This window comes from Ranitomeya variabilis, chromosome 5 (genome assembly GCF_051348905.1).
Source record: "Ranitomeya variabilis isolate aRanVar5 chromosome 5, aRanVar5.hap1, whole genome shotgun sequence".
NCBI lineage: Eukaryota > Metazoa > Chordata > Amphibia > Anura > Dendrobatidae > Ranitomeya > Ranitomeya variabilis.
In genome coordinates this window covers 591,412,514-591,484,602 of record NC_135236.1, presented here as the reverse complement: position 1 = coordinate 591,484,602, position 72,089 = coordinate 591,412,514, and positions in this window count along the sequence as shown.

Below are 72,089 nucleotides of genomic sequence, written 5' to 3'. Positions count from 1 at the left end.
AGCTATGGGGGCATCATACTGTGTGAGTTGATGTGTGGGCATAATTCTGTGTGTTGACACTATGGATGGATAATAATCTATGGAGTGCTGTGGAGTCATCATACTGTGTGTTAGGGGCAGTTGGAGCATCATTCTTTGTGGAGAGGTTATTTTTTATACTTTGTGAGGGCTGTGTGTGCATCATACAGTGTGTGAGGCATTGGAGGTATAATACTGTGTAAGAGCTCTATGAGCTTCATTCTGTGTGTGGGAGCGAATGGGGACATTATATTGTTGGTGGGAGCTGTTGATCATAATAAGTCTATAATCATCTATACTGAGGGCTGAATTACTGCTTTTCTTAACCTTCATCAGGCTGCATAATTTTACAACGTTAACAGGCTGCAGAGGTACAATTGTACCTTCATATATACCTCCACTGTGGGAAGACTTTCTCCTTTACTTGGTTTCAGAAACTAAAGTTCATTCAGCTACAAATGTTATGCTGATATCTATTGGTCAGTGTTGTTACTGCTCACTTATGTTGCTGTCAATTAAGTTGATTCAAACTGGGAGTGGCTTCTACTTCTCTTCCTGCCTCCCTCCTCTCAGTAGCCATTTTGCTGTTCATCTCATTGCTGTGAGCACACACATTTCTAGGCTTGTGAAGTCTTCAATTTCTTGGATACAAAGGTAGGAAAGTCTCACAGCATCTAACAGCCAGTTATACCTTCATTCGCCTTATGTGGGGACAGAACAGTCAGAAACTGTGTTTGAGCCTGGACTTGGCTTACATATATTTTGTATGAAACTTATCACTATAGGTATGATTTTTATACGAAAAATGGATAATAATTAGTATCTACATATTATTTTACGATGTTTTACTTGTATTCAGCACAAAATAAAGATGGTGGCTCTGTTACAATTTTCCTATTGGTCGAAAAAACAAGTCGAAGATGGAATGAAAATTCTGAAACAGCATACGGTTTACATAATATATAAATGACATTTATAAATAATTATCACTAGAAAAAATTTACTTTTTTATCTGCACTTTAGAATCGAGTTTCATTCTACTTGCCTCGTGTTACTGAACTAAATTACGAAGCCAAAATTCATCTACCAAGTCATCATGAGTGATAGTGATGCTGGATCTAGTTTCCGCCATAATCCAAGAAAACATGTTTGCAGGTTAGTATCATTTTGTGAAACGCCAATAATGTAGTATTGTGTAGTATTTCGGAAAATTATTTATTTTTCATTTTTTCATATTTACAGATTTACGTCTGACGAAATAATGTGAATGCTAGAAGAATCAATCTGATTCTGAGCATGAGGAAGAACCATATGTTGCATCTGATGATGAAAACTATGTACCACAAGTGGATGTTACTGAAGAAGATTCAGACATTGAACAAGAAATGGTCATAGAGCAGGAAAAAGAATATGACTCAGACAAAAGTGTTGAGGATGAGTCTATGCCTCAAAGTGCAGGTGACATTTGGACTGCTAAGGATAAATCTCAATGGTGTAGTGATCCACTGCCAAATGCACAAACAAAATCTCGTAATGTCCTATGACAAAGAGGTGGCCCTGCAGTAATCAGCAACCTGTATACAGCAAAAGAGCTATTCAAGTCAATCATGACTCCCGAGATGTGTGACATCATATTACGAGAAACGAATCGAAAGGCCAAGAGAGTTTGTGATGCTTACAACAACGAACTGGTACAACGTTTTCCTGATTCTTCTGAACGGCCACCACAAAAAAACATTCAAGCAATTTACTGAAACTGAACTCCATGCATTTTTGGGCATACTGATTGCTGCTGGTGTGCACAGAGACAACAAAGAGAATCTGGAGGAAATGTGGAATGTTGCTGCTCTGCCTCTTATATGTGCAGCCATGTCTCCTGACCGCTTCAAGATGATACTCAGATTTATCAGATTTGACAACAAAAATACACGTGCAGAACGTGTGCAAACAGATAAAGCTGCACCAATACGGGACATCTGGACAATGCTGAACAGAAATCTGGAGAGAGCCTACAAGCCATATAATTGTATCACCGTCGACTTGCAATTATTTCCATTTAGAGGCCATACTAAATTTACCCAGTATATACCTTCAAAACCAGCTAAATATGGCATAAAGATTTTCTGGGCTTGTGACTCGTCAAACACCTACCCATTACAAGGTCAGCTCTACACTGGGAGACCAACTGATGGTCCTCGACAAGTAAACATTGGTGAACGAACAGTATTGGACATAGTGAGCTCGTATAAAGGCTCTGGAAGAAATGTCACCACCGATAACTTCTTTACAACCATGGAACTAGCTAAGGTATTGAACTCCTGGAACATAACACTAGTTGGTACAGTGAGAAAAAACTAAAGGTTCCTACCTAGCAACATGCAGCCTGCCAAAGAAAGGCCTGTAAACTCGACAAATTTTGCCTACAATCATGATGCAACAGTCTGTTCATATGTACCAAAGAAGAACAAATCAGTCTTGCTTCTATCATCTATGCACAAGACGGGAGAAGTTGAAGAGACACTAGCAGCCAAGCCAGAGATAATAAAATACTACAACAAAACAAAAGGCAGAGTTGATGTTATGGATAAAAAGTTGGGAGAGTACACTGTGAAACGACGAACATTACGTTGGCCTCTGGCATTTTTCTACAATATGATTGACGCCACTGGGTTAGCATCCTACATCATCTACAGAGAACACAATCCAAGCTTCAGGACAAAGGATCAACGAAGAAAGTTCCTGAAAGATCTCGCAAATCAGCTGTGTATGCCTCCAATTGAAGATCATAGTACAAACCGAATGATGATGAGAAACCATTTTCTTCGAGGTGCAGTAGAAATGGTGCTTGGACGATGCATTCTGGTAGCATCAACCCCTGAGTCCAATGAAGAGATCCACAAGATACCAAATCAAATCACTGTTTATTATCAAAAAGTTTTATAAAAAAGACGGTTATGGAACATACAATACAAAAGAATACACGGGGGGGGGGGGCAGAAAAATACCCTAAAAATATGTATATACCACCACGTTAAAGCAGATAGAAAAATCTACAGCGATCTAAGACATTATAAAGTATGGTATATAGCCAGATCTGCCTGGTGCATGTCTTTATAAATACATCATTCTACGGTGACCACATAGGGAATACATAATATATTGTTTTAGCATACAGGTGCAGATATCGCAAAATACAAATTATCTCACCGCTGCGACTCGTGGGTAAGTGAATGCTGTGTGTCCTGTGGTATCGGGTAATCCGGCGTTCCCCTGTCGCCCCGACGCGCGTTTCGCCCTTAGCTTCTTCCGGGGGCGTGCCAAAGGGATGAAAGGTGTGGCTATTTAAATGAGTGACAGCCAATGGATGTGCGGGAACAAAAGAAGGGCTGTGATGTCAGTGATTTTTTATTGGCCCAGCCGTATCCAGGTCACCGGACAATGATAAACTACTGGCTGTGCCGTATCTAGGTTACCAGTGAAAGGAAGTGACATAAGTAGCCCGCAAAAGAAATGCATCTCACCCACAAACACCATTCTATAACATAACAAATGTGTAAGTGTTGGCGCACCAAGAGTATCATATGCGGCGCATAAGGTCAGCAATGTCAGCCATGTAGAGGCACTTCTCAGGTTGCGCTCCCTGCACCAAGCACAATGATTTGCGCAGGTGCAATATGGAGCACCCCGGGAAATGCAAGAAGACCAGATGATCCACGCATGCACTCCTTCTCTCTGGTGCCCAGTGAAGATAAGTGTAAGGACATGATACTAACCGGTGCTGAACCAATTGATTACATTACAGTAATCATGAATCATTATAGAGGGTGAATCTATATAAAGTGCAAAGTGAAAGGAATACAACTAAAGTGCTTAAGATAGGATTTTAATCGCTAAAAAGTGCATATATTACATTTGCTATGCAAATATTGAAATAGAGTAGTCTCCTTTAAGGCCCCGTCTCACATAGCGAGATCGCTAGCGAGATCGCTGCTGAGTCACAAGTTTTGTGACGCAACAGCGACCTCCATAGCGATCTCGCTATGTGTGACACGTACCAGCGATCAGGCCCCTGCTGCGAGATCGCTGGTCGTGTCGGAATGGCCTGGACCTTTTTTTGGTCGTTGAGGCCCCGCTGACATTGCTGAATCGGTGTGTGTGACACCGATCCAGCGATGTCTTCACTGGTAACCAGGGTAAACATCGGGTTACTAAGCGCAGGGCCGCGCTTAGTAACCCGATGTTTACCCTGGTTACCAGCGTAAATGTAAAAAAAAAAAAACAGTACATACTCGCCTTCTGATGTCCGTCAGGTCCCTTGCCGTCTGCTTCCTGCTCTCACTGACTCCCGGCCGTACAGTGAGAAGTGAGAGCACAGCAGTGACGTCACCGCTGCGCTCTCAGTGTACGGCGGCTCAGTCAGTCAGAGCAGGAAGCAGACGGCAAGGGACCTGGACACCGAAAGGCGAGTATGTACTGTTTGTTTTTTTTGGTAACCAGGGTAAACATCGGGTTACTAAGCGCGGCCCTGCGCTTAGTAACCCGATGTTTACCCTGGTTACCCGGGTGCTGCAGGGGGACTTCGGCATCGTTGAAGACAGTTTCAACGATGCCGAACTCGTTCCCCTGATCGTTGGTCGCTGGGGAGAGCGGTCTGTGTGACAGCTCCCCAGCGACCACACAGCGACTTACCAACGATCACGGCCAGGTCATATCGCTGGTCGTGATCGTTGGTAAATCGCTAAGTGAGACGGGGCCTTTAGATTAAAATTAGAAAATCGAGATTACCATAACTAATAAAGCCAGTGCTTAAAGGAATACTAAATTAGAAGGAATTTACATGCAACCCCCTAAACATGTGATCTAATAAAGTGCCTATAAACATGATAGTTTGGCCCATGTATGGACTCCAATAACATAGTCCATATTGAGCCATATTATAAAAAACACAAATACTAAAAGATAGTCCTGATGTTTGTAAACACAACCGCCATACATCCAGGTAGCATATTATGGATGCACCATAAGTCCATATCTTGCAGAGAATAAAAATGGTCCCAATGTTTGTGAACACTGCCACCCTTCATCACTAGTGTTGAGCATTCCGATACCGCAAGTATCGGGTATCGGCCGATACTTGCGGTATCGGAATTCCGATACCGGGATTCCGATACTTGCCGCGTATCGGATACCGGAATCGGAAGTTCCCAGATTCAAAATGCACAAATTCAGCCAATGAGAATGATTTGAAGTGTGGGCACATCCTGTTCAGCATGGAGGGCATGAAACTACTGGCATGGCTGTGATTGGCTGCTGAAATGATGTCATGATGCAGTTTAAAAGTCGCTGGCACCATTTTGCGATCACTCTGCTGTGAATTCAGTTAGTGACAGGACGCTGTTTGCTGACTGAGGGCCAGTTTAGAGATAGCGATTTGCTTCTTTGTGCTTTCCAAAGGCTAATTTAGCAACCGCTGTGTTCACCTACTATTCACCTTGCTTTTGCCTTGTAGCGCTGTTTTCACAGCGATCTGCAAGGTCTGTGTGTGTGTGTTTGTGAGTGCAGCCCACTCTCTAGTCTGAGTGCAGCCACATAGGCCATCCATAGCTGGTTGTATTCAGTTCAGGGAGGGTGGTTCATTGCCTCATACTGTTCTTTTTTTTTTTTTTTTCCAAGTAGTGTAGTCTGCTGCTAATTTATTCAAAAAAATCCTATTAGTGTCTTTCCACCCGTCTCCAGCTAATTTGTGGAAAAACACTACATAGGATAACGTAGAGGAGGGTTTTTGGGCCTTGCAGCGCCGTTTACGGCTGTCTGCACAGTCTCCGTGTGACTGCAGCTCGCCCTGTAGTCTGTGAGCAGCCATAGCCTGGTTGTCTCCAGCTCAGGGTTCTTCACTGCGTCATACTGTAAAATCAATTTTCATTTTGTTTTAAGTAGTGCAGGCTGCTGCACATTTTTTCAAAAAATTCCTATTAGTGTCTTTCCACCCGTCTCCAGCTAATTTGTGGAAAAACACTACATAGGATAACGTAGAGGAGGGTTTTTGGGCCTTGCAGCGCCGTTTACGGCTGTCTGCACAGTCTCCATGTGACTGCAGCTCGCCCTGTAGTCTGTGAGCAGCCATAGCCTGGTTGTCTCCAGCTCAGGGTTCTTCACTGCGTCATACCGCCAAATCAATTTTCATTTTGTTTTAAGTAGTGCAGGCTGCTGCACATTTTTTCAAAAAATTCCTATTAGTGTCTTTCCACCCGTCTCCAGCTAACTTGTGGAAAAACACTACATAGGATAACGTAGAGGAGGGTTTTTGGGCCTTGCAGCGCCGTTTACGTCTGTCTGCACGGTCTCCGTGTGACTGCAGCTCTATCCGTTGTCAGTTCAGCCCCCAAAAAATAAATAAATAATAAAGTTCACCAAACACACCAGTGACACCACTTTACATTTGTGTAGGCCACATTAGCTCATATTAAAGTCTAGTCCACACTTTAGAAAATTAGTGTTTCTTATACCTGTTAGGAGGAGTTGTTCAGGAATAAGCACACAAATCCGTTAGTACTTTTCTGCTTATCTTTATCAGTCAACCAAGATGAAGAAGGCAGTGAGTAAGGCACGTGGGCGTGGGCGTGGGCGCGGAGCAGGGAGGGGACGTGGGGATTCTGTGCCTGCTGCGGGCACCGGTGACTCATCAGCACCCACTTTCACCAGGGAACAGTCATTCATGCGCAGCTTTGTCGCAGAGCGCCGTACACCGCTGCTGCGTGAAGAACAAATTGAAGCCGTTGTCGGATGGATGGCAGCTAATGCATCAACTTCAATTAGTGCCACATCCTCTCAGACACAGAGCACTGGAGAGCAGCCATCTGTCTCTTCACCACCTGCCAAATTGCCCAGGCAGACAGAGAGCCCAGGACAGGAGCCGTCTCTACTTCTGTTCTCTGAATCTCTTGGCTTGGAAACAGGGGGCCAGCCAAGCAGCATTGGAGAAATGGAAGAAGAGGCAAGGTGCAGTGATGCCCAACAGCTTTTTCTGTCTTCCTCTGAAGAGGCAGGTGGGCCAGTGGCTCCGTTCACCACATCGCAGGCCGCATCAGCTGATGATGACACTCAGGTGCCACTTACTGGTGCGTGCTCTGCTGCTGAGACTACCCAGGAGGAGCAGTTGGGGGCAGTGGGTAGTGTAGATGATGAGGTCCTTGACCCATCTTGGCGTGAGGGACAGGAAGGTGGTGGGAGCAGCTCTGAGGAAGAGATTCCCCGTACGGCCCAAAGAGGGAGAGGGAGGGGGAAGACTGCGGATCCTGCAGCCTCCGCTTTGGCACCCGTTAGGAGCATGTCTCTTCCAAAAGCCAAAAAGGGCGCTCCCAAGACTTGCAGTGCCTGGTCCTTTTTTGACACAGTTGCAGATGACATTTGCTATGTCAAATGCAAGGTGTGTCATTACAAAGTCAAAAGAGGGAAAAATGTCAGCAACCTCAATACCTCCAACATGTGGAAACATGTGCGCACCAGGCACCCGGCAGAGTTAGAAAAACACACTGAAGAGCTAGGCCAACCAACAGCGGCAGCTACCACCTCTTCAGCTCGTGTTGCCTCTTCCTCCAGCTCACACGCAGCTGGTTCGGCTTCCTCCCAGGATCGCCGTGGAAGAACCTCTGGCCCTGTTGTCCAGAGACCCACTGTAATTCCACCCGCAGCACCACTTTCCCAGTCATCCACACACTCCCAGCCCAGTCTACAGCCATTGGTAGTACAGGCATGGGAGAAAAGGCGGCCTTTCTCATCAAACCACCCACGAGCACAGGCTCTGACTGCAGGCATTGCCAAACTTCTGTCACTGGAAATGCTGTCATTCAGGCTGGTGGAGACTGACAGCTTCCGTGACTTGACGTCATTGGCAGTCCCACAGTACAATGTGCCCAGCCGCTTTTACTTCAGCAGGCAAGCCGTCCCTGCCCTGCACAAGCATGTGGAGGGACACATAAAACACGCGCTACTGAACGCCGTCAGTAGCAAGGTCCACCTCACCACCGATGCGTGGACCAGTCAACATGGACAGGGGCGATACCTTTCCCTCACTGCCCATTGGGTTAATGTCGTTGAGCCGGGTACAGACCGTGCGAGTGGCGCAGGACGTGTCCTGCCCACTCCAAGGATTGCAGGAATCCATTCTGTACGCATTGACTCCTCCTCCTACACCAGTTCCTCTGAATCATCGCTGCAGGAGCCGTCACAGTCCACCTCCACATGGACCCGTGATGAACGTGTACCTGTTACGACCGACATGAGCACAGCCGTGTTCAAACGTCAACAGGCCGTCTTGAAATTAATTTATTTGGGGAATCGAAGCCACACAGCGCAGGAGCTCTGGAATGCCATCAAGCAGGAGAGCGATGTGTGGTTTGTGCCAGCGGATCTCCAGCCAGGCATGGTAGTGTGTGATAATGGCCGAAATCTGGTGGCAGCTCTGGGCCTCGGCAACCTCACTCACATCCCATGTCTGGCACATGTGCTCAATTTGGTCGTGCAGAGTTTTCTGAGGGACTATCCGGATCTTGATGCACTGCTGCACAAGGTCCACCTAGAGTGTGCTCACTTGCGGCGTTCCAGCACGGCAAAAGCGCGCATTGCGGCTCTGCAGCGCCGACACCGCCTGCCGGAACATCGCATCATATGTGACCTACCTACCAGGTGGAATTCCACGTTACATATGTTGGAGCGGTTGTGTGAGCAGCAGCAAGCTGTAATGGAGTACCAGCTGCTTCAGGCGCAAAGAAGTCGCAGTCAGCGCCGTACAGACTTCACAACCACAGAGTGGGCCACTATGAATGACGTCTGCCAGGTTTTGCGTCCCTTTGATTATTCCACGCGGATGGCGAGTGCAGATGATGCACTAGTCAGCATGACTGTCCCCCTTATCTGCCTGCTTGAAAAATCACTGCAAGCGCTAAGGGATGATGTTGTGGAAGAGGTGGAGGATGAGGATTCAGCATTTCCATCATCTTCTGGACAGTCAGCGCCACGTGGTTCCTCACAAACGCGTAGACAGGGGACAGTTTGTGATGAGGATGAGGAGGATTCAATGGAGGAGGAAGACATCCGTCCAGAGGAGGGAGTTACACAATTGTCCAGTACTCAGTGTGTACAGCGAGGGTGGGGTGATGACGAGCGGGCAGAGATCACGCCTCCAGCAGGGGACAGCGTTTCTTGGGCAGTTGGCAGTCTGCAGCACATGGTGGATTACATGCTGCAGTGCCTGAGAAACGACCGCCGCATCGCCCACATTCTCAACATGTCTGATTATTGGGTGTTCACCCTCCTCGATCCTCGCTACCGGGACAACGTAGAAAGCCTCATCACACCGTTGAACCGGGAGCGAAAAATGCGGGAGTACCAAGACACACTGGTGAATTCGATCATCTTCTCCATTCCAACTGAGAGAAGTGCTGCTAGTGCATTCCAAAGCAGCTCAGTGCGTCCAGGCAGTGGTGGAGGCTCTGCACAAAGAGGGAGCAGAAGCAGTGCCTCTGCCCAAGGCAAGACCAGTATGGCCCAACTGTGGCACAGTTTTCTGTGCCCGCCACAAAAGTCTACACCATCACAGACGGCTCCAGTCAGCAGGAGGCAACGGTTCCGTCAGATGGTGACAGACTACATGTCTTGCCCTCTTGCTGTACTCCCAGTGTCTTCTGATTTAATCCCACTGGGGGCCTGAGATCCATGGACATGCGCAGTGCATATCTGAACCTCCACCTCTCACTCATCTCCCTACGGCTTCTTCAGACTGTGCGGTGTCAGCTGGTCCCTAATAGCATGCCACGGCCGTGACACCGCACAGTCTTAAGAAGCCGTAGGGAGGGGAGTGAGAGGCGAGGATATGCACTGCGCATGGCCACGGATCCCAGGCCCGCGGTGGGATTACATTAGACGACACTGCGAGGCGGGCTCTCGGCCAGGGCGGCCGCACAGGCGCAGCCAGCCTGACACCAAATGATGTCAGAAGATGGGCAGCGCTAAGTGTGCCTGGCCAAGGGATAACATAACAGCGCAGGGTCTGGGACGGAATCAAACAACGCTGAGGAGCCGGGGAACGGCGCCAAGGAGGTAGGAATGACGGCTGTGCTGCGTCATATTACGAAGGAAAGTCCCACCTCCGGGACGGTCTCACGGTATCAGGGGACACATTTTAGAAGTGTTTAGTTCTGTGTTTGCAAGGAGCATCATGAAAAGAGCCACCTTTTCCTTTTGCATCTTTTTTGCTGCACAAGCTGGCTCTTTCAGCTACAAACGCCTTGGGGGGGGGGATAAAGGTTCCCTTTCGACTTTCTCCAATCAGGCTTCGGCCTACATTGTGTTCCTCTGCTTCTCCTCCTGTCCCTGGGCTCCAACACCGCTAGTTGTTGCCTGGTAGTGCTGTACGCACAGTCAACAGTCCCTCCTCTGTTATTGGGGTTCAGTAACGTCAGCTGTTCCCCTGCTGTGTGTGTGGCAATCCCTCCTATCTCCTCCACCTCCACCTCCCCCTACTGTCCCTGGGCTCCAACACAGTTAGTTGTTGCCTGGTAGTGCTGTACGCACAGTCCCAACAGTCCCTCCTCTGTTATTGGGGTTCAGTAACGTCAGCTGTTCCCCTGCTGTGTGTGTGGCAATCCCTCCTATCTCCTCCACCTCCCCCTCCTGTCCCTGGGCTCCAACACCGCTAGTTGTTGCCTGGTAGTGCTGTACGCACAGTCCCAACAGTCCCTCCTCTGTTATTGGGGTTCAGTAACGTCAGCTGTTCCCCTGCTGTGTGTGTGGCAATCCCTCCTATCTCCTCCACCTCCACTTCCCCCTCCTGTCCCTGGGCTCCAACACCGCTAGTTGTTGCCTGGTAGTGCTGTACGCACAGTCCCAACAGTCCCTCCTCTGTTATTGGGGTTCAGTAACGTCAGCTGTTCCCCTGCTGTGTGTGTGGCAATCCCTCCTATCTCCTCCACCTCCACCTCCCCCTCCTGTCCCTGGGCTCCAACACGCTAGTTGTTGCCTGGTAGTGCTGTACGCACAGTCCCAACAGTCCCTCCTCTGTTATTGGGGTTCAGTAACGTCAGCTGTTCCCCTGCTGTGTGTGTGGCAATCCCTCCTATCTCCTCCACCTCCACCTCCCCCTCCTGTCCCTGGGCTCCAACACCGCTAGTTGTTGCCTGGTAGTGCTGTACGCACAGTCCCAACAGTCCCTCCTCTGTTATTGGGGTTCAGTAACGTCAGCTGTTCCCCTGCTGTGTGTGTGGCAATCCCTCCTATCTCCTCCACCTCCACCTCCCCCTCCTGTCCCTGGGCTCCAACACCGCTAGTTGTTGCCTGGTAGTGCTGTACGCACAGTCCCAACAGTCCCTCCTCTGTTATTGGGGTTCAGTAACGTCAGCTGTTCCCCTGCTGTGTGTGTGGCAATCCCTCCTATCTCCTCCACCTCCACCTCCCCCTCCTGTCCCTGGGCTCCAACACCGCTAGTTGTTGCCTGGTAGTGCTGTACGCACAGTCCCAACAGTCCCTCCTCTGTTATTGGGGTTCAGTAACGTCAGCTGTTCCCCTGCTGTGTGTGTGGCAATCCCTCCTATCACCTCCACCGCCACCACCCCATCCTGTCCCTGGGCTCCAACACCGCTAGTTGTTGCCTGGTAGTGCTGTACGCACAGTCCCAACAGTCCCTCCTCTGTTATTGGGGTTCAGTAACGTCAGCTGTTCCCCTGCTGTGTGTGGCAATCCCTCCTATCTCCTCCACCTCCACCTCCCCCTCCTGTCCCTGGGCTCCAACACCGCTAGTTGTTGCCTGGTAGTGCTGTACGCACAGTCCCAACAGTCCCTCCTCTGTTATTGGGGTTCAGTAACGTCAGCTGTTCCCCTGCTGTGTGTGTGGCAATCCCTCCTATCTCCTCCACCTCCACCTCCCCCTCCTGTCCCTGGGCTCCAACACCGCTAGTTGTTGCCTGGTAGTGCTGTACGCACAGTCCCAACAGTCCCTCCTCTGTTATTGGGGTTCAGTAACGTCAGCTGTTCCCCTGCTGTGTGTGTGGCAATCCCTCCTATCTCCTCCACCTCCACCTCCCCCTCCTGTCCCTGGGCTCCAACACCGCTAGTTGTTGCCTGGTAGTGCTGTACGCACAGTCCCAACAGTCCCTCCTCTGTTATTGGGGTTCAGTAACGTCAGCTGTTCCCCTGCTGTGTGTGTGGCAATCCCTCCTATCTCCTCCACCTCCACCTCCCCCTCCTGTCCCTGGGCTCCAACACCGCTAGTTGTTGCCTGGTAGTGCTGTACGCACAGTCCCAACAGTCCCTCCTCTGTTATTGGGGTTCAGTAACGTCAGCTGTTCCCCTGCTGTGTGTGTGGCAATCCCTCCTATCTCCTCCACCTCCACCTCCCCCTCCTGTCCCTGAGCTCCAACACCGCTAGTTGTTGCCTGGTAGTGCTGTACGCACAGTCCCAACAGTCCCTCCTCTGTTATTGGGGTTCAGTAACTTCAGCTGTTCCCCTGCTGTGTGTGTGGCAATCCCTCCTATCTCCTCCACCTCCACCTCCCCCTCCTGTCCCTGGGCTCCAACACCGCTAGTTGTTGCCTGGTAGTGCTGTACGCACAGTCCCAACAGTCCCTCCTCTGTTATTGGGGTTCAGTAACGTCAGCTGTTCCCCTGCTGTGTGTGTGGCAATCCCTCCTATCTGCTCCTCCTGCTGACCCTGGGCTCTAACACCGCTAGTTGGCGCCCGGAAGTGCTAGCTGCACAGAGAAAAACACCAGCCAATGTCAGTGGGGTTCAGTAACGCCAGCTGTTCCCCTGCTGTGTAGCCAGCATCGTGTCCTGCAAACGCCACGCAGACACAAAAACTGAAATTGAAGTCATTCTTACCCCCTTGGCGCCGTGCGCTGCCTCCTGAGCGTTGTTTGAATCAGTCCCGTAGCCTGCGCTGTTAGGTTAGCCCTTGGCCATGCAAACATTTTGTGCTGCCCGTCTTCTGACATCATTTGGTGTCAGGCTGGCTGCGCCTGTGCGGCCGCGCTGGCCGAGATCCCGCCTCGTACTGTCTTCTGATTTAATCCCACTGGGGGCCTGAGATCCATGGACATGCGCTGTGCATATCTGAACCTCCACCTCTCACTCATCTCCCTACGGCTTCTTCAAACTGTGCGGTGTCAGCTGGTCCCTAATAGCATGCCACGGCCGTGACACCGCACAGTCTGAAGAAGCCGTAGGGAGGGGAGTGAGAGGCGAGGATATGCACTGCGCATGGCCACGGATCCCAGGCCCGTGGTGGGATTACATTAGACGACACTGCGAGGCGGGATCTCGGCCAGCGCAGCCGCACAGGCGCAGCCAGTCTGACACCAAATGATGTCAGAACACGGGCAGCGCAAAATGTGTGCATGGCCAAGGGCTAACCTAACAGCGCAGGCTACGGGACTGATTCAAACAACGCTCAGGAGGTGGCGCACAGCGCCAAGGGGGTAAGAATGACGGCTGTGCTGCGTCACATCACAAAGGAAAGTTCCACCAACCGGACGGTATCACGGTAGGAGGGGACACTTTTCATAAGTGTTAGGTTCAGCATGTGCAAGGACCATAATTAAAAGAGCTAAGTTTACCTTTTCCAGCATTAGTGCTGTACACGATGGCTCTTTCAGCTACAAACGCCTGGAGGGGGGGGGTTAAAGTTTCCCTTTCAACTTGCTCCAGTGCAGGCTTCGGCCTACACTCTGCTCCCTCTCCTCCTCCTGCTGGCCCTGGGATCTAACACCGCCAGTTGGGGCCCAGATGTGCTAGCTGCACAGAGCCAAACACCAGCCAATGTGTCAGTGGGGTTCAGCACCGCCAGCTGTTCCCCTGCTGTGTAGCCGGCAACGTGTCCTGCAACAGCCACGCAGGCACAAGAACTGAAATTGAAGGAAACCTGTCCCCCCTCCCCCAGGCGCTTTTACGTTTTACAGCCACCTTGTGCGACAGTAATGCTGCATGTGTGCAAGGTGGCTCAGAAACTTATTCTCCTTGCCCATGTTGAAGTGAACACGTCTAAAAATGAGTCCTCTGCGACCATTAAAACGTCCCTCAGGTGTGATTTTCCTTTGTATTGACACGCAACAAGCTCCTTGGTAGCGCTGCCCGTCTTCTGGCATCATTGTTTGGCTGCCTGCGCCTCTGCGGCCGCCTTGCCCCACACAACGCCCCTCGGTGTCTTATTTATTGGGACTGCGATGGTGTGATTGATGGGCATGAACGGTGCATTTCTTCGCCTGTCCCTCATCTCCTTCCGCCTTCTTCGGACTGTGCGTCTTCATGGCCGTGGCATGTGATAAGGGATCAGCTGACGCCGCACAGTCTGAAGCGGGTGTAAGAACCCAAGAGAGAGGCGAACATATGTACTGCGACAGGCCATGAATCCCAGCCCCGCAGTGTTTTAACAATGTTAAGACACTGGGGGGCTGGGATTCATGGTCATCGCAAACCGCAACGGCCGACATAACATGATGTCAGATGATGGGCAGCGCTAACAGCGCAAGGCCAAGGGATAACACAAAAGCGCAGACTCCTGTGCAACAAATAACGATGCTCAGGAGGCCGCGCAAAGCACCAAGGTGGCATTTTTGCCAGCTGTACTGCGTCTCTTTACGAAGGGAACTCACGCCTCAAAATCAGTTTGACTGTGTAAGGGCCTAAATGTTATGCATGTTCCTTTCAGCGTGTGCAAGGAGCAACATTAAAAGAGCAACCTTTGACTTGTGCAGCATTACTGCTGCATAAGCTGTGGCTCTTCTACTTTGTAACCCCTGAGGGGGGGTTAAAGGTTACCTTTGAAATTGGTTCAATTAGGCTTCGGCCTACACTCTGCTCCCCCTGCAGAGCCCGGGCTCCAACACCGCCAGTTGGGGCCCGGTACTGCTAGCTGCACAGAGAAAAACACCAGCCAATGTGTCAGTGGGGTTCAGCACCGCCAGCTGTTCCCCTGCTGTGCAGCCGGCAACGTGTCCTGCAACTGCCACGCAGACACAACAGACCCAAAGCTGCCGCCAGTGCAGGCTTCGGCCTACACTCTGCTCCCTCTCCTCCTCCTGCTGACCCCGGGCTCTAACACCGCCAGTTGGGGCCCGGTACTGCTAGCTGCACAGAGAAAAACACCAGCCAATGTGTCAGTGGGGTTCAGCACCGCCAGCTGTTCCCCTGCTGTGCAGCCGGCATCGTGTCCTGCAAAAGCCACGCAGACACAAGAACTGAAATTGAAGGGAACCTGTCCCCCCTCCCCCAGGCGTTTGTACGTTTTACAGCCACCTTGTACAGCGGTAATGCTGCATGTGTGCAAGGTGGCTCATAAACGTATTCTCCTCGCACATGTGGAACTGAAAACACGTCTAAAATGTGTCCTCTGCGTGACCATTTAACCGTCCCGGAGGTGTGACTTTCCTTTGTAATGACACGCTGCAACCCCCTTGGTAGCGCTGCCCGTCTTCTGGCATCATTGTTTGGCTGCCTGCGCCTCTGCGGCCGCCCTGACCCACACAACGCCCCTCGGTGTCTTATTTATTGGGACTGCGAGGGTGTGATTGATGGGCATGAGCAGTGCATCAGTTCGCCTGTCCCTCATCTCCTTCTGCCTTCTTCAGACTGTGCGGCTTCATGGCCGTGGCATGCGATAAGGGATCAGCTCACACCGCACAGTCTGAAGCGGGTGTAAGGACCCGAGTGTGAGAGGCGAACATATGTGCTGCGCCAGGCCATGAATCCCAGCCCCGCAGTGTTTTAACAATGTTAAGACACCGCGGGGCTGGGATTCATGGTCATCGCGAACCACACCGGCCGACATTAAATGATGTCAGAAGATGGGCAGCGCTAACAGCGCTAGGCCAGGGGATAACACGACAGCGCAGACTCCTGTACAGCAAATAACAATGCTCAGGAGGCTGCACCCAGCACCAAGGTGGGATTCTTGACATCTGTGCTGCGTCTCATTACAAAGGGAACTCGCGCCTCCAACACAGTTTGACTGTATAAAGGGCTAAATGTTATACGTGTTTCATTCAGCGTGTGCAAGGAGCAAAATTAAAAGAGCAACCTTTGACTTGTGCAGCACTACTGCTGCATAAGCTGTGGCTCTTCTACTTTGTAACCCCTGAGGGGGGGTTAAAGGTTACCTTTGAAATTGGTTCAATTAGGCTTCGGCCTACACTCTGCTCCCCCTGCAGAGCCTGGGCTCCAACACCGCCAGTTGGGGCCCGGTACTGCTAGCTGCACAGAGAAAAACACCAGCCAATTTGTCAGTGGGGTTCAGCACCGCCAGCTGTTCCCCTGCTGTGCAGCCGGCAACGTGTCCTGCAACTGCCACGCAGACACAACAGACCCAAAGCTGCCGCCAGTGCAGGCTTCGGCCTACACTCTGCTCCCTCTCCTCCTCCTGCTGACCCCGGGCTCTAACACCGCCAGTTGGGGCCCGGTACTGCTAGCTGCACAGAGAAAAACACCAGCCAATGTGTCAGTGGGGTTCAGCACCGCCAGCTGTTCCCATGCTGTGCAGCCGGCATCGTGTCCTGCAAAAGCCACGCAGACACAAGAACTGAAATTGAAGGGAACCTGTCCCCCCTCCCCCAGGCGTTTGTACGTTTTACAGCCACCTTGTACAGCGGTAATGCTGCATGTGTACAAGGTGGCTCATAAACGTATTCTCCTCGCACATGTGGAACTGAAAACACGTCTAAAATGTGTCCTCTGCGTGACCATTTAACCGTCCCGGAGGTGTGACTTTCCTTTGTAATGACACGCTGCAACCCCCTTGGTAGCGCTGCCCGTCTTCTGGCATCATTGTTTGGCTGCCTGCGCCTCTGCGGCCGCCCTGACCCACACAACGCCCCTCGGTGTCTTATTTATTGGGACTGCGAGGGTGTGATTGATGGGCATGAGCAGTGCATCAGTTCGCCTGTCCCTCATCTCCTTCCGCCTTCTTCAGACTGTGCGGCTTCATGGCCGTGGCATGCGATAAGGGATCAGCTGACGCCGCACAGTCTGAAGCGGGTGTAAGGACCCGAGTGTGAGAGGCGAACATATGTGCTGCGCCAGGCCATGAATCCCAGCCCCGCAGTGTTTTAACAATGTTAAGACACTGCGGGGCTGGGATTCATGGTCATCGCGAACCGCACCGGCCGACATTAAATGATGCCAGAAAATGGGCAGCGCTAACAGCGCTAGGCCAGGGGATAGCACGACAGCGCAGACTCCTGTACAGCAAATAACAACGCTCAGGAGGCTGCACCCAGCACCAAGGTGGGATTCTTGACATCTGTGCTGCGTCTCATTACAAAGGGAACTCGCGCCTCCAACACAGTTTGACTGTATAGAGGGCTAAATGTTATACGTGTTTCATTCAGCGTGTGCAAGGAGCAAAATTAAAAGAGCAACCTTTGACTTGTGCAGCACTACTGCTGCATAAGCTGTGGCTCTTCTACTTTGTAACCCCTGAGGGGGGGTTAAAGGTTACCTTTGAAATTGATTCAATTAGGCTTCGGCCTACACTCTGCTCCCCCTGCAGAGCCCGGGCTCCAACACCGCCAGTTGGGGCCCGGTACTGCTAGCTGCACAGAGAAAAACACCAGCCAATGTGTCAGTGGGGTTCAGCACCGCCAGCTGTTCCCCTGCTGTGCAGCCGGCAACGTGTCCTGCAACTGCCACGCAGACACAACAGACCCAAAGCTGCCGCCAGTGCAGGCTTCGGCCTACACTCTGCTCCCTCTCCTCCTCCTGCTGACCCCGGGCTCTAACACCGCCAGTTGGGGCCCGGTACTGCTAGCTGCACAGAGAAAAACACCAGCCAATGTGTCAGTGGGGTTCAGCACCGCCAGCTGTTCCCCTGCTGTGCAGCCGGCATCGTGTCCTGCAAAAGCCACGCAGACACTTGCTCTTGTACCTTCTGCTCCCCATCCTGGTTCCAGTACCGTCAGCTGGTTCCGGGCAGAGCCTTTGGCTTAGGTGCCTCCCTCTGGGTATCCGAGTTCCACCAACGTCAGGTGGTCCTTGGTAGTGCTTTCAGGCACGGGTACCTCCTGCTTAGTAACCGGGTTCCAGTAACGTCAGCTGGTCCTCGGTAGTTCCATTGGCTCTTGGACCTTCGGCTACCCATCCGGGTTCCAGCACCGTCAGCTGGTTCTCGGCAGTGTCTTTTGCTCTTGTACCTTCTGCTCCCCATCCTGGTTCCAGTACCGTCAGCTGGTTCCGGGCAGAGCCTTTGGCTTAGGTGCCTCCCTCTGGGTATCCGAGTTCCACCAACATCAGGTGGTCCTTGGTAGTGCTTTCAGGCACGGGTACCTCCTGCTTAGTAACCGGGTTCCAGTAACGTCAGCTGGTCCTCGGTAGTTCCATTGGCTCTTGGACCTTCGGGTAGCCATCCGAGTTCCAGTTCCATCAGCTGGTTCTCGGCATTTTCTCAGCCTTCTTGTACCTTCTGCTACATTTCCAAGTTCAAGAGACTAAACACGATGACCCGGAAGACCACCCCTAAGATGACGACGACACCAGAAACGACAACCACCGTGATGACGACGACCCTGGAGACGATGACCCTGAAGACCACCCCGATGACGATGACCCCGGAGACGACAACCACCGTGATGACGACGACCCTGGAGACGATGACCCTGAAGACCACCCCGATGACGACGACCCCGGAGACGACGACCCTGGAGACGAGGACGACCTGGAAGACCGAGAAGCAGAAGAACAAGAGGCTGCAGAACAAAGAGCAGAAGAACATTAAGCATAACACTAAATATCAGAGCAAAAGATGTTATCTAAATTATAAGCAGAAGAAGACTAAGCAGTGTATGGGGGTGAGTCCGTTCCTCCTCGTGGTGCCCCTGGATAAAGCCTGATGCTGCAGGCCAAACTGAACGCGGACAAATGTAACTGTTTTGTGACAGGCAGAACGGAAGGTGTAATCTTCAAACTTTTATAGATAACAACTACGGAATGCCTGTCACAAATAAGAATATGATGAAGAAGTTGAATATGAAGAAGATAATAGTAAAATAAAAAGAATATGAACAATGTAACAAAAAAAATAATAGGTAGAAGATGAAGAAGAAGATGAATAAGGTGAAGAAGTTGATGTCAAAGAAGCTGATGATGAGGATAATGAAGAAGAAAGTGTGGGAGAAGTAAAAAAGAAGGTGAAGGGCGTGGAAGTAGTGAAACATCAATATCTGACAAAATAAAATAAAAAAAAATAACAGTCAAAATCTTTCTAACGCCGAACGTCATAAAAAAAAATAAAAATCCTGCTATTCTATTTGATTGGGCTAAACCTCTGTGCCTTTAATGTCTCCGCCACCTCCCCCAATACATCCTACATTATTCTTAGTTGTTTTCCTTCATGTAGAATGAACCTACAAGTTTATAAAGGGTTTATTTTAATTCCGATATTTTCGTCCCATTGACTTGCATTGGGATCGGGTATCGGTATCGGATTAGATCCGATACTTTGACGGTATCGGCCGATACTTTCCGATACCGATACTTTCCGATATCGGAAGGTATCGCTCAACACTATTCATCACAGCAGCATATTGTGAGTACACAATAAGTGCATGTTTTAATAAGTCCATATTTTGCAAAATATAGGTCCACTGAGTTCAACTATAGTCCATATGCGAGCATAAGAATATCCTGAAGGAAGTTCCAATGAGGAGACCAGATTGATTCCTTGCATATCCATGAAAGCACCCATTTAACCACCGTAAGATAAGCCAGAAATGAAAAATCTAAAACAGAACAATATTCAAATTAATAAACAGATATAAATAACTGTACGGTACATAACAACTGTTAAGAACCAATAAAAAAACCATCCCTAAAAAAGATGCTTCAGAGTAAACTAGTTATATTGTAGTGGCCAGCATATCTATAGAAACGCTGCAAATCCCAAACTTTCATTAAGACCTCCTGGGCTCATAGTGCCCAGTCGGTAAATCCACTTACTCTCTACTTTGCCTAAGACCTTGGATAAGTCCCCACCCCGAGGTCCAAGTACCACTTGGTCAATTGCCTTTTTTATCAGACCTCTAGCATTACATTCATGGTGACGTTTGGAATGCCTAGGGAGACTTTTAAGTGAAGAATCCTCTTCACTAGACTTCGCTTTCTCAATGTCCCTAATGTGCTCACGAGTTCTTACCTTCAATTCCCTTGTGGTCAAGCCAACATAGACCTTCCCACAGGGACAGGTGGCATGGTAAATCACTCCAACCGATGCACATGTAAGATGTTTTCGAATGTTGTAGCTGCGAGATCCATTCCAGTTCGTAAAAGTGGTGGATTTGGTATGGTTATAACACCCTTTGCAAAGACCACAGGGAAAGAAACCTGGCAATCCTTTCTGATTGGCTTGATTAGTTACTGTTCTCATGGATTCGTAGTGACTGTAGACCAATAGATCCTTTAAATTGGCAGATCTTCTAGCCACAATTGGTTGTTGTGTTGGTAATATGCCTCGTAGAACCGGATCAACCAATAGTACCTCCCAGTGTTTATAAATAATATCCTGCAGACTTTTCCATTCTTTGTTGAATGTAGAGATGAATCGTACCTGGTTGTTATTGTCCCTTTTGGTAGAAACCGATGTACGATATAGAAGTTCATCTCTTGTTAGTTTTGCAGCCCTTTGATAACCTCTCTTAATAGTCCTTTTACTATAGCCTCTGTCGAGAAATCTGCTTCTGAGGTCAATAGCTTGCGTATTAAAATTTTCCTCATTTGAGCAGATTCGTTTGGCTCGTAGAAACTGGCCAATAGGTGTCCCACGAACAGTAGATGGTGGATGAGATGAGTCTGCAAATAAAAAAGAATTTGTGGATGTGGGTTTTCTAAATATATCCGTATTAATTCGCCCATCCATGCCAACACACATCTTAATGTCCAAAAAATCCATTTATCTTCCTGATTTAAAGGTGAGTTTTATATTTAAATCATTGTCATTAAATTGCCTCATCAATGTGTTCAATTCCTTAATTGTACCGTCCCATAGGAAGAGGACATCATCAATATACCTCATCCAGTTGTGAGCGTTAGTCATTCCCCGGATGAGGTCATTGTGGAAGATGTCCATCTCCCAGGCCCCCAAAAACAAATTGGCATACGATGGGGCGCATAAAGCTCCCATCGCAGTGCCCTGCAATTGTAGGTACACTTGGGTGTTGAAAATGAAGGCATTATGAGTTAACAGAAATGCCAAAAAAAATCAGAATAAGTTCAACCAAGGGACCATCCAGAGAACTTGAAGAGAGGAATCGTTTGACTGTCCTAAGCCCATCCTGATGACGGATGGAAGAATGCCAATTTGCTTTTGGGGGCCTGGGAGATGGACATCTTCCACAATGACCTCATCCGGGGAATGACTAACGTTCACAACTGGATGAGGTACATCGATGATGTCCTCTTGCTATGGGACGGTACACTTAAGGAATTGAACACATTGATGAGGCAATTTAATGACAATGATTTAAATATAAAACTCACCTTTAAATCAGGAAGATAAATGGATTTTTTGGACATTAAGATGTGTGTTGGCATGGATGGGCGAATTAATACGGATATATTTAAAAAACCCACATCCACAAATTCTTTTTTATCTGCAGACTCATCTCATCTACTATTGGTGGGATACCTATTGTCCAGTTTCTATGAGCCAAACGAATCTGCTCAAATTAGGAAAGTTTTAATATGCAAGCTATTGACCTCACAAGCAGATTTCTTGACAGAGGCTATAGTAAAAGGACTATTAACCCTGCTGTTTTGTTCGCATTTGCTATACACTTGTACTGTTCCCGGGTCAATATGACCCGACCTATTAATTCTTGATTTTTAGCTACTCTAAGTGTTTTATTTGAATACTTTTTTCATTATTATACTGTATGTGAACCTGGTTGATCATAAACAAATGAAAAATTTTAATTCAAACTTAATAATTTTTATTTTTTTTTTTCATAAAAAGGTTACACAGGATTTTTACAATTATCTTTGATTGTTGGTGGATCGCCCCCACGTTAAGGGCAATGGGGTACTCAGTACCGGGTCCCTCGGTTCGGTGGATGTCACGGTGGCCTGACCCGGTCCGTGGCCCTTTGAGGGGCGTCCAGTAATGACAGGACAAAAGTTTATAGAATGAATGTTCATGAATCGTGACGCCACCTGTGGTATTCAGTCAGGGTGACCGACGCTGCTTAGGGATCCACTGGGGTCAGACAAGCTAAGTTTTTGTTTGATCATTTTTTGATTATCAGTGTTCATTATGTTTTTTTGTCTAGCTCGCTAAAATGTGATTTCCTCGCTTGCTGGTTGCTCTAGGGGACTGAGTTTCTCCCCCCACACCGTTAGTTGGTGTGGGGGTTCTTGAAATCTCAGAGTGGATATTTTGTAAGGGTTTTTTACTGACCGCATAGATTCTCTTTTCTATTTTCTGCTATCTAGTATTAGTGGGCCTCATTTGCTGAATCTGCTTTCACCCCTGTGTATGTGCCTTCCTCTTACCTCACCGTTATTATCTGTTGGGGGCTTCTATATCTTTGGGGATTATTTCTCTGGAGGCAAGAGAGGTCTTTCTTTCTCTCTAGGGGTAGTTAGTTCCTCAGGCTGGCTCGAGACGTCTAGGATTTTTAGGCACGTTCACCGGCTACTTCTAGTGTGTTTGGATAGGTTCAGATTTGCGGTCAGTCCAGTTTGCCACCTCCCTAGAGCTTGTCCTAGGTTTGTTACTTAGCTGGAGTAATTTGTGATCCTCAACCACTAAGGATCATAACACTCCACCATCCCAGAGCAGGAGGCAGACCTTTCTTGTTGACAGACATATCTCTCGGACATAGTAGTATCTGTGAGGGGCTGGCTCCACTTTCGCGCCATTCTCCCAAGCTACTCCCACAATGACACGCCCCACTCCTCCTGCATGCCACATGGTGCTGTAATGGCGGCGGTTTTGGCGGGAATCTCAGCGGTAAACGGCAAGACACAGTTCAGCAATGAAACACAGTTCAAATACAGTTCTTAGGCACACATGAACCGATTCTTCAGGCTTAAGTACATCCTGTTCGTGACGCCAAGATGGATCGCCCCCACGTTAAGGGCAATGGGGTACTCGGTACCGGGTCCCTCGGTTCGGTGGACGTCACGGTGGCCCGACCCGGTCCGTGGCCCTTTGAGGGGCATCCAGTAATGACAGGACAAAAGTTTATAGAATGAATGTTCGTGACGCCACCTGTGGTATTCGGTCAGGGTGACCGACGCTGCTTAGGGGTCCGCTGGGGTGATATTATGGCAGCTAGATGGTATACCTTCCCACAGGTGAAGTGCATCCCCAGGGCTTCCCAGAAGTGTAGATGGTGATGGTGTAAGGCGCGGTGAATAACGAAGACACAAGGTTGCAGTCTCTTTACCTTTCACTGAAGGCTTCAGTGTCCACAGTTCAGGGCACCGGATCACGGGGTAGGCAGAGTCCGGCCGGTCTGAAGGCAAATTCAGAGTCTCCTTATCCAGGTGGAATGCAATAACCTTCCTATACGCACAGTAACACAGTAGGTCCTCACTTGCTTAAGCTCTAATGAAGTCCTCACTGTTATTACTCTTCTCTCTCTGTTCCCCGTGGTCGGATAGAACAAAACCCCTATGACTGGGATGGCCTGAGGCTTGTTTATAGGGACCCTAGAGATGCCCCGACCCCCACAATTCGCCACCGTGTCTTATTAGGTATTTTAGGTCGGGCAGCCAACTTGGAATTGCCTGTCCTGCCAGTCTCTGAAGCAATGGCGTAGAGCACTTTACTCCCTCGGTATCCTGGCTACCGGAACGCGCACCAGAAGGATGCAGCTCCTCACGTCTACTATCGTCTCTGGTATCCACTTGTTGCTATGCCTTCATTTTTCACTCACTAGAACACTCTTCCTTTCAATGTCTCTTTCCTAGGATGCTGCCGCATGGGGTGCAGGCGCAGCTCCGTGTACCCTCGTCCTCCTCAGACCGAAGTCTGGATCTGCTGGAGATCACTCCAGACAGCTCGGCCTGGAGACCTTTCTCATTCAGTCTCCAGCCCGGAACTCTCTAACTTTCTAACCAACCCGCCAGTTTTACCAAACTGTGAGGAGTGGCCTAATAGATAGAACCTTTGCTCCCCCTGGTGGACTGGAGTGTGAAGTGTGTGGTGTGTTTGTGATACCTGGACAGGAGATCTCCTTTATTGCCTCCAGACGTAATATCACTTCCCCCTGGTGGAGGAATAACATTACTGCAGCAACCAGGACTCTGGGGCGCTGCATTGGCATTCTGCACACAAATAACAAAGAAGCTTTACATTACTATTACATGAAATTTAACTTTTTGAAAACAATATTTATATATCAACAAATGAAAAATCATAAAAACTTCAACCGTTTTAGAAAGAAAAAAGAAAAAACTTAACATGTTCATGCGTTTTTACAATTACATTTGTAAATTACAATTTTACATTTACCAATGTAAGCATTTAGAGCTGTCAGATCTAATTTTTTCCATTTATCACCATAAACTACTTGTCCCTTAATGTTTGTCATTTGTATTATAATATTTAGGATAGTCATATTTAGGAACAATGCGAATGCTGATCCTCTATCAGATATTCTTGATGTAGCGTACCTTGTAGGACCAGGAGTAGCTTTTATGATATTTTCAGAGGACAATCTACCAGCCTGACTAGGCTGCAAGTTCCAAATTACACACTTGTTTTTAGAAGAGATTTCTTGCATCCGGCTAGTTGTCTGGGTATCATGTTCCTCTTCATACTCCACTTCAGAATCTTAATTTTCAACATTGCTTTCCATCTCGCTTATGTGGTCCTCCTCTTCGGAGGGACATCATCTTCTGAATCAGAGGCGTTGACAAGCTCTTCCAATTCAGCGTCAGTCAATATACTTTTTCGAAACATTTTTAGCTAAGTTTGGAAAAGAAAAGAATAGTTGTAAAGATATGCATTCACAGCGTCAGTCAATAGACATTTTAGAAACATTTTTATCCAAGTTTTGAAAAAAAAAGAATACCTGTAAAGATGTGTATTCACAGATCAGTGCTCTCTCTCTCACATATTCCAGTGTCTCTTTCACAGGACTTAGGGTACTGTCACACAGTGGCACTTTGGTTGCTACAACGGCACGATCCGTGACGTTCCAGCGATATAGTTACAATATCGCTGTGTCTGACACGCTACTGCGATCAGGGACCCCGCTGAGAATCGTACGTCGTAGCAGATCGTTTGAAACTTTATTTCGTCGTCAAGTGTCCCGCTGTGGCGGCATGATTGCAGCGTGTAACAAAGGTGTGCACGATATTCCCAATGTCCCGTATGACTTCTACATCGCAACTACGTCATGAAATTATCGCTTCAGCGCCGTGCATTGCAAAGTGTGACCGCAGTCTACGACGTTGGAGCGATAATCAAGCGACGCTGCAACGTCACAGATCGTGCCGTCGTAGCGATCAAAGTACCACTGTGTGACAGTACCCTTAGCTTCCAGGTGTAGTCAAATGACTGGTGTCCAATTTATAAGACAACAGTGTCTTCTCTCACAAACTGAAAATGCATTTGACTAAATAAATACTTGATTACTCATAACAGTGAACCCCCCAGCCTTTGAATGATAGACAACCAGTCTCCTCTCTCACAAACAGCAAATGGATAATACTAGATAATTACTTGCTTTCTGATAAGAACAGTGAAACCACCACCATTTTGAGATGAAGTACACATAAAAAAACATAACTTTTTCAACCAATTGTGGCTAGAAGATCTGCCAATTTAAAGGATCTATTGGTCTACAGTCACTACGAATCCATGAGAACAGTAACTAATCAAGCCAATCAGAAAGCATTGCCAGGTTTATTTCCCTGTGGTCTTTGCAAAGGGTGTTATAACCATACCAAATCCACCACTTTTACGAACTGGAATGGATCTCGCAGCAACAACATTCGAAAACATCTTACATGTGCGTTGGTTGGAGTGATTTACCATGCCACCTGTCCCTGTGGGAAGGTCTATGTTGGCTTGACCACAAGGGAATTGAAGGTAAGAACTCGTGAGCACATTAGGGACATTGAGAAAGCAAAGTCTAGTGAAGAGGATTCTTCACTTAAAAGTCTCCCTAGGCATTTCAAACGTCACCATGAATGTAATGCTAGAGGTCTGATAATAAAGGCAATTGACCAAGTGGTACTTGGACCTCGGGATGGGGACTTATCCAAGGTCTTAGGCAAAGTAGAGAGTAAGTGGATTTACCGACTGGGCACTATGAGCCCGGGAGGTCTTAATGAAAGTTTGGGATTTGCAGCGTTTCTATAGATATGCTGGCCACTACAATATAACTAGTTTAATCTGAAGCATCTTTTCATCTTTTTTAGGGATGGGTTTTTTATTGGTTCTTAACAGTTGTTATGTACCGTATAGTTATTTATATCTGTTTATTAATTTGAATATTGTTCTGTTTTAGATTTTTCATTTCTGGCTTATCTTACGGTGGTTAAATGGGTGCTTTCATGGATATGCAAGGAATCAATCTGGTCTCCTCATTGGAACTTCCTTCAGGATATTCTTATGCTCGCATATGGACTATTGTTGAACTCCTTGGACCTATATTTTGCAAAATATGGACTTATCAAAACATGCACTTATTGTGTACTCACAATATGCTGCTGTGATGAAGGGTGGCAGTGTTCACAAACATCGGGACCATTTTTATTCTCTGCAAGATATAGACTTATGGTGCATCCATAACATGCTACCTGGATGTATGGCGGTTGTGTTTACAAACATCAGGACTATCTTTTAGTATTTGTGTTTTTTATAATATGGCTCAATATGTACTATGTTATTGGAGTCCATACATGGGCCAAACTATCATGTTTATAGGCACTTTATTAGATCACATGTTTAGGGGGTTGCATGTAAATTCCTCCTAATTTAGTATCCCCTTAAGCACTGGCTTTATTAGTTATGGTAATCTCGATTTTCTAATTTTAATCTAAAGGAGACTACAGTACTCTATTTCAATATTTGCATAGCAAATGTAATATATGCACTTTTTAGGGATTAAAATCCTATCTTAAGCACTTTAGTTGTATTCCTTTCACTTTGCACTTTATATAGATTCACCCTCTATAATGATTCATGATTACTGTAACATAATCAATTGGTTCAGCACCGATTAGTATCATGTCCTTACACTTATCTTCACTGGGCACCAGAGAGAAGGAGCGCATGCGTGGATCATCTGGTCTCCTTGCATTTTCCGGGGCGCTCCATATTGCACCTGCGCAAATCATTGTGCTTGGTGCAGGGAGCGCAACCTGAGAAGTGCCTCTACATGGCTGACATTGCTGACCGTATGGCTACGTTCACATCTGCGTCTTTCGCCGCAGCGTCGTCGATGCATATCAACGCATGCATCGTGCGCCCCTATCTTTAACATTGGGGACGCAAGGACATGCGTTTGTATGCGTTGTTATGCGTTGTCCGCCGCATGCGTCGTTTTGCCGCACCTGCCGGGGCGTGGCCGACGCTACAGGTTGCATTTTTGTAGCGTCGAAATTTTTGCAAAAAAACGCATGCGTCGGTTTTGCGTCGTCAATGCGTTTTTTTCCCATTGAAACCAATTGACGACGCAGAAGACGCAAGTGCATGCGTTGCAGCGCGTTTTGCGATGCATGCGTCTTTTAATAAAAAAACAAAATAAAGTGTCTAGACGGTGTCTAGACAGTGACAAAACAACACAGATATAAAATAAAGGTTGATGCATTGTTTGCCAGTTTGCCTCAAGCATTGAAGACACACCAGACAAGCTCTCTTCAAGAGATGTAAGTATAGCATGGAATCTGCCCATTTTCTTTGTGTTATTTTCTAAAAATGTTCATTGCAATCGGTGGATCTTGTACTGTACTTTATTCCGGCTATACTGTTGTTGTTTAATGGAAATTGGTGTTTTTTTATTCTTGTTGCGATGTATTTCTGCCGTTATATGATGGCGTTTCATTGTCTCCGGCCTTGTTGGTTTTATTGTAAAGTATGGTGTTCTATCCAGGATTTAGTTTTCTTTTCCCTTTTTAGTTTGTGTGTTATATTTTGTTTTTTTTCTATGAGTTGTGGTGCTTAATATTTTCAAGAGATGTAAGTATAGAATGGATTCTGTGCATTTTCTTTGTGTTTCATTATTTAAAAATTTTTATGGCAAGTTGTGGATCTTGTACTGTACTTTATTCCGGCTATACTGTTGTTGTTTAATGCAAAATGGTGTTTTTTTTATTGTAGTTGTGATGTATTTCTGCCGTTATATGATGGCGTTTCATTGTCTCCGGCCTTGTTGGTTTTATTGTAAAGTATGGTGGTCTATCCAGGATTTACTTTTCTTATCCTTTTTTTTGTTGGGAGTTTTATTTTGGATTTTTCAATGATTTTATGGTGCTTAATATTTTTGGGGGGTTGTTATGTATTGCATGCGGTTGTTCCACTTTTTTTTTTTTTTTTATAGAAATGTATTTCTTCTTATCAGGTTCTGATGTATTTCTGGGGTTCTTTGTTTACGTTATCTTGGCTTTCTTTTTTCTTAAGAAAATAGTAAAATATGGTGTTTTATAATGGATTGCCTTGGCTTTTGCCTTTTTGGTTTAAAAAATATATATATATATATATTTTTTTTTTTGATTTGTACATCGGGGCTTTTTTTTTTTTTCTTATCTTTTATGGGACTATTGTGTTCTGTTTTTGCTATACTCTGCCATTGTGTCGTCTCTGCCATTGCTTTTTTTTTCAGTGTATGGCGGTGTTGTTTGCTCAGCGCGTGTTCAGTTGGCATTGTACTATGAGTGCACTGTTCGTTGTGGTCGCAATGTTTATGTATGGTTTTTAAAATATTTTCTGCTATGTGGCTTATTGTGCATTCTGTTAATGTAAAAATTTTTTGAATTTTTCCTTTCAGAATTTATCTTGACCATGGCCAGTGACTCGAACCACACCACACCGCAGGGGAGTTCGGTGAGTACATGATCTACTGTTGTTTAACTAGTCGTTGTATTTGTACACGTGTCAGCACATTTTTTGTAAACTATTTTACAGGCTTCTTCAAATGAGGAGGAAGAGAACCAACAGGAGCAGCGACCTCGGGGCCAAGCTGTAGTGGCAAGCCGGCCAGTAAGTATTTTTCAAAACAACATAGGAATGTTTTCAATGGTTAAACCTTTTTTTTTTTTGTGGTGGGTGGTGTGGGGGGGGGGAATATTTGTATTTAGCTTGCAAACAATAATGTTTAACAATTATTCTAGGTTCCACGACGGGACCCACAGGAGTCCATAGACATCGATATGATGGTCGCCTGTATCCAGGAGCGAGGCCCGTTGTGGGACAGCCGTGACCCTCGGCACGTGGACCAGGTTGTTTTGAGGCGCCTGTGGAATCAGGTGGCAAAATCGCTGTGGGATGGCTTTGACAGCGCTTCGCCCACGGACAAAGGCAACTTTGGTAAGTATTGCTGAAACGCCGCTATCACTCTACAGGCCAGGATACACAACCGTGTGTGATGTGATCAACTCATGCAAGTTTGTTGCATCGCACACGGTTGTTTTATCCTTTGAAAAGGTACAATCTCTAAATTTTCTTTTGCCTTTTTGACAGTCAAAAAATTGAAGACAAGATGGCGTTCCATGAAGGACCGTTTCAATAAATTCCTGCGGAAGGAGGAGGAACAGGCTCGAAGTGGTGCTGCTGCGGCCAGTACAACATACAAGTTTGCACGACTATTACAGTTCATGAGACCGATCCTTGGCCGTCGACAGTAAGTATTTACCTATTCAAACACATCGGGTATTGTATTGTAAAACACATGTTCACGTAGTATATTGTCCCGCCATGTAGTATATTGCCCAGTGACATAGTCTACATCCCAGAGACACATAGTATATTGCCCAGCCACATACAATATTTCACAGTGGCGTAGTCTATTGACCGTGACGTCATGGCAGATCCGACGATAAGCGTAAACCATGACGCCCGTCACAATCGTCTACGGAGGGCGAGTGTACCCAGGTTATTTTTAAAATCTAAATTGTTACATTTTTTAATAGTGATGCTGTTTAGGCAGCATCAATATTAAAACGTTGGTGACATCTAGGTTTAACGTCTGCAACGGTTTCACCCGCTGCGAGGGGAGTATGCGGGCGACAGGCATTCACTGCGTGGAGTAAGGAGTGGACATTTTAATCAGGACTGTGCCCGTTGCTGATTGGTCGCGTCATCCATGACACCCAGCTGGACAGAACAATCAGCGAATAACGGTTACTGAAGGACAGACAGACTGACAGAAAGACCTGACCCTTTATAATAGCGTTGTGTGATGCAATGTTAACTTTTTATTACAAAGGAGGTGGCGAATGAAAAATTTTAGATTTTGTATACTAATGTTTTGATTATGTTTTCACAGAACACACAGCAGCACCCTCGAGCCTGTTGACCCATCTGGGGCGGTCCTTCATGAATCGCCATCTGACCCGTCACAGCCATCCCACAGCGAGAGCAGGCTTGCACCACTTTCTGGAGAACCGGCAGCCGGTCCATCAGGTGTTCCCCTGCCCGAGGCCACTGGCGCTCCTTCCTTCGGGTATTCCCGTCAGCGGGCCTCGGACAGGCCGCTAATGCCCAAATTTTTGCATTTGAGCACGGTCTTCCAGAATTTTTTCAAGGCGCTGGGTGATAGAATGGACACAGCTCTGTCCAATATCGACCGGCGCCTTGAAACAATGGAATCCGAGCTCTCGAGGCCGGCAAAACATTTTTTTAGTGCCATTGCGAAGGGCATGGTGGAACATCTTACGCCGGAACTCCAGATTTCGGTGATGCAGGCCTGCAATAACGCCTATGTGAGTGCTCTGCAGCAGGCTAGGATAATGCAGTCTGCGGCTACAATGCCAGTTGTTCCAACTCTGGCAAGCATGACTCCTAGTCCTGCTGCAGAGCCACTCTACTGAGGTCCGGGTGCTGAGGGACGCCGCCACCGACACCGACACCATCGCACCGAGCCGCCGAGGCCTGCTCCTGCCAGGCCCTCAAGTTCACAAAGAATACGGCCTGTGGAGGAAGAACAAGAGGGACAAAGAAAAAAAAGGAGGACCCGTACAGCTACCGCGGCTCTGGCAGCTACTACTACCACTCCGAGCTCTCGGCCGAGTTCAAGCCGGAGCTTGAGTAGCCATAGCCTGTCCACCGGAACTCGGACACTGGTTGTGCCTCCTCCCCCCCTTTATGAGTTCGGAATGTCACCGCCGAGGGCCACACTGGCCAGGGCCACTCCACCGATGGCCACACCGGCCAGGGCCACACCACCGACGGCCACAGGGTGGTCGGAGATACCTTCAAGTATCCTTGATTATGCTTCCACCTCCTCCTACTCCACCCCCTCCCCTACATACTCACAAACCGGTGGATACGAGTCTCCACTAGTTGCGGACGTTGATACCCCTTAATCTTTCCCCCTTTTTTCTTTTGTTCCCGCAATAAAAAAGTTTATGTTGAAAAAAAAATATATTTTTATTGTTGTTGCCGGCAACTCACACCGTGCGCTGTTTACACATATGTAAGGTTTTTCACACCTCATAATTGCAATGTCAGACACTATTTTATAATTTTTTGTAATTTTTTAGTTTTTTTGGTGTCTCTCATTGTACTATGAGGTGTTAGACCCAAATAGAGAAAATATTACAATTTTTAGGCTGCCGTCACACTCGCAGTATTTGGTCAGTATTGTACTTCTGTATTTTTAAGCCAAAACCAGAATTGGAACAAATAGAGGAAAAGTATAATAGAAACATATGCACCACTTCTGTATTTATCACCCACTCCTGGTTTTGGCTACAAATACAGATGTTAATTACTGAAAAAATACTGCAAGTGTGACGGCAGCCTAAACATATTTGAAGGTAATGGGTCAGGTGAGGTGGTAGCAATTGCCACGTGGCCAAGTGTCGCCACTATTTGACTCAGGATGTTTTCCAGCATCCATAGTCCAAGAGTGTTAACTCACTAGAGTTGAGCAAACATGATCGGCTCCCTCCTTGGCAAAAAAACACTTGCAGACTACTAGCATATGGAAGCCAGCTTCCTAGAGTGTGGATTTTTTTCACCCTCCGCAGCCGCAGGTTCCGAGGCTGTGTGACAGCCAGAACACATGCACAACCCAAGCCTATTTGTTGGCCTTGCCATGCATGTATAGTGCCTGTCACACAGCAGCGGCACAAGCAGCTGCGGGGCGTAAAAATGCTTCAACCAGTGCGCTACATGAAGCCGCGTTCCATATGCAAATAGTATGCAAGCTTGAAAGCTTGACAAGGATGGAGGCGATCATGTTCGCTCAACTATGCAACAAACGGATGTGAACATAAGGAGTGGTTAGGCAGAGTGTGTTTGGGATACGGTGATCACCGGATTACCTTTTTTTTAGTGTTAACACATTTTGTATAAAAATGGACATTGTAATATTTTACCCAAAATTTTGGGGCCAAAACTTTTTGTTACAAAAAGTGGAACCATTTTTATAAAGGAAAGACAAGGTAATTTTTTATTAAAAAACACCACACAGTACATATTCCAGGTACCATACAAAAGTAGAACAGGACATTAGGCACCCAACTGGTTAAATGTTATAGACACAATTGTGTTAAAGTCGTAAAATGTCAGTGTTTTATTTGACTTTAATCACAATAAATGTATGGTAAAATAAAAGACAGATAAAGTTGAACTGAAACATAAACACTACACCATTTGATCTTGCCATGACGCACGGCCAACATCAGAAACAAAATAGGAAGCAAATCGGTCCCTCATCTGCCCAATTTCAACACTTGTCCTCAGAGGATGATCATGGTAGTCAGGCAAAGGGTTTGGTATCGGTTCATCTAGTTCCACGTTCAGTCTCTCTTTAGCAATAACATAATTGTGTAGAACCACACAAGCCTTCACCACCTCATCCACTGTCTCAATTTTCAAATTGATGGCGGATGCTAAAATACGCCATTTGGACACCAGGATCCCAAAGGCACACTCCACAGTTCTTCTGGCCCTGGACAGTCTGTAATTAAATACACTTTTGGTGTGGTCCAAGCCACGACTGGAGTAGGGTTTCAACAGGTTGGCACACATTTGAAATGCCTCATCCCCAACCACAACAAATGGCATTGCCGGGTCTTCGGTGTTGGGAAGAGGTCGTCGCTGGGGGAAATTAAAATTGTTCCCATATAATCTTCTGCCCATATCAGACTCTTTAAATGTCCGCGAGTCATTTGACCGGCCAAAAGCTCCAATGTCCAGAGCGAGAAACCTGCAGTCCGCACCTGCAATTGCCATGAGCACGGTGGAAAAATATTTTTTATAATTAAAAAAGAGAGATCCACTTCTTGCAGGCTTTGTAATCCAAATGTGCTTCCCATCCACTGCTCCAATACAGTTAGGGAAAGAACACACTTGATCAAATTTTTTGGCGTTAGCCTCCCATATTTCACTTGCAAGGAGGGGTAAAAATTCTTCACGGGGATTGTCCCACAAAGCGCGGCATGTGTCCGCAATAATTCCCAAAAGTATTGAAACTCCAATCCGGAATTGGAAATGCAGGGATCTCAAGGTCTCTCCGGTAGCCAGGAAACTGCCAAGAGGATAAATAAATGAATTTTAGTAAAGTACATTGTGATAAAAAAAAAAAAAATGCCATACCCACCCAAACAAAAATTGAAAAAAAAAAAAGTGGCAGAACAGATCACAGTCGTTCAAATACAACTACATTACGTACCGTAGAGTCACCAGCAGCCGTTCCTCTGCGGAAATTGATCTCCGGAGCTGTGTGTCCTGCCTGGTAATGGCTCCTTCCACCCGACGCAGAAGATAGCGGAAGCTGTCTTGAGACATCCTGGTATATTCATAATATTTTTCCTGGTTCTCATTTAGCTCGCCAAACAAACAATGGTAGGCTCCACGGCTCTCCCAGACTTCCACGATAGGGTGTAGCCAAAAGCGCCGATGACTCCTCCGTTTATCCCTTTTCCTTTGCTCATAATATGCAATAGCATAGGCATTAGCCAAGGCAAAATCCATCTCCATATCCATGTAGATACTCTCCATAGGACGCGCCATCATGATGAACCACAGCCAAATCTGAGGAAATCTTCTCTGCCAGGGTATATATACACAGTACACCCACCCTCTTCTAGCCATTGGTGGTCTTTATCTAGTGTCTAGACAGTAATTGTGGCTTTTTTTTGTACAATTGAGTAAAGAAAGATAACATTGCAGAAAAACGCATGCGTCGAAAAACGCAGCGTTTTTTGGCAAAAACGCAACTTTTTTGAAAAAAAAACGCTGCATTTATCGACGCATGTGTTGAACGCGTGCGTCCATAAAACATGCGTTGTACATGCGTTTTACTTGCGTCGTGCGTTGCGTCGACGACGCTGCGGCGAAAGATGCAAATGTGAACGTAGCCTGTGCGCCGCATATTCTACTCTTGGTGCGCCAACACTTACACGTTTGTTATGTTATAGAATGGTGTTTGTGGGTGAGATGCGTTTCTTTTGCGGGCTGCTTATGTCACTTCCTTTCACTGGTAACCTAGATACGGCACAGCCAGTAGTTTATCATTGTCCGGTAACCTGGATACGGCTGGGCCAATAAGAAATCACTGACATCACAGCCCTTCTTTTGTTCCCGCACGTCCATTGGCTGTCACTCATTTAAATAGCCACACCTTTCATCCCTTTGGCACGCCCCCGGAAGAAGCTAAGGGCGAAACGCGCGTCGGGGTGACAGGGGAACGCCGGATTACCCGATACCACAGGACACACAGCTTTCACTTACCCACGAGTCGCAGCGGTGAGATAATTTGTATTTTGCGATATCTGCACCTGTATGCTAAAACAATATATTATGTATTCCCTATGTGGTCACCGTAGAATGATGTATTTATAAAGACATGCACCAGGCAGATCTGGCTATATACCATACTTTATAATGTCTTAGATCGCTGTAGATTTTTCTATCTGCTGTAACGTGGTGGTATATACATATTTTTAGGGTATTTTTCTTTTTGATAATAAACAGTGATTTTATTTGGTATCTTGTGGATCTCTTCATTGGACTCAGGGGTTAATTCAACTGAGTTTCCTAATTGTTGTCTCATATGCTGGAAAGTGCCACATAGTAATTTTGGACATATTATTGAACTATTCTGGTAGCATCACAGGCAGCAGCTGGCCCTCATATACCTCATGGTAGTCGTGGACCCTCCCCTGTTGTTGGTAGTTGCTATGTCTGCCGAGACCTGAGGCGAAAACAACGTAAGACTAGAAAGTCTTGTGTGGTTTGTGTGAAACCCATTTGCGATGAACACTCGGTAGCAAAGACAACATGCATTACTTGCGAAGAATATCAATAAATAAAGTTTCTTACATTTTCTTTTATAATGTAAATGAACAGTTTTTTTACTTGTTTATAATAATAAAATAGCATTATCATTAAAAGAATATTATTCTTTTTTCCTTGCATTATTTTCATTCAAAATATATGAGAGTACATTTGTACCTATGCAGCTTGCTATGGATGCAAAAATATATCGACCCCTTTTCTCGGGAGGGGGTGGAGATATTTTATTGAAATTTGGCCAATATATTCTGGACCAAAACTGCAGAGATGTCACGAAATTTCAGCCCTCTACGGCTTTTCGAAAAAAAGTTATTGCAATTTTAAAACGGAATAGTTACAATTGTACATACAGGTCCTTCTCAAAAAATTAGCATATAGTGTTAAATTTCATTATTTACCATAATGTAATGATTACAATTAAACTTTCATATATTATAGATTCATTATCCACCAACTGAAATTTGTCAGGTCTTTTATTGTTTTAATACTGATGATTTTGGCATACAACTCCTGATAACCCAAAAAACCTGTCTCAATAAATTAGCATATTTCACCCGTCCAATCAAATAAAAGTGTTTTTTAATAACAAACAAAAAAACCATCAAATAATAATGTTCAGTTATGCACTCAATACTTTGTCGGGAATCCTTTGGCAGAAATGACTGCTTCAATGCGGCGTGGCATGGAGGCAATCAGCCTGTGACACTGCTGAGATGTTATGGAGGCCCAGGATGCTTCAATAGCGGCCTTAAGCTCATCCAGAGTGTTGGGTCTTGCGTCTCTCAACTTTCTCTTCACAATATCCCACAGATTCTCTATGGGGTTCAGGTCAGGAGAGTTGGCAGGCCAATTGAGCACAGTAATACCATGGTCAGTAAACCATTTACCAGTGGTTTTGGCACTGTGAGCAGGTGCCAGGTCGTGCTGAAAAATGAAATCTTCATCTCCATAAAGCATTTCAGCCGATGGAAGCATGAAGTGCTCCAAAATCTCCTGATAGCTAGCTGCATTGACCCTGCCCTTGATGAAACACAGTGGACCAACACCAGCAGCTGACATGGCACCCCACACCATCACTGACTGTGGGTACTTGACACTGGACTTCAGGCATTTTGGCATTTCTTTCTCCCCAGTCTTCCTCCAGACTCTGGCACCTTGATTTCCGAATGACATGCAAAATTTGCTTTCATCAGAAAAAAGTACTTGGGACCACTTAGCAACAGTCCAGTGCTGCTTCTCTGTAGCCCAGGTCAGGCGCTTCTGCCGCTGTTTATGGTTCAAAAGTGGCTTTACCTGGGGAATGCGGCACCTGTAGCCCATTTCCTCCACACCAGACTCAGTCCACTGCTTCCTCAGGTTCCCCAAGGTCTGGAATCGGTCCTTCTCCACAATCTTCCTCAGGGTCCGGTCACCTCTTCTCGTTGTACAGCGTTTTCTGCCACATTGTTTCCTTCCAACAGACTTACCATTGAGGTGCCTTGATACAGCACTCTGGGAACAGCCTATTTGTTGAGAAATTTCTTTCTGGGTCTTACCCTCTTGCTTGAGGGTGTCAATGATGGCCTTCTTGACATCTGTCAGGTCGCTAGTCTTACCCATGATGGGGGTTTGGAGTAATGAACCAGGCAGGGAGTTTTTAAAAGCCTCAGGTATCTTTTGCATGTGTTTAGAGTTAATTAGTTGATTCAGAAGATTAGGGTAATAGGTCGTTTAGAGGACCTTTTCTTGATATGCTAATTTATTGAGACAGGTTTTTTGGGTTATCAGGAGTTGTATGCCAAAATCATCAGTATTAAAACAATAAAAGACCTGACAAATTTCAGTTGGTGGATAATGAATCTATAATATATGAAAGTTTAATTGTAATCATTACATTATGGTAAATAATGAAATTTAACACTATATGCTAATTTTTTGAGAAGGACCTGTACTCAGCCGGACGAAGGTTAAACTTGTTTCATTAAAGAATAAACAACATAAAAAGGTTGCATCATAAAACAAAAGAACAAACAGTATTTCTCATTGCTCATTAATGCAGTCTGGTAAAGTTAACCTTGAGTAATTTTAATATGTAGACTACTCGATCTGCAAAAATACCATGAACATTTGAACACACCTATAGACTAGAATGGGTATGTGTTCTATCAGTGACAAACATAAATAGAACACGCATGTGACACACGAACACCTGAATAAGGTCTAAGATGTGGGTCTAGTATCTCAACCAAAACCATAAGACACCTCTGTCATCTATAATAATAATAATCTTTAGACCTGAATCCGATTGAACACATCTGGGACATCATGTCTTGCACCATCCACCAACGTCACGTTGCACCACAGACTGTCCAGGAGTTGGCGGATGCTTTAGTCCAGGTCTGGGAGGAGATTTCTCAGGAGACCATCCGCCGCCTCATCAGGAGCATGCCCAGGTGTTGTAGGGAGATCATACAGGCACGTTAAGGCCACACACACTACTGAGCATCATTTCCTTGTCTTGACGCATTTCCACTGAAGTTGGATGAGCCTGTAACTTCATTTTCCACTTTGATTTTGAGCATTATTTCAACTCCAGACCTCCGTGGTTTACTAGTTGTGGTTTACACTGACAATTTTTATGTTTTATTGTTCTCAGCACATTCCACTATGTAATGAATACAGATTTACAACTAGAATACTTCATTCAATGATATCTAGAATGTGGGATTTTAGTGTTCCCTTTATTTTTTTGAGCAGTGTATATACACACACTCACACTGCGGCTGGCCTATATGGTCTATACACAGCAGTCCCATTATGTTACACACAGTGGTATAACCTATATAACGTACATACCGCAGTCGCAGTTTTACCTATATAATGTATGTGTGAATGAAAGTGTGTGTGAGTGTGTATGTATGTCTATGCATGTGTGTAAGTATGTGTGTGTGTGTGTCTGTGTGTGTATATAAATATATACAGTATATATACATATATATATATATACTGCATATATATATATATATATATATATATATATATATATATATATATATATATATATATATACTGCACATTAGACAGGTCAAACTGCAAATGCTGCATATAAATAAAAAAGTTTTCATCTTGGTACTCACCTGAGATGGAGGAGGGTGAGGTGAGTCCATTGGACAGCCAGTGTTGGAGGTGCTAAGGACTTGGAGCGGATGCCGGTCAGGGATTGGTGAGGAGAGCGCTGTTCTCTGATGCTGGTTCTGGCCAGCATCAGACAGGGTGAGGCTCAGGCATCTGTGCGCATGGTGGTGGCCTTTGCAAACTTCTGCACAGGCCCTGGTGCATGCACTTTCTTTTTTGCCCTCACTGACAAAGGCCGCAGCCAAGCGTGCAAGCACAAACAAGGGCTGCGCTCACATAGGCTGCCACGGCCTTGATCAGCTCGTGCACTGAGAGAGCGTGCACCAGGGCCTGTGCAGAGGATTTAAGGGACCAGCGGACCATTTTGTAGATCAGAGTGTTTAGGGGCCTGCCCAATCTTAGACTGGAAGGGCCCCTAAGCACTCCGGGCCCTGTCGCCGCTGCGACAGCTGCGACCTTGGTAGTTACGCCCCTCATAGTTGCATACTATGGGCACAGATATACAGTGTTATATACACTGGATGGATCAATCCTGCACCTGGCCCAGGACATACATGCACTTTATATATACAGGGCCATATATATAGCATGTGATGTCCATTCACCAGGTTCAGGCTTGATCACTCCAGTACTGGATTCTGTATAGAGTCTCTGGTCAGTCTTAATATAGGGTGATTTATTGCAACAGACTGAACTTTCCTGCAGTTTGGTGACCCTGGGGCAGATGACCTGGCACTGACAGGGTGATTCTGAAAATTCAGACTCCTGTAATAAATCTGTGAGCATCAGCAGAGCAGCTGCTGATACTATACAGGAACACGGCCCTGGACTTATCAGGAGGGGAGCAGCTGCATCTACCTCCTTACCGCACAGAGAGCTGAAGCTCGTACTCACTGATGTCTCCGGTCTGACCTATCCACCAGCTCCTCTCCAGCAGGAAGAAGATGCAGCCGTGTTCCCTCTACCTCAGCAGCCCACCACACACAGGGAGCAATGGGCGTGTCTGGTCCACTATGATGCAGCTGGCCAGGACATATAGAACAGCACCGGCCTGCCAGCAGGCCAAATCAGCTGCTTAGTGACTGGCCCAGGGGCCACATGCCCCTCTGCCCCCCGGCCCAGCCCGCCCCTGTACAGGGGACTGTATGATCTCAATGAGCAAAGCTGTGACCTCTTTCCAAAAGTCTGCAATAGGAGGGTAATACCACATCAAGTGTATAAATTCTGCAGCATCTTCCCCACATCTATGCAATCTGCAATGGTAGATCTACCCATTTTATATAACCTGCAAGGTGTCAGGTAGCATTGATGGACTGTATACATTGGTACTTGATTGTTATTAATTGCTGGTGAAACATATTGTGGGGAGGTCAAGGCCTTGCTCTGATTCCTCTGATACAGACGGTGTTACTGTCCTCCCTTTGGGGTCAGCCAACAATGGCAATGAGGAATATCTCCTGCTTCGTAAATGCTTTTTATGAAGGATATGCAAATTGCCTCTTCAGAGAAAAACAGGACTTGAACTCTATAGCGCCACCTGTTGGAAGTAACGATCCTTCAAGTCACAATCAACCCTTTAACGAGTCGTGTAATCAGGGCCGGCTCCAGGTTTTAGAGGGCCCCGGGCGAAAGAGTCTCAGTGGGCCCCCCCTTTAACACATAGCACGATTCATGATGCACAGATACAGCAGAGAAATATAGCATAGCCACATAGCATATAACACAGCCCACGTAGCATATAGCACAGCCACGTAGTGGATAACACAGCCCACGCAGTATATAACACAGCCCACGTAGCGTATAGCACAGCCATGTAGTATATAACACAGCCACGTAGTATATAACACAGCCATGTAGTATATTGCACAGCCCACATAGCATATAACACAGCCACGTAGTATATAACACAGCCATGTAGTATATTGCACAGCCCACGTAGCATATTGCCCAGCCACGTAGTATATTGACCAGCCATGTAGTATATTGGCCAGCCACGTAGTATATTGGCCAGCCACGTAGTATATTGCCCAGTCACGTAGTATATTGGCCAGCAACATAGTATATTGCCCAGCCACGTAGTATATTGCCCAGTGACGGAGTATACAGCACAGAGTCACGTAGTATACAGACTTAAAATAAAAAATAAACATATACTCACCCTCCGATGAAGTTCTGGCCCTGTACCGCACGCGGCAGCTTCCGGTCCCAGGGCTGGTATGAGCGCAGGACCTGTGATGACGTTGCGGTCACAGGTCACATCCTTGGCACCGGAAGCTGCCGCTTGCATGGAGCGGTCACCGGAGTGTTGCGAGGAGCGGGAAAGGCGACGGATGGTGAGTATAGCAGGTTTTTTGTTTTTTTATTATTTTTAACATGACATATTTTTACTTTTGATGCTGCATAGGCAGCATCAATAGTAAATAGTTGGGGACACACAGGGTTAATAGCAGCAGTAACGGAGTGCGTTACACCGCGGCTCGTTACCGCTGCCATTAACCCTGTGTGAGTGGTGACTGGAGGGGATTATGGAGCGGGCACTGTTTGTGGGGAGGAAGGAGTGGGCGCCGGGCACTGACTGCAGGGGAGGGACTAATCAGACTGTGCCCATCGCTGATTGGTCGCGGCAGCCATGACAGGCAGCTGCCGAGACCAATCAGCGACGACAGAGGCCGCGACCAATGAATATCCATGACAGAAAGAAAGACAGAAGGACAGACAGAAAGACGGAAGTGTGACCCTTAGACAATTATATATATATATATACACTCACCGGCCACTTTATTAGGTACACCATGCTAGTAACGGGTTGGACCCCCTTTTGCCTTCAGAACTGCCTCAATTCTTCGTGGCATAGATTCAACAAGGTGCTGGAAGCATTCCTCAGAGATTTTGGTCCATATTGACATGATGGCATCACACAGTTGCCGCAGATTTGTCGGCTGCACATCCCAAAGATGCTCCATACAAGGCAGGATGGATCCATGCTTTCATGTTGTTTACGCCAAATTCTGACCCTACCATCCGAATGTTGCAGCAGAAATCGAGACTCATCAGACCAAGCAACGTTTTTCCAATCTTCTACTGTCCAATTTCGATGAGCTTGTACAAATTGTAGCCTCAGTTTCCTGTTCTTAGCTGAAAGGAGTGGTACCCGGTGTGGTCTTCTGCTGCTGTAGCCCATCTGCCTCAAAGTTCGACGCACTGTGCGTTCAGAGATGCTCTTAGGCCTACCTTGGTTGTAACGGGTGGAGATTTGAGTCACTGTTGCCTTTCTATCAGCTCGAACCAGTCTGCCCATTCTCCTCTGACCTCTGGCATCAACAAGGCATTTCCGCCCACAGAACTGCCGCTCACTGGATTTTTTTTATTTTTCGGACCATTCTCTGTAAACCCTAGAGATGGTTGTGCGTGAAAATCCCAGTAGATCAGCAGTTTCTGAAATACTCAGACCAGCCCTTCTGGCACCAACAACCATGCCACGTTCAAAGGCACTCAAATCACCTTTCTTCCCCATACTGATGCTCGGTTTGAACTGCAGGAGATTGTCTTGACCATGTCTACATGCCCAAATGCACTGAGTTGCCGCCATGTGATTGGCTGATTAGAAATTAAGTGTTAACAAGAAGTTGGACAGGTGTACCTAATAAAGTGGCCGGTGAGTGTATATATTATATATATATATGTGTAAACTTCTCACCTGTGTCTTGCCTCTCTGTTGTGTCTTCTGTCTATCTTCTTACATCTTTTCTGTCTCCCGCTCTGATTTTTATATTTCCTTAATCCTTTCTGCCTTCTTCTCCCTGCTTGTCTGTGGCTCCACCCCGACATTTAGTCCCGCCCCTCCATGGCTCTTCACAGTGTGAGAGCTGTGACGCTGCTGGAGAGGAGGGATCCGATGCTTCTGCTGCTGACTGCAGGTGCGGTGAGTAGTGTCACAGCGTGTGTGACTGTGTGCCTGTCAGGATCACACCCAGTCGGAGCAGCCTTTGGAAGTGGGGAATCACCAGAAATAATACACAAGACACGTCTTGTATAGTGTATCACTGGGAAGTCTCTGAAGCACACCTGCCTTCAAGGTGCTATCCCTTCTTTATATAGTTGTATCGGTAGGTTCAGTGGTTATACAAGTTTTGCATGTTTAAACAAAGAGACAAAACAGGAAAGAAAGAAAAAACAGTTTCGTGGGCGGCAGTTTCACAACAAACAGTACAAAGGCAATTCCACAGACAAGAAAAACAGGATTTCATACTATAGCTAAAATGTCCTTGAATGGACAGGTCAATATTTATCACAAATTCTTTTTTGTGGTTCATTGAGGTAACCATTTTTGTTCTGCTCTTCACATGCCCCTGCTACACTGCAGCCGGCAACTCTCTGCACGGCCGCGCGCACTGCCAGCGCTCTGCTCCAGTCCTCACTATGCAGAGAGGAAGGAGCAGAGAATGAGTGCGCGCAGATGCGCTGATACCTGGTGTTCCAGCACGCTGGCTGTACCAGGAGTGGAGAGCAGAAGTGAGGGGCCGCTCGGGCCCCTCTCTGCTCACCGGGCGGGCACCATATGCCAGTAAGGGTAGGGCTGTAATGCCCTGATGGCGGCCCTGCAGGGAGGGATGAAGTCCGGCTTCGGGGCCCCCCCAGGAGCGCATGATGCGCATTAGTGTCGGCAGCAGTGTCTTACCGTTATGGGCCCCCTCCGTCTCTTCAGGGCCCCGGCACTTGCCCGGGTACGCCGGGTGCTGACGCCGGCCCTGCGTGTAATATGACTTAGGATAAAAGCCAAATCAGTATCTTAATTTGCAGACACGGTGTTTCAGGCTGTTGGTCCTCGTCAGTGCAAAGCATGATTTTATGAAGGAGTAACTTAGGGACTGCTTTTTATAACCTTTATTAGCTGCTGCTGGTAAGAATACATGGTACAATAAGCTCCGTTGTAACATGTTAACATCTTAATTAATTTTAACAATAATAATTAATATGTAATAATAAGATTAAGCACAATTAAGTTCAGCATGTTGCTTCGGCCCACTGCAAAACCTCTAATGTGACCCCTTGGGAAAATTTTCAGTACACTCGTTAATGAAATAGTTATACAATTGAAAATACCTTATCTGTTATCTGAAGGACATCACAGTATGGTGCCACTGACAAAAAGAGGATCCTGTTAAAATTGGTCAACAGGAAACTTCCTTTATTAACTTTTTCCTTAAAGGGAATAGGATTTAAACAGGACATTTTTTATGGTACTTATAACATGACAGGGAAAAAAAAGGCAACATATAGAAGACAGAAAATCTATTATCTGGCTTTAGCTAGATTCTCTGCAGAATAAAGCAGAGATGTCAAAAAATGTCTAGTTTAGATTACATCAGGGATCTGATCTAAAACTGTTCAGGAGATGTTACTTTGTGAAGGCATTGAAATAACTCTGTGGACTTAGGCTGATAAGCCAATTTCTTGCATTCCACAAGGCCCCATTGTTGTAGAGCATTTAATACACTTTTATCTTAGTGTGGTTTAAACTTTCAGGATTAAAATAGTAATTTGTATGACTGTAAAAGAGGATAAAAGTTGTTCCTCTTTGAGCAGCAGCTGCGGAGGAATGTATTTCAGTTGATTTGTCTCAATGTATTTTGTCTGTTATAATACCTGACACTCTTCTTCAGAATAAGGAGATATTGTCTAATGCAGTAACTTGAAATGATAAAGGTAACAAATATAATTCTTCTAATAATTATGTAACAATATGCATAAAAATAAAGTAGGATTATTATAACAGGAACACAGTTCATGGTAATTAATTATGATATGTGCTGTCCTTGACAGTAATGGAGATTTGACAATACTGTCACAGGAAATAATTAGATTTTTGTCTATAATATGCAGATTATAATCCATATATTATAGATACAGCCACTTATCTGAATGATGGTTATGTAACTAAAAACCAAGGCCACTAGAGACTCAAAGTCTCAAAAAATTTGATTTAAACAGCAGATGGTCATGTAACACTACACTTCCTGGTTTACTGGTCAATGCGTACCATGGTAAAATTAGATTGCCAAGTGTACAAAAAAAATGGACAAGTGGCAATCAGCTGTTTACAGCACTGGTCCATTCAGAAAAGGGTTGCTACCTATAATTATTTTGTTGTAGTTATTGTTCCAATGTCACATTTGTTACATTACCTATTTAAAATATACTTGACTATCAACCCAGGCGCAGATGTTAGAAGAATGCATGGATGGGGTGGAGACAGGAATGAGCTAGAATTGAAAGCCAGCCCAGTCATTTCAAAGCTCAAAGTCCCCATGCTGTCTCTGCCCCTTTCCCCAGATTGGGCTTTTTATTGGCAATATTATTATACCGGGAGGAAAAAAACTTACTAGACATTTACAGTATTTGCAATAATAAGCTTCATAGGATTTAATATCACAATATTAATGTTGCAATGAACAGATAAATGCCATAAGAACATAAAAAACTTACTACCAGTATGCACCATTTTTTAACAGTTTTGTTTGAAGTTTGTTTTCTATATACATGACACAAGATTTACTGTTTAACCCCTTCACCCCGAAGCCTGTTTTCACCTAAGTGACAGGGCCAATTTTTAGAATTCTGACCAATGTCACTTTATGAGGTCATAACTCTAAAACGCTTCAACGGATCCTGGCGATTCTGACACTGTTTTCTCGTGACATATTGTACTTCATGATAGTGGTAAAACTTCTTCGATATGACTTGCATTTATTTGTGAAAAAAAACAAAAATTTGTCGAAAATTATGAAAATGTAGCAATTTTCAAACTTTTAGTTTTTATGCCCTTAAATTAGAGAGTTATATCTCATAATATAGTTAATAAACAACATTTCCCACATGTCTGCTTTACATCAGCACAATTTTGGAAACATAATTTTTTTTGTTAGGGAGTTATAAGGGTTAAAAGTTGACCAGTGATTTCTCATTTTTGCAACAAAATTTGCAAAACCATTTTTTTATGGACCACCTCACACTTGAAGTGACTTTGAGGGGTCTATATGACAGAAAATGCCCAAAAGTGACACCATTCTAAAAACTGCACCCCTCAAGGTACTCAAAACCACATTCAAAAAGTTTATTAACCCTTCAGGTGCTTCACAGGAATTTTTGGAATGAAAAAAAAATTGAACATTTAACTTTTTTTTCACAAAATTTTTAATTCAGATCCAATTTGTTTTATTTTACCAAGGGTAACAGGAGAAATTGGACCAAAAAAGTCGTTGTACAATTTGTGCTGAGTACGACGATACCCCACATGTTGGGGTAAACCATTGATTGACATGGCAGAGCTCGGAAGGGAAGGAGCGCCATTTGACTTTTCAATGCAAGATTTGCTGGAATTGAGATCGGAACCCATGTCGCGATTGGAGAGCCCCTGATGTGTCTAAACAGTGGAAACCCCCATAAAGTGACACCATTTTGGAAAGTAGACCCTCTAAGGAACTAATCTAGATGTGTGGTGAGCACTTTGAACCTCCAAGTGCTTCACAGAAGTTTATAATGTAGAGCCGTAAAAAAATTCATATTAATTTTCACAAAAAATTATCTTTTTGCCCCATATTTTTTATTTTCCCAAGGGTAACAGGATAAATTGGACCACAAAAGTTATTGTCCAATTTGTCCTGAGTACGCTGATACCCCATACATTGGTGGGAACCACTGTTTGGGTGCACGGCAAAGCTTGGAAGGGAAGGAGCGCCGTTTGAAATGCAGACTTAGATGGATTGGTCTGCAGGTGTCATGTTGCATTTGCAGAGACCCTGATGTACCTAAACAGTAGAAACCCCCCACAAGTGACCCCATATTGGAAACTAGACCCCCCAAGGAACTTATCTAGATGTGTTGTGAGAACTTTGAACCAACAAGTGTTTCACTACAGTTTATAACGCAGAGCCGCGAAAATAAAAAATATATTTTTTTCCACGAAAATGATATTTTAGCCCCCACGTTTTTATTTTCCCAAGGGTAACAGGAGAAATTGGACAACAAAAGTTGTTGTCCAATTTGTCCTGAGTACGCTGATACCCCATATGTGGGGGGGAACCACTGCTTGGGCGCACGGCAGAGCTCGGAAGGGAAGGAGCGCCGTTTGAATTGCAGACTTAGATGGATTGGTCTGCAGGTGTCATGTTGCATTTGCAGAGCCCCTGATGTACCTAAACAGTAGAAACCCCCCACAAGTGACCCCATATTGGAAACTAGACCCCCCAGGGAACTTATCTAGATGTGTTGTGAGAACTTTGAACCAACAAGTGTTTCACTACAGTTTATCACGCAGAGCCGTGAAAATAAAAAATATTTTTTTTTTCCACGAAACTGATATTTTAGCCCCCACGTTTTTATTTTCCCAAGGCTAACAGGACAAATTGGACCCCAAAAGTTGTTGTCCAAATTGTCCTGAGAACGCTGATACCCCATATGTTGGGGGGAACCACTGTTTGGGCGCACAGGAGAACTCGGAAGGGAAGGAGCACTGTTTTAGTTTTTCAAAGCAGAATTGGCTGGAATTGAAATCAGATGCCATGTCGCGTTTGGAGAGCCCCTGATGTGCCTAAACAGTGAAAACTCCCCAATTCTAACTGAAACCCTAACCCCAACCCTAACCCCAGCCCTAACCCTAGCCCTAACCCCAAACCTAACCCTAGCCCTAACCCTAGTCCTAACCTCAGCGCTACTTTCACACTAGCGTTTTTTTGCATACGTCGCAATGCGTCGTTTTGGCGAAAAAACGCATCCTGCAAAGTCATCTGCAGGATGCGTTTTTTTCCCCATAGACTAACATTAGCGACGCATTGCGACGTTATGACACACGTCGCAACTGTCGTGCGACGGTTGCGTCGTGTTGTGGCGGACCACCGGCAGCAAAAAACGTTACATGTAACTTTTTTTGTGCCGACGGTCCACCATTTCCGACCGCGCATGCGCGGCTGGAACTCCGCCCCCACCTCCCCGCACCTCACAATGGGGCAGCGGATGAGTGGAAAAACAGCATCCGCTGCCCCCGTTGTGCGGCGCTTGCACAGTATGCGTCGGTACGTCGGGCCGACGCAGCGCGACGGCCCCGTAAAAAACGCTGGTGTGAAAGTAGCCTAACGGGAAAATGGAAATAAATATATTTTTTAAAATTTTATTATTTTTCCCTAACTAAGGGGGTGATGAAGGGGGATTTGATTTACTTTTATAGCGTTTTTTGGGCGGATTTTTATGGTTGGCAGCCATCACACACTAAAAGACGCTTTTTATTGCAAAAAATAGTTTTTGCATCACCACATTTTGAGAGCTATAATTTATCCATATTTTGGCCCACAGAGTCATGTGAGATCTTGTTTTTTGCGGGACGAGTTGACGTTTTTATTGGTACCATTTTCGTGCACATGACATTTTTTTATCGCTTTTTATTCCGATTTTTGGGAGGCGGAATGAACAAAAACCAGCAATTCCTGAAATTCTTTTAGGGGGGGCGTTTATACCATTCCACGTGTGGTAAAATTGATAAAGCAGTTTTATTCTTCAGGTCAGTACGATTACAGCGATACCTCATTTATGTAATTTTTTTATGTTTTGGCGCTTTTACACAATAAAAACTTTTTATATAAAAAAAAAATTGTTTTTGCATCGCTTTATTCTGAGAGCTATAACTTTTTTATTTTTCTGCTGATGATGCTGTAATGGCAGCTTTTTTTTTGCGGGACAAGATGATGTTTTCAGCGGTCCCATGGTTATTTATATCCATCTTTTTGATCGCGTGTTATTCCACTTTTTGTTTGGCGGTATGAGAATAAAGCATTGTTTTTTTTTTTGTTTTTTTTTACGGTGTTCACTGAAGTGGTTAACTAGTGATATAGTTTTATAGGTGGGGTCGTTACGGACGCGGCGATACTAAATATGTGTACTTTTATTGTGTGATTTTTTTTTTTATTTAGATAAAGAAATGTATTTATGGGAATATTTTTTTTTTTCTTTATTTAGGAATTTTTTTTTTCTTTTTTTTACACATGTGGACATTTTTTTTTTTACTTTTTTACTTTGTCCCAGGGGGGGACATCACAGATCGGTGATCTGACAGTGTGCACAGCACTCTGTCAGATCACCGATGTGACAGGCAAGGGCAGAGGCTTGCCGGCGCCTGCTATTAGGAACTCTCAGCAGGCGCCGGCAAGCTAGGTCATCTCATGACCCGGAAGGAGTCCCGCGTCCATCTTGGATCCGGGGACTCCTTCCTGGTCACCGGAGCAGCGCGATCTCATCGCGTTGCTCCGGTGGGAGAGCGCAGGGAGCCCCCGTCCCTGCACGATCCCCCTCTATGCCGCTGTCACTATTGACAGCGGCATCAGAGGGGTTAAATGCCCGCGATCGGCGATAGCGCCGATCGTGGGCATTGCTGCGGGGTGTCAGCTGTCATATACAGCTGACACCCGCACCCGATCACCGCGGCGCTCAGCGCGAGACCGCGGTGATCGATGCGCCGTACTAGTACTGCGGCTGGCACAAATGCAGTGCCGGCAGCGCAGTACTAATACGGTGCATGTCGCGAAGGGGTTAATCTCAATATTCAATTAGGCTGATACTTACCTCAGTGGGCCCAACATGTTGCTACAAGTGGAGGCTTTTTGTTATCTGACCTTCAACCTTGTCAATCCTATTTTGATGATCTTTATTCAAGTGCCTGGTTTCCGGATCATGTTAACACGACTTCGCTATGATGCGTGCAGTCCGCCCTGCTTATTTCACGATTAGCTGCCGCTGACATTCACCTGCGCCATAAATACTAATACCAGTGCTTGAGTTCCAAGGACGAAAGTTTGATTTCTGTCCTAGAGGTGAGCAAACACTTCAATGTTCGGTTTGGATTATGATATCCGAATTTGCAATATTCGCTGATTTATTCGTCGAATATTTGCCGAACGTTATAAAAGTCAATGGGAGGCAAAAACAAACGCATGCACAATACCTTCAAATGGATCCAAAAGCTGCCAAAACACATCAAATAAGGGACAGACACCAGGAAAGTGGCCTTAATTCACCCACAGTACAAATTGTAGCATGGCACAGCACCAATCAGCCATGCATGAGGTATCGGGGTCTGGGCCAGTATTTACAGCTTTTAATTGAACATCAAAATAAGAGGAGGTGGGTGAGGGATCATGGTACGCCTACTGTGCTGGGAGCTCAGATACCACATGCAACAGCTCAACATGCTTTCATGCTCAGGTGGCACAAATATCAGTTTCTTAGACTACTATCGTCAGAAGAACATTTCAAAAAATTATTGGCAGACACCACTAAAGTGGAATCAATTTCACAAGAGTCGAAATTGCATAATAGGGATTGACATCTCTTCCACTACAGCAAACCTATCACATGGACACATAACCAGGAGTGTTGACGTTTCCATAAATTAGGGCCTGACACCACTGAAGTGGCATCAATTTCACAAGAGTAGAGATAGTATCATAAAAACTGAAATGTATTCCACTAGAGCCTTCCCAGCAGATGTAGACACAATCAGGAGTCTTCAAATTTTAAAAAATGATGGCCTGACACCACCAAAGTAAAAAAAATTCACAAGAGAGAGATTTTACCCCAAAATACTTTGTAGAACTAGGGTAACAGACAACAAATACAGTGGAATGGAGGCCTGAAATGCCCAAATTTGCAGCCCACAGATAGATCAGGCGTCTGATAGAGAAACCACAATGTTCAATATGTGGCCTGTATTTTTTTTACCACAAAATACTGTTTAGAATTAGAGTAACAAAGCGCAAATACAGTGGAATGGCCTGAAATGCCCAAATTTGTAGCCGACAGATAGATCAGGTGTCTGACATAGAAACCACAATGTTCAATATGCGGCCTATATTTCTTACCCCAAAAAACTGTATAGAACTAGGTAATAGACAGCAAATACAGTGGAATGTAGGCCTGAAATGCCCAAATTTGTAGACTGCTGATAGGTCAGGCGTCTGACAGAGAAACCACAATATTCAATATGCAGGCTGTATTTTTTTTTACCCCAAAATACTGTTTAGAACTAGGGTAATAAACAGTAGATACAGTGGAATGGAGGCCTGAAATGCCCAAATTTGTAGCCCACAGATAGATCAGGCATCTGACAGAGAAACCACAATATTTAATATGTGGCCTGGATTTTTTTTTACCCCAAAATACTATTTAGAACTAGCGTTCTGCCTTCCTCCACGTATGATGCTGTGTGGATTCTAGCATACGGCTAAACTTTCATCCATTGCTTCAGTAAACAGACTGTATAAGTTCTTAAGTCTATATTTATTGAGATGTGAACGATGAACAACAGTAGTAGATGATATTGTGAGATATTCAATATAATGGATAATCAGATAAAAACTACAAAGGAAATAACAGTGCATCAGTACTTGGCATGTTAAAGCATGTTACAAGATGAAATAACATGAACAACAGAGAGATTAGAGAGCTAACACTAAACACAAGATAAGGCAGATACACATTTATTATGGCTATCTTAGGGCAGGTTCAGGCTGTCAGCATTGTATTACTTTATACAGGCAAGCATCTATCTGCATACAGAGAAACAGCAATATGAAATAAAGCTAATATGCCTAACTACACACTTTGCTACACAGTGGCTGCATAACTGTTCTAACATAATACACACATGTAAGTACATTTGTGCCTCACCGGAATCCGCTTATCAAGAGCAATGATCTGCAGGAAGAGAGAGCCAGGGACATGTGTGTAAGACTCAAGGTCCAGGGTAAAATGGCTACTCATGCCCGGGAAACCAGGTGGACGGTACTAATCAGAATACAAGCTTAAAGCAACATGCTCCTGGATACAGGAACAGGATAAATGTGTACCTAATGACCACTAATGGTGACAACTGGTACTACATTGTGAATAAACTTGCTGCACTTTAATGGGCAGAACACTCCCCGCTTGGCATCAATGGATGCCACTATTTGGTTCTTTTGGGGAAAATAACAATGCAAGTTCATTAACTGGCCTCAGGAACAGTTTTTTCTCCCCAAGCTTGCACACTCTGACCTCTACTTTGCAAACCTTCCTGTCCTTGCTGGGAAAGGGCTTGGTCACTAGGCTGAGTGGCCACTCGTTTCTATGCAATTGACTGTCTTTGACAAGTACAATATTGCCAGGTTGGATGTTTGGGCGGCCTTTCTGCCACTTTGTCCTGGTTTGCAGAGTGGAGAGATACTGCTTTCTCCATCTGTCCCAAAAGACATTGGACATGCTTTGTACAACACGAAGTATTGTAACCTTGGCTCTTTCCAGGTTGGGATTGGTAAATGCATGCTTGCAGTGATGTCAACCTTTACAAGGTTTCTGGCATGCAGGTAGTGCTGACTTGTAGGACTGGGCTACATGAAATAGACAAGAGATGGCTCGAACAAGTGACTTCCAGGTTGAAAACCTTATGAACCAATGAGATTCGAGGTGTTGACTTGAAATCACTGTATGTAGAGCAGACACTCGAGGACAGAGCTCTTCGTCGGTATCTAGATCCACTAGTTCGACTGCACCAGACCTGCTGATGTGAGGCATAGAACCGTTCAAGGAGGTAGGGCCTGTGAACCATGTAGTGTCCTTAAGATGACTTGGTACAATGGATATAGTCACATGGTCTGCAGGATTGTGGTGAGTAAGCACATAGCATCACTGATTAGGGCAGGTGGATCGTCTTATCCTCAGTACCCAGTTGCTGACGTGGACATAAAAGCATCGCGTTTCGTTTCAGATGCATCCCAGTACCACCTTGCTATCGGTGTGTAGAACTCTGCATCTTTGATCTCCAGATTCATCCCATCTGAGATAAGCACAGCCAACTCAACTGTGAGGACGGCAGCACAGAGTTCCAGTCTGGGTATCATGTGTTTGCGTAGTGGCAATGTTCCTTCATCTCAGGTGACTTCTGAAACTTGTGTATGAGGGAGATGAATCAGTTGTAGACCAGTTCCCTGTTGTTGGGTAGGCGTCTTCTCCGAGGTCGAAATGGTAATGGTGCGACCCAACTGTTTAACTTGTCCTTGACAATTTGACTATCCATGATGTCCAAGAACATCATGCCTTCTATAGACATCGCTACCTTGTCATCTTCCTCAGTCCTGTGGAAGACTGTACATCCTAAGTGGTCTTGTTCTCCTTTACAGGCATGGTCTTTGTTGGTAAGAACTGAGAAAGGGCAAGGTAGGGAAGTGCTGTTTAGTAACTCCTTTACCATTAGCCCATTGTGACATGGCTGGAAGAGAGACGAATGTCCATTTTAAAGCGTGCTGGTAAGCATACTGTTGACTGAGGCCGGCTTGTGTGCTCCTCCTAAACAGACGTCTCCTATAATGACCCATCCAAGGTCGAGCCTCTGTGTGCATGGAGCATTCCGGGAGCAGTTGATATATTCTCTAATCTTGTGGGCTCATAGTATATATCTTCCCAGGAGTAAAGCTATTGGGGCTTCTGGGTCCAACTCGGGTATCAGGTGGGCTATACACTTCAGGTGGGGGTGATGTGCTGCCACCTCCGTTGATGGTATCTCTGACCTGTTGTCGAGAATCTGGTTGCTCTCCAGGATGGTTGGTAGTGATAGGCAGGTCTGGCCATCTATGGACTCCACCTTGTATCTGGTTGCTTTCCTCCCTGCCATCTCAATGGTACCTGAACACGTCCTCAAGGAGTAATGAGAACCAGGGCCTACAATGCAGAAGTTGTCAAAGAAGATGGACTTGGCTAGAGACCTGTTACTTTGGTCATCCAAGATTGCATATATCTTGAACGCTTTGTCCCTTCGGCCTGCTGAGTAGACTCAGACAAGGCAGATTTTTGAACAGGATCTTCCTCCTGTGAGTCCCTTACAGATCTCCGTACATTGAGAGGTGATCACAGGGGTGTCCTCTTCAGTGTTATTTTGCTTCCCATCATGCTCCTCTGCTTGCAACAATGCTCGTGGAGGTGGTCCAGGGTGTAAGGCTGTGTTGTGATCTGTGCTGCTGCATTCTGCACATTTCACGCTAGCTTCACAGTTCCTGGCGAGATGAGAGGTTGTGGCACAGTGTTACGCCGCTTCCTTATACTTACCTGTCCGGCCGGCGCGCTCCCGATGCTTCCTCCTGCTCTCCGTCTTCCAGCTTCTCTGGCGCTCGTCCCTTCAGCGGTCCGCGCATGCGCGGACGCGCTCCTTTCGTCGCTGGGGCTTCTGGGAGGTCGTGACCCGGGGGCTCCACCTCCAATATGATTGCGCCCGTCGGGTACTTCTTCCCAGCGCCTGCCCTGCTCAGACGCCTTTGCGTCTATTGCATTCGTTGGCTTAGTGCCAGCGTCACCTTAGGTTCCTAGGCTCTGTTCCTTGCATCTTAGCCTGTGACTCTGACTGTCTCTGTTTGCCGTCCCTGCCAGTCCTGTGTTCCTGCCGTACCCTGCCAGTCCTGTGTTCCTGCCATGTCCTGCCTGTCCTATGTTCCTGCCGTACCTTGCCAGCCCTGTGTTCCTGCCATGTCCTGCCAGTCCTGTGTTCCTGACAGTCCCGTGTTCCTGCTGTGTCCTGCCAGTCCTGTGTTCCTGCCGTACCTTCCAGTCCTGTGTTCCTGCCGTACCTTGCCAGCCCTGTGTTCCTGCCATGTCCTGCCAGTCCTGTGTTCCTGCCAGTCCTGTGTTCCTGCCGTGTCCTGCCAGTCCTGTGTTCCTGCCATACCTTCCAGTCCTGTGTTCCTGCCGTACCCTGCCAGTCCTGTGTTCCTGCTGTATCCTGATGGTCCTGTGTTCCCGCCATGTCCTGTCAGTCCTGTGTTCCTGCCGTGCCTTCCAGTCCGGTGTTCCTGCCGTGTCTTCCAGTCCGGTGTTCCTGCTGTATCCTGCCGGTCCAGTGTTCCTGCTGTACCTTCCAGTCCTGCGTGCCTGCCGTTCCTGCCAGTCTAGAGTCTCCTTGTTTCCATCTTACGTGTGCTTCCATCATACCAGTCAGTACTTTGTCTTTGCTGCCTCCATCTGTCTAGTACCTCCACCATTCTAGTCTCTTCAGTAGCTCCATCTTTCTCCCGTCTTCTGTTGTCTCTTTGTTGTATCTTCAGTCGTCCCTTTGACTCTGGCAGTTGCGGCTTCACCCTCCTTGGGCCTGTCCCTAACTCTCCCTGTATAGGGGGTGGCATCATCTGGTTCACTCGTCCTCGGGGGGCTCTGAAGCCGTGACCCAGAGGGTCCACTTCCGTAGTCCTGATAGTACGCAAAGGCCATGGACCCCGCTGGAGCTGCAGCTGCTCAGAAAGAGCTTGTTTTCCTGTGGGAAAACCAGTCTCGGATGATGTCCTTTATGAAGTCTATGGACTCCCGTCTTTCTGCTCTCCAGTCCTCTGATCCGGGGAATGCCTCTCAGCTGGCCAGATTGCAACAAGAACTGGCACAGCAGCACGATGCTCAGTCCCATATTCTGGGATATATGGCTTCAGTTGATACTTGTCTTCTTTCTCTTCAGTCAGCCACGTCCGTTCTTTCACCAGCTCTAGCTACTCATCCCACTCCCTGTTTGGCCAAACCCCCTCGCTTTAATGGAGATCCCAAACAATGTCGGGGATTTCTCAATTAGTGCCGTCTTCATTTTGAGCTCCTTCCTATGCAGTATCCCACGGATCGGGCCAAGGTGGCGTATATTGTTTCTCATTTGAAGGGAAATGCTTTAGCATGGGTTAATCCTCTTTGGGAGCGGGATGATCCAGTGGTTCTTCAGCTTACTCCATTTTTAGAGACCTTTCGTCGGATATTTGACGAACCGGGCCGCTTGGCCTCAAACACTGAGGCTTTGTTTAATTTACTGCAGGGGTCTTTAACGGTTGGGCAATATACGCTATCCAGTTTCGGACCTTATCTTCTGACTTGGGTTGGAATAATTAGGTGTTAGTAGGGGCTTTCTGGCGGGGCCTTTCTAGCTGTATTATAGATGAATTAGCAGGTCGAGATACTCCAACTAATTTGGAGGATTTACTTGCCTTGGCTACTCGCATAGACCTACGCTTTCAGGAGCGAGCTCGGGAGAAGAAATTTCCTCATTCTTCTATGCCTTCTCGTAAACCTCTCAGTCCACGGCCCAGAGTCTCTGCTTTGGTTCCTGCCCCAGAGCCGATGCAAGTGGATCGTCTAAAACTCTCTGAACAACGTTGGAGGGAGAGACGCACCCAAGGTCTCTGTTTCTACTGCAGAAGCTCCTCTCATCTTCTCCGAGCCTGCCCAGATCATCCGGAAAACTCCTCCACCTAGGTCAGGTAAGAGAGGTCTCCCTAGGTGCATGTGAAACCTCTCTACCCCTCACTCTACCAGTTTTGTTGCACATTCATGATAAGCGTATTTCTCTTGAGGCTTATGTGCACTCCGGTGCAGTGGGAAATTTAGGTTGGTGGAGGTTATTAAGTTTTCTGTCCCTGTTAGGTCTTTAGAGAATCCTCTTCTCCTCGCTTCCGTAGATAGGAGACCTCTGCAAGTGACTGTTACTCAAGTTAATCAGTTAGTTGAGTTTCAGGTAGGGGCTCTTCATAGGGAGAGAATCTCGTTTTTTGTTTTAGCCAACATCTCTCATCCCATTCTTCTCGGTCTTCTGTGGTTACGGCTCCACAAACCCTTCTTAGATTGGCATAGGGGCAACATTCTTCGCTGGGGGGATTCCTGTCAGACTCGTTGTCTGCTGCCGGTGCATCCTGTTGGTGTTCCCTGTCCCTTCCCCATCCCTTCCGGGTTGCCCTCAGTTTATGCCTCTTTTGCGGATGTTTTTGACAAAAAGTAGGTGGATACTCTTCCGCCACATCGACCCTACGACTGTCCTGTAGACCTTGTACCTGGTACCACTCCTCCTAGAGGAAGAATCTATCTGCTCCCACCTGCAGAAACTCAAGCTATGTCGGACTATATCCAAGAAAACCTTGCCAAAGGTTTTATTCGAAAATCTTCATCTCCAGCTGGGGCAGGTTTCTTTTTTGTGAAAAAGAAGGATGATACCCTTCGTCCTTGTATTGACTACAGAGAGTTAAATAACATCACTGTGAAGAATAAATACCCATTGCCTCTTATTTACGAACTCTTCGACCACCTGAGGGGGGCACAAATATTTACCAAGCTAGACCTCCGAGGAGCCTACAACTTGATTCATATCCATGCGGGGGACGAGTGGAAAGCCGCATTCAACACTCGGGACGGTCACTACGAGCATTTGGTAATGCCTTTTGGACTTTGTAATGCTCTTGCAGTGTTCCAAGAGTTCGTCAATGATATCTTTCAAGATTGCCTCTATACCAATGCCGTGGTCTACTTGGTCGTGGTCTACTTTTATCCAGATTTGTCCACTCATCAACGTGATGTTCGTCGGGTCTTAATACATTTAAGGCAGAATCATCTCTTCGCGAAGATTGAGAAATATGTCTTTGAACAGTCCTCGGTACCCTTCCTGGGTTATATTGTCTCTGAGGATGGTCTGAAGATGGGTCCTGAGAAAGTGTCGGCCGTTCTAAATTGGCCACGTCCTTCAGGAGAAAAGGCTATTCAGCGATTCCTTGGCTTCGCCAACTATTATGGACAGTTTATCCCTCATTTCTCTTCTTTGACCAAACCAATCTCTCCTCTGGTTCGCAAGGGGGCAAACTCTAATCTCTGGCCTCCAGAGGCCGAAGCTGCTTTCCAAATTCTGAAGCAAGAGTTTGCTTCAGCACCAGTGCTTCATCGACCAGATTCCAACAAACCGTTCATTCTTGAAGTTGATGCTTCCTCTATTAGAGCTGGAGCGGTCCTACTCCAGAGGTCTAACTCGGGTCGATTAGTCACCTGTGGGTTTTTCTCTAAGGCTTTCTCTCCTCCGGAGCGAAACTATTCCATTGGTGACAAGTAGTGTTGAGTAGTGTTGAGCATTCCGATACCGCAAGTATCGGGTATCGGCCGATACTTGCGGTATCGGAATTCCGATACCGAGATCCGATACTTGCCGCGTATCGGATACCGGAATCGGAAGTTCCCAGGATTCAAACTGCACGAATTCAGCCAATGAGGAATGATTCTGAGTGTGGGCACATACTGTTCAGCATGGTGGGCATGAAACTACTGGCAAGGCTGTGATTGGCTGCTGAAATGATGTCATGCTGCAGTTTAAAAGTCGCTGGCGCCATTTTGCGCTCACTCTGCTGTGAATTCAGTTAGTGACAGGACGCTGTTTGCTGACTGAGGGCCAGTTGAGATAGCAATTTGCTTTATTGTTCTTTTCCCAGGCTAATTTAGCAACCGCTGTGTTCACCTACTAATCACCTTGCTTTTGCCTTGCAGCGCTGTTTTCACAGCGATCTGCAAGGTCTCTGTGTGTGTGTGTGTGTGCAGCCCACTCTCTAGTCTGTGTGCAGCCATAGGCCATAGCTGGTTGTATTCAGTTCAGGGAGGGTGGTTCACTGCCTCATACTATTCTATTTTTTTTTTCTTTTTCAAGTAGTGCAGGCTGCTGCACATTTTTTCTAATAATTCCTATTAGTGTCTTTCCACCCGTATCCAGCTAAATTGTGGAAAAACACTAGATAGGATAACATAGAGGAGTGTTTTTGGGCCTTGCAGCGCCGTTTACGGCTGTCTGCACGGTCTCCGTGTGACTGCAGCTCGCCCTGTAGTCTGTGTGCAGCCATAGCCGGTTGTATCCAGCTCAGGGTAAATCACTGCGTCATACCGTGAAATCCAATTTCCTTTTTTCTAAGTAGTGCAGGCTGCTGCACATTTTTTCAAAAAATTCCTATTAGTGTCTTTCCACCCGTATCCAGCTAAATTGTGGAAAAACACTACATAGGATAACGTAGAGGAGTGTTTTTGGGCCTTGCAGCGCCGTTTACGGCTGTCTGCACGGTCTCCGTGTGACTGCAGCTCGCCCTGTAGTCTGTGTGCAGCCATAGCCGGATGTATCCAGCTCAGGGTAAATCACTGCGTCATACCGTAAAATCCAATTTCCTTTTTTCTAAGTAGTGCAGGCTGCTGCACATTTTTTCAAAAAATTCCTATTAGTGTCTTTCCACCCGTATCCAGCTAAATTGTGGAAAAACACTACATAGGATAACGTAGAGGAGGTTTTTGGGGCCTTGCAGCGCCGTTTACGGCTGTCTGCACGGTCTCCGTGTGACTGCAGCTCTCCCTGTTGTCAGTTCAGCCCCCAAAAAATAAATAAATAATAAAGTTCACCAAACACACCACTTTACAGTTGTGTAGGCCACATTAGCTCATATTAAAGTCTAGTCCATACTTTAGAAAATTAGTGTTTCTTATACCTGTTAGGAGCTGTTCAGGAATAAGCACACAAAGCCGTTAGTACTTTTCTGCTTATCTTTATCAGTCAATCAAGATGAAGAAGGCAGGGAGTAAGGCACGTGGGCGTGGGCGCGGAGCAGGGAGAGGACGTGGGGATTCTGTGCCTGCTGCGGGCACCGGTGACTCATCAGCACCCAGTTTCACCAGGGAACAGTCCTTCATGCGCAGCTTTGTCGTAGAGCGCCGTACACCGCTGCTGCGTGAAGAACAAATTGAAGCCGTTGTCGGATGGATGGCAGCTAACACATCGACTTCAATTAGTGCCACATCCTGTCAGACACAGAGCACTGGAGAGCACCCATCTGTCTCTTCACCACCTGCCAAATTGCCCAGGCAGACAGAGAGCCCAGGACAGGAGCCGTCTCTACTTCTGTTCTCTGAATCTCTTGGCTTGGAAACAGGGTGCCAGCCAAGCAGCATTGGAGAAATGGAAGAAGAGGCAGTGTGCAGTGATGCCCAACAGCTTTTTCTCTCTTCTTCTGAAGAGGCGGGTGGGCCAGTGCCTCCGGTTACCACACCGCAGAACGCATCCGCTGATGACACTCAGGTGCCACTTTCTGGTGTGTGCTCTGCTGCTGAGACTACCCAGGAGGAGCAGTTGGTGGCAGAGGGTAGTGTAGATGATGAGGTCCTTGACCCATCGTGGCGTGAGGGACAGGAAGGTGGTGGGAGCAGATCTGAGGAAGAGATTCCCCGAACGGGCCAAAGAGGGAGAGGGAGGGGGAAGACTGCGGATCCTGTAGCCTCCACTTTGGCACCCGTTAGGAGCGTGTCTCTTCCAACAGCCAAAAAGGGCGCTCCCAAGACTTGCAGTGCCTGGTCCTTTTTTGACACAGTTGCAGATGACATTTGCTATGTCAAATGCAAGGTGTGTCATCACAAAGTCAAAAGAGGTCGAAATGTCAGCAACCTCAATACCTCCAACATGTGGAAACATGTGCGGACCAGGCACGCGGCGGAGTTACAGAAACGCACTGAAGAGCTAGGCCAACCAACAGCGGCAGCTACCACCTCTTCAGCTCGTGTTGCCTCTTCCTCCAGCTCACACGCAGCTGGTTCGGCTTCCTCCCAGGATCGCCGTGGAAGAACCTCTGGCACTGTTGTCCAGAGACCCACTGAAATTCCACCCGCAGCACCACGTTCCCAGTTATCCTCACACTCCCAGGCCAGTGTACAGCCATCGGTAGTACAGGCATTTGAGAAAAGGCGGCCTTTCTCGGCAAACCACCCACGAGCACAGGCTCTGACTGCAGGCATTGCCAAACTTCTGTCACTGGAAATGCTGTCATTCAGGCTGGTGGAGACTGACAGCTTCCGTGACTTGATGTCATTGGCAGTCCCACAGTACAATGTGCCCAGCCGCTTTTATTTCAGCAGGCAAGCCGTCCCTGCCCTGCACAAGCATGTGGAGGGACACATAAAACACGCGCTACTGAACGCCGTCAGTAGCAAGGTCCACCTGGACAGGGGCGATACCTTTCCCTCACTGCCCATTGGGTTAATGTTGTTGTGACGGGTACAGATCGTGCGAGTGGCACAGGACGTGTCCTGCCCACTCCAAGGATTGCAGGAATCCAGTCTGTATGCATTGACTCCTCCTCTTACACAAGTTCCTCAGAATCGTCGCTGCAGGAGCCGTCACAGTCCACCTCCACATGGACCCGTGAACGTTTACCTGTTACGACCGACATGAGCACAGCCGTGGCCAAACGTCAACAGGCCGTCTTGAAATTAATTTATTTGGGGAATCGAAGCCACACAGCGCAGGAGCTCTGGAATGCCATCAAGCAGGAGAGCGATGTGTGGTTTGTGGCAGCGAATCTCCAGCCAGGCATGGTAGTGTGTGATATTGGCTGAAATCTGGTGGCAGCTCTGGGCCTCGGCAACCTCACTCACATCCCATGTCTGGCACATGTGCTCAATTTGGTCGTGCAGAGTTTTTTGAGGGACTATCCGGATCTTGCTGCACTGCTGCACAAGGCCCGCCTAGAGTGTGCTCACTTGCGGCGTTCCAGCATGGCAAAATCACTCATTGCGGCTCTGCAGCGCCGATTCAGCCTTCCGGAACATCGCATCATATGTGACCTACCTACCAGGTGGAATTCCATGTTACATATGTTGGAGCGGTTGTGTGAGCAGCAGCAAGCAGTAATGGAGTACCAGCTGCATCAGGCGCAAAGAAGTCGCACTCCGCGCCGTTCAGACTTCACAACCACAGAGTGGGCCACTATGAAGGACGTCTGCCAGGTTTTGCGTCCCTTCGATTATTCCACGCGGATGGCGAGTACAGATGATGCACTAGTCAGCATGACTGTCCCCCTTATCTGCCTGCTTGAAAAATCACTGCAAGCGCTAAGGGATGATGTTGTGGAAGAGGTGGAGGATGAGGATTCACCATTTCCATCATCTTCTGGACAGTCAGCGCCACGTGGTTCCTCACAAACGCGTAGGCAGGGGACACTTTGTGAGGAGGATGAGGAGGAGTCAATGGAGGAGGAAGACATCCGTCCAAAGGAGGGAGTTACACAATTGTCCAGTAGTCAGTGTGTACAGCGAGGGTGGGGTGATGACAAGCGGGCAGAGATCACACCTCAAGCAGGGGACAGCGTTTCTTGGCCAGTTGGCAGTCTGCAGCACATGGTGGTGTGATATATGTGATGCAGTAACCCCTGTGACAGGTAGGGGGCGCTGCATGATCTCCCCAGTATGCGCTTGGAGGCGTGATGGTGTAGAGAGAAAGTTTGGCAGAATTGTAAATGGCCAATATGTGTGTTGCAGAGGAGGTTACTCTGCACTGTCAATCTGAATGTAAGTTGGTCTGCTGGGACCTGTAGTCCCTCAAGAGTTTGTGTTATGTGTATAGTTCTCATGGGAGATTGGCAGGGCTAGTCATGAGAGATGGGAGGGTCAGACTAGCCACACACACACTCCCACCCAGGGGAGTGGTTACCAGTATGTAACGTGACCAGGGTGTGGGTCAGTGTTGGTTGTGAGCTCCCTGTGTGTGGAGCTGAGAGGTGTGTCCGGTAGGTCCTGTGTGGTTCCTGTGTATGGACCTGACCGGTGAAGGTGCTGGATTGTCCTAGGAATGACTAGGGTCCTGAAAGCACCTGAGACCATGAGACTTGGCTTCGGGTGGCCTAGTCCGGGTACTCTTCAGGACGTCCTTCCCCAGCCGGGAACGTCCAATACCCAGGCCACCCGAAGCCAAGTCTCACGGTCTCAGGTGCTTGCAGGACCCTAGTCATTCCTAGGACAATCCAGCACCTTCACCGGTCAGGTCCATACACAGGAACCACACAGGACCTACCGGACACACCTCTCAGCTCCACACACAGGGAGCTCACAACCAACACTGACCCACACCCTGGTCACGTTACATACTGGTAACCACTCCCCTGGGTGGGAGTGTGTGTGTGGCTAGTCTGACCCTCCCATCTCTCATGACTAACCCTGCCAATCTCCTATGAGAACTATACACATAACACAAACTCTTGAGGGACTACAGGTCCCAGCAGACCAACTTACATTCAGATTGACAGTGCAGAGTAACCTCCTCTGCAACACACATATTGGCCATTTACAATTCTGCCAAACTTTCTCTCTACACCATCACGCCTCCAAGCGCATACTGGGGAGATCATGCAGCGCCCCCTACCTGTCACAGGGGTTACTGCATCACATATATCACATATCCCCCCCCTGTTCACACCTGTGGGGTTGAACACCTGTCAAACGCCTGTAATCTCGAGACAGGTCACGCACGTTATCTTGCCCTACCAGTCGAGAAAACCGTCTCAGTCGGTTTTGAGCAACCCCCATAACCATACCCCTGTTGGGTTTACCCCGCTCCCAGCGGTCAACACGTAGGCCTTGAGCTTTGGCCCTTAAGTCACAGTCTGTCTGTGTCACCAAATCTTTAGTCACCACATTTTCCCTACCAGGTCTCCCACCTGGGTCACTCAACACTGAGTTAACTGAGGAGTTACTGCCTCCAACTCTTCCTTGGTGATCAACCATTCCACTATTTGAAGGTTCCCTTTTGTTCCTTTTTCCTTGGGAAGAAGGCGGCCGCCATCCTGTGTTCTGCAGCTGTTTATTGACCCGCTGTCTGTAGAGTCTTAGCTGCTCTATTTCTTTCAGGTATGTCACGCGATACCCTAGGAGCATCCTGATATTCCTTAGACTCTCCTTGGACCCGACAACAAGGAATGGAACCATCCCATCTTCACCCACCTGGGCCTCATCATCAGCCAGAATCCTCAGTCTCTTTACACCGGATATATTCACCATCTCCTGCATTACTTTCCCAAATCTACCAATGATCTTCCCCACCAGATTTCTGGGTACTCGCACTGTGTCTTCCACCAAGCCCCGACGACTTTGAGCTTTCCTGGCTTGCTCCAAACGTCGAGTGGCTTCATTATTCCTCAACAGGATCATCTGTTTTGTGCGGAGGCACTGTAGATGCATATCCTTCAGGACAGCTACCCTCTTCACTGTGACTTTCTTAGTCGACAGTATCACCAACTGTTTCGTCTCTAGTGCCCAATGCACACTACACGCTTCTACTGCCTTTTTAAAGGCTTCATGCACACCCTCACCGGTACATGCATCTTGCACCTCTTCGGGTACATCTATCACACACTTGAAGAGTGGATTCTCACTTTCTTCAGGAAAGGATGGCCCCTGTTTAGCCATCGACCTTTCCAACAAGACCTCTGTCACAACTGGATGACTATCTTGTTCGGCTCTTAACGCCCACTCTTCTTCAGCGTTACCCTCTTCCAGACCTCTGGTCAAGATGGGCATTAGCAGATGTGAGTCTTCGACCAGCATCTTCTTCTCTTGTAGAAGACCACTTAATGCTTCTCTGAGCCCTTTCACATCTTCCCTTAAGGCTTTGTTCACACCTTGCCAGGTTAACAGGTGACCTCTGAGCTCCGAGACTTCCTTCTCCAGCTCATTCACCCTGTGCTCAGCCTCTTGTCTCAGGACCCTTTCTCGTTCGACATGTTCTTTCACTGTCTCTTTAATCAGCTCTATTTCAGATGGGCCAGTTTGCTCACCCACACTCTGCCTCTTCAGAGATCTTCCTATCTCCTCACTAAGAGGTTCAACCCTCTCTAGGGCTTCAGTAGTGACAACCTTAGCCTCGTCCTGATTCACAGGGACTTCAGAGTACTTCACACACTCCAGGTCTTCCGTATCTCCTATCAAATCTTCACAAGGTACAACTGGTTCAGCCCCTTTGCCTCTTTTACGTCTTCGGCGACGGGAGGAAGTTTTGCTACTTATACCAGAGTCAGTCTTACTGCCCTCTTTACCGCCTTCGTCACCGTCTGATTGGGAGTCACCACCACCCGATCTGTCATCCAGGAACCAGCCGTCCCTTTCTGTCTGGGTGTCAGCTCCACTTATTTTATCCACCAGACCACTACCAGTCGCATTGTGGCACACTACAGGTGGCATGTCCGTAAGTTGAGCATGTTTATCATTTTCTTTGGTCACGCCCACCTTAGGACTGTCAACTCTAGGGGGTGCATTCTCACTAATACTACCACCCTTCCACATAACATCCACAAACACTTCACCCTTTTTCCACCAGTCCCACAGTGTCACCAAATCTTGTCCTATAACCATAGGACACGGCAAGCTCGGGACTACAACCACCTCATGGTATGTGGAAACATCAGCTGCAGTAACGGAGAGAGTGACTGCCTGAAGACATTTAGTGTCCCCAGGTGATACAGAACTTCCTGGCAGGGTTCTCAGTAAAGACGCTTCTCTCCCCGGGTCTAACAACCCCTGCACACGCTCTCCATTCAGCCAAAAAGGACACAGACGTGGCTCCTCACTGATTGCCAGCCAAATAGGACATAGTCGTGACTCCTCACTGATTGCCACCCCTTTTTTGGCTCCGCCCCCTTTTTGGACAAGTGCTCTTCTTTTTGACACCACCCCTGTTCGGGATTCAGCCCCCCTTCGGGATTCCACCCCTTCTTGGGCCACTACCCCTGTTCGGGTTACCGCCCCTTTTTGGGACTCCGCCCCCTTTTGGACAACCATCTCCGTTTGGGTCACCACTCACAATTAGGGATAGACCCTTCCCTGGGATACACCCCGTGGACTTCCCCACGATACTCAGACCCCAGTTCACACAATACACTAATGTGACTCTGGCCCTTTAAGAGTCTGCAAACAGAAAAAAAAATGTCCCTCTTTTTTTTTTTTTTTTTCGACTCTTCACCAGCACCTGCTGGCACTGCCACAGCTCACGCTGCAGTCACACATAACCGGCAGCAAACCACAAGTCACCGCTGCTGCCACTGCAGCTCTGGCTGCTACGGAACCTCTCGCTGCAACCGCGGCTACTCTCCACATGGCTCTGCACGGCTCCACCGCTGCCGCTTGTCACCTTCGTGACCCCGCCGAGTCACAGCAGACGCTTGTCACCTTCGTAACCCCGCCGAGTTACAGCTAGACGCTTGTCACCTTCGTGGCTCTGCCACAGCAATTAACTCCACGTGTGCCACCTGGATCGTTGCCAAAATTCTCCACCACATGTAAGATTTCTCTTACTGAGTGTATTGGGGGACACTCGCTTGGCGCGGGATTAATGTAGCCAGGCACAACTTTCAAACAAAAACAGTCCATGCGGTTTATTAAAATGCCATAAACCAGGTTATGCAAAGTTCATTACTTATAACACATAAAACACAACAGGCACCAACAGTCTCTTTGGTACCTGACGGGAGCTCCAGCTCCACCTGCCGTCTCCGTTAACCTCTTCTGGGTAAGCTGCCTAACGGGGATCACCAACTTGCCTGGTCAATACACATATTGGCCATTTACAATTCTGCCAAACTTTCTCTCTACACCATCACACCTCCAAGCGCATACTGGGGAGATCATGCAGTGCCCCCTACCTGTCACAGGGGTTACTGCATCACATATATCACAGTGGATTACATGCTGCAGTGCCTGAGAAACGACCGCCGCATAGCCCACATTCTCAACATGTCTGATTATTGGGTGTTCATCCTCCTCAATCCTCGCTACCGGGACAACGTAGAAAGCCTCATCACACCGTTGAACCGGGAGCGAAAAATGCGGGAGTACCAAAACACACTGGTGAATTCCATCATCTTCTCCAGTCCAACTGAGAGAAGTGCTGCTAGTGCATTACAAAGCAGCTCAGTGCGTCCAGGCAGTGGAGGAGGCTCTGCTCAAAGAGGGAGCAGAAGCAGTGCCTCTGCCCAAGGCAAGAGCAGTATGGCCCAACTGTGGCACAGTTTTGTGTGCCCGCCACAAAGGTCTACACCATCACAGATGGCTCCAGTCAGCAGGAGGCAACGGTTCCGTCAGATGGTGACAGACTACATGTCTTGCCCTCTTGCTGTACTCCCAGACGGCTCTTCCCCTTTCAAGTTTTGGGTCTCAAAGCTGGATACATGGCCAGAGCTAAGCCAGTATGCATTGGAGGTGCTGGCTTCCCCTTCGGCTAGTGTATTATCGGAACGCGTCTTTAGTGCTGCAGGTGGTGTACTAACTGTCCGTCGCATGCGACTATCCTCCGATAACATTGACCGGCTTACTTTCCTGAAAATGAACCAAGCCTGGATCTCGCAGGAATTTGCCACTCCTCTTCCTGATTAAATAATTAGGTTACTGTCTACAGTATCCAGGTCTCCTGTTGTGTTAATCTTTCTACTACCTGAACTTTAATTCCTGGGCTCCAACACCGCCAGTTGAGGCTCAGAAGTGCCGTCTGCACAGTCAAAACATACGACCCAGTGTTATTGGGTGTCAGTAACGTCAGCTGATCCCCAGCTGTGTAGCCGGCAATGTGTCCTGCGACCGCCATGCTGACACAACAACTGAAATGTAAGGGAACCTGTCCCCTCCCCAGACATTTGTTACTGAAAGAACCACCTTGTGCAGCAGTAATGCTGCACAAGGAAAAGGTAGCTATTTTTGTTTAGCTCCTTGCACACGCAGAACTTAACACTTATAAAATGTGTCCACTGATACCGTAAAACCGTCCCGTAGGTGGGACTTTCCTTCGTAATGTGACGCAGCACAGCCGTCGTTCTTACCCCCTTGGCGCTGTGCGCCGGCTCCTCAGCGTTGTTTGATTCTGTCCCGAAGCCTGCGCTGTTATGTTATCCCTTGGCCAGGCACACTTAGCGCTGCCCCTCTTCTGACATCATTTGGTGTCAACCTGACTGCGCCTGTGCGTCCACGCTGGCCGAGATCCCGCCTCGCAGTGTCTTCTGATTTAATCACACTGCGGGCCTGGGCATGCGCAGTGCATATCTTCACCTCCGCCTCTCACTCATCTCCCTTTGCCTTCTTCAGACTGTGCGCCGTCAGCTGATCCATAATAGCATGCCACGGCCGTGACACCGCACAGTCTGAAGAAGCCGGAGGGAGGGGAGTGAGAGGCGAGGATATGCACTGCGCATGGCCACGGATCCCAGGCCCACGGTGGGATTACATTAGACGACACTGCGAGGCGGGATCTCGGCCAGCGCGGACGCACAGGCGCAGCCAGACTGACACCAAATGATGTCAGAAGATGGGCAGCGCTAAGTGTGCCTGGCCAAGGGATAACATAACAGCGCAGGCTCCGGGACAGAATTAAACAACGCTAAGGAGCCGGGGCACGGCGCCAAGGGGGTAGGAATGACGGCTGTGCTGCGTCATATTACGAAGGAAAGTTCCACCTCCGGGACAGTCTCACGGTATCAGGGGACACATTTTATAAGTGTTTAGTTCTGTGTTTGCAAGGAGCATAATGAAAAGAGCCACCTTTTCCTTTTGCATCCTTTGTGCTACACAAGCTGGCTCTTTCAGCTACAAACGCCTTGGGGGGGGGGTTAAAGGTTCCCTTTCGACTTTCTCCAATCAGGCTTCGGCCTACACTGTGTTCCTCTGCTCCTCCTGCTGTCCCTGGGCTCCAACACCGCTAGTTGGTGCCTGGAAGTGCTGTCCGCACAGTCAACACTTGCTGCCGTGTTACTGGGGTTCAGTAACGTCAGCTGTTCCCCAGCTGTGTGTGTGGCAATCCCTCCTCTCTCCTCCACCTCCTCCTCCTTCTGTCCCTGGGCTCCAACACCGCTAGTTGTTGTCTGGAAGTGCTGTCCGCACAGTCAAGAGTCGCTCCTCTGTTATTGAGGTTCAGTAACGTCAGCTGTTCCCCAGCTGTGTGTGTGGCAATCCCTCCTCTCTCCTCCACCTCCTCCTCCTTCTGTCCCTGGGCTCCAACACCGCTAGTTGTTGTCCGGAAGTGCTGTCCGCACAGTCAACAGTCGCTCCTCTGTTATTGGGGTTCAGTAACGTCAGCTGTTCCCCAGCTGTGTGTGTGGCAATCCCTCCTCTCTCCTCCACCTCCTCCTCCTCCTCCTTCTGTCCCTGGGCTCCAACACCGCTAGTTGTTGTCCGGAAGTGCTGTCCGCACAGTCAACAGTCGCTCCTCTGTTATTGGGGTTCAGTAACGTCAGCTGTTCCCCAGCTGTGTGTGTGGCAATCCCTCCTCTCTCCTCCACCTCCTCCTCCTTCTGTCCCTGGGCTCCAACACCGCTAGTTGTTGCCTGGAAGTGCTGTCCGCACAGTCAACAGTCGCTCCTCTGTTATTGGGGTTCAGTAACGTCAGCTGTTCCCCAGCTGTGTGTGTGGCAATCCCTCCTCTCTCCTCCACCTCCTCCTCCTCCTTCTGTCCCTGGGCTCCAACACCGCTAGTTGTTGCCTGGAAGTGCTGTCCGCACAGTCAACAGTCGCTCCTCTGTTATTGGGGTTCAGTAACGTCAGCTGTTCCCCAGCTGTGTGTGTGGCAATCCCTCCTCTCTCCTCCACCTCCTCCTCCTCCTCCTTCTGTCCCTGGGCTCCAACACCGCTAGTTGTTGTCTGGAAGTGCTGTCCGCACAGTCAACAGTCGCTCCTCTGTTATTGGGGTTCAGTAACGTCAGCTGTTCCCCAGCTGTGTGTGTGGCAATCCCTCCTCTCTCCTCCACCTCCTCCTCCTCCTTCTGTCCCTGGGCTCCAACACCGCTAGTTGTTGTCCGGAAGTGCTGTCCGCACAGTCAACAGTCGCTCCTCTATTATTGGGGTTCAGTAACGTCAGCTGTTCCCCAGCTGTGTGTGTGGTAATCCCTCCTCTCTCCTCCACCTCCTCCTCCTTCTGTCCCTGGGCTCCAACACCGCTAGTTGTTGTCCGGAAGTGCTGTCCGCACAGAGCCAAACACCTCGCCAATGTGTTAGTGGGGTTCAGTAATGCCTGCTGCTTCCCTGCTGTGTATACGGCAATGTGTCATGCGACCGCCACGCAGGCACAACAACTTAAATTTAAGGGAACCTGTACCCCCCCAGGCGTTTGTTACTGAAAGAGCCACCTTGTGCAGCAGTAATGATGCAAAAGGAAAAAGTGCCTCTTTTCGTGGTGCTCCTTGCACATGCTGAACCTAACACTTATGAAATGTGTCCCCTCACACCGTTAAACCGTCTCCGGGGTCGTCATTGTCATCGGGGTGGTCTTCAGGGTCGTCGTCTCCAGGGTCTTCGTCTCAGGGGTTGTCATCTCTGGTGTCGTCGTCATCTTAAGGGTGGTCTTCAGGGTCGTCGTCTTTAGGGTCTTGAACTTGGAAATGTAGCAGAAGGTACAAGAAGGCTTAGAAAATGCCGAGAACCAGCTGATGGAACTGGAAACTGGATGGCTACCCAAAGGTCCAAGAGCCAATGGAACTACCGAGGACCAGCTGATGTTACTGGAACCTGGTTACTAAGCAGGAGGTATCCGTGCCAGAAAGCACTACCAAGGACCACCTGACGTTGGTGGAACTCGGATACCCAGAAGGAGGCACCTAAGCCAAAGGCTCTGCCCAGAACCAGCTGACGGTACTGATACCAGGATGGGGAGCAGAAGGTACAAGAGCAAAAGACACTGCCGAGAACCAGCTGACGGTTTTGGAACCCGGATGGGTAGCCGAAGGTACAATAGCCAATGGAACTAGCAAGGACCAGCTGATGTTACTGGAACCCGGTTACTAAGCAGGAGGTACCCGTGCCAGAAAGCAATACCAAGGACCACCTGACATTGGTGGAACTTGGATACCCAGAAGGAGGCACCTAAGCCAAAGGCTCTGCCCGGAACCAGCTGACGGTACTGGAACCAGGATGGGGAGCCGAAGGTACAAGAGCCAATGGAACTACCGAGGACCAGCTGACATTACTGGAACACGGTTACTAAGCAGGAGGTACCCATGCCAGAAAGCACTACCAAGGACCACCTGACGTTGGTGGAACTCGGATACCCAGAAGGAGGCACCTAAGCCAAAGGCTCTGCCCGGAACCAGCTGATGGTACTGGAACCAGGGGGACCTATTCAAGATTGTCTTCCTAGAGCCACAACTAGCGGTGTTGGAACCCAGGGTCAGCAGGGGGAGCAGAGTGTAGGCCAAAGCGTGCACTGGAGGCAGTTTAATATCTGTTGTGTCTGCGTGGCATTTGCAGGACACGTTGCAGCAGTGGAACAGCTGGCGTTGCTGAAGCCCACTGACACAGTGGCGAGGCAAGTGTTTTTCTCTGTGCAGCCAGCACTCCAAGCACCAACTGGCAGTGTTAGAGCCCAGGGACAGCAGGAGGAGCAGAGTGTAGGCCGAAGCCTGCACTGGAGGCAGCTTATTGTCTGTTGTGTCTGCGTGCCATCTGCAGGACACGTTGCCATCTACACAGCAGGGGAACAGCTGGCGTTACTGAACCCCACTGACACAGTGGAGAATGTTTTTCTCTGTGCAGCCAGCACTTCTGGGCACCAACTGGCGGTGTTAGAGCCCAGAAACAGCAGGAGGAGCAGAGTGTAGGCCGAAGCCTGCACTGGAGGCACCTTATTGTCTGTTGTGTCTGCGTGGCGTTTGCAGGACACGTTGCCGGCTACACAGCAGGGGAACAGCTGGCGTTACTGAACCCCACTGACACAGTGGCGAGTTTTTTTCTCTGTGCAGCCAGCACTTCCAGGCACCAACTGGCGGTGTTTGAGCCCAGGGACAGCAGGAGGAGCAGAGTGTTGGCCAAAGCCTGCACTGGAGGCAGCTTATTGCCTGTTGTGTCTGCGTGGCGTTTGCAGGACATGTTGCCGGCTACAGAGCAGTGGAACAGCTGATGTTACTGAACCCCACTGACAGAGTGGCTAGTGTTTTTCTCTGTGCAGCCAGCACTTCCGAGCACCAACTGGCGGTGTTAGAGCCTAGGGAGAGCAGGAGGAGCTAAGTGTAGGCCGAGGCCTGATTGGAGCAAGTTGAAAGGGAACCTTTAACCCCCCCCAGGCTTTTGTAGCTGAAAGAGCCACCTTGTGCAGCATTAATGCTGCAAAAGGAAAAGGTGGCTCTTTTAATTATGCTCCTTGCAAATGCAGAACTAAACACTTGTAAAATGTGTCCCCTGATACCGTGAGACCGTACCGGAGGTGGGACTTTCCGTCATTCCTACCCCCTTGGCGCTGTGCGCCGCCTCCTCTGCGTTGTTTGAATCTGTCCGGTAGCCTGCGCTGTTATGTTCAACAGTCAACAGTTGCTCCTCTGTTATTGTGGTTCAATAACGCCAGCTGCTCCCCTGCTGTGTTGCGGCAATAACTCTAGCCTGCTCCTCCTGCTGTCCCTGAGCTCCAACACCACCAGTTGCTGTCCAGAAGTGCTGTCTGCACAGTCAACAGTTGCTCCTCTGTTATTTGGGTTCAATATCGCCAGCTGCTCCCCTGCTGTGTTGCGGCAATAACTTTAGCCTGCTCCTCCTGCTGTCCCTGGGCTCCAACACTGCCAGTTGCTGTCCAGAAGTGCTGTCTGCACAGTCAACAGTTGCTCCTCTGTTATTGGGGTTCAGTAACGCCAGCTGCTCCCCTGCTGTGTTGCGGAAATAACTCTAGCCTGCTCCTCCTGCTGTCCCTGGGCTCTAACACTGCCAGTTGCTGTCCGGAAGTGCTGTCTGCACAGTCAACAGTTGCTCCTCTGTTATTGGGGTTCAGTAACTCCAGCTGCTCCCCTGCTGTGTTGCAGCAATAACTCTAGCCTGCTCCTCCTGCGGTCCCTGGGCTCCAACACCGCCAGTTTCTGTCCGGAAGTGCTGTCTGCACAGTCAACAGTTGCTCCTCTGTTATTGG